This window comes from Asparagus officinalis, chromosome 3 (assembly GCF_001876935.1).
Source record: "Asparagus officinalis chromosome 3, Aspof.V1, whole genome shotgun sequence".
Taxonomy (NCBI): domain Eukaryota; kingdom Viridiplantae; phylum Streptophyta; class Magnoliopsida; order Asparagales; family Asparagaceae; genus Asparagus; species Asparagus officinalis.
In genome coordinates this window covers 96,484,593-96,556,681 of record NC_033796.1, presented here as the reverse complement: position 1 = coordinate 96,556,681, position 72,089 = coordinate 96,484,593, and the positions used below count along the sequence as shown (strand labels likewise).

The window sequence follows — 72,089 nt, the reverse complement described above, 5'->3', positions numbered from 1 at the left end:
AAACTTGGCGAAGCTCTTTGAGCCTATCGCACCATAGTTCGCACACCTACCGGGGTGACTCCATACTCTCTAGTGTATGGATGCGAAGTTGTTCTTACCTTAGAAATTCAAATTCCATCCCTTTGTGTTGCTCTCAAAACTAGGATGACCACGGAGAAAGAACATCAGAAACGTCTCAAAGAACTTAAGATGTTAGATGAAAAGCATCTAGAAGCTCAACAGTAAATTGAGTTTTACCAAGTTAGGACTTCTCGGGCCTTCGACAAAAAGGTCCGACAACGAAGCTTCAAGGAAGGGACTTGGTTCTCGTTGTGCGGTGACCAATGATACTTAACTCAAAGAAGAAAGGCAAGTTCTAATCCAAATGGGAAGGACCGTTTGTGATAAAAATAGTCTACTCGAACGGTGCATATTGCATGATCATCTAAGATGGTGACAAGCTCATGATAGCAATAAATAGGAAGTTCCTGAAAAAGTACTATCCTTAGTACACTCAGTATAACTTTTTTAACGGGAAGTTCTTGAAGAATACTGTACATGGTATTCTTAAGGATAACCCAAGATCAGCTAATTGTTCAAGATGAAGACCAGCCTTCTGAATAATTTATCATTAATCATAAATAAAAAGTGATTAATAACCTCCTGTGGTGGCTATTCAATCATTTCCAAGATGATTAAAACCCTCCCACTGTGATTTTTCGAGTACTCTTATGTTGAAATGAGATTTAATGACCTCATTCGGTTAATTTTCCCTCACGAAACTCCCACGATGTAATTGTAGAGTGCTTGATGATTCATGATCCTCCACCATAAAGTCCCTCACTGATCAAATTAATTGGTAATGGGTCCACCAAAATTCTTTCGGCTGAGTCCATTCAGACTTCCACTGTGTTGTGCACTTAACACTCCCAATGTTAAAGTCCCAACACGATACTCAAAAGTTCAAGCTGCTGATTCATGGAAAATTAGCAAACCCCTTTCATGTTAAGTCCATGTCACTTGATGATGAAAATTCCCACCGAGTGATTCGTACAAAACAATATTCCCACTGTTATTTGTACCACACTCCCACTGTTTCTTGATCAAACCTTCCTATAGTTAGGACCAAAGCTAAAATCCTCTCTCAAATCCTTCAATGAACTAGAGATCCACTTTTAAATCAGACCTTCCTTTCAATAAACGAAAGGCTTTCGCCCAAGCTGAACGATCAAACCTATAAAAGTTAGGGTTGTCTTAATAACCCCCACCTGGTCAAACCATCAAACGGTTAGGACTACAACCAAAATTCCTTTTCGATAAACAAAAGGCTTCTAATTATTCCCTTCGATCAAATCTATAAAAGTTAGGGCTGGAGTCAGAATTTCATCTCGATAAACAGGAAAGTTTATTTTTAGATCAGGTAACCAATCCTATAAAAGTTAGGGTTATCTGAGTCTTTTTGATTCTCAGAGTAGAGATCCCACTTTTATTTTCACTTTCTAGATTCTCAAAGTGAAGATCCCACTTTGAGTCTCTTTTATAGCAGGAGATAAAATATAAAATTCTGCCTCTCCAGTATTGGGTTGTCTTTACCCTAAAAGAGACCTAGAGATAGAATATAAAATTCTTCCTCTCCGATATTAGGTTCGTCTTTGTCCCAAGAGAAGACACAATCTTTTAATAACACCATAATCCATGACTTACACGCATGAGGGACTTTATCTTGATCTCTAAATAGAGATAAGCCTGCAACTAACACATCCTGTCGGGTGGTCCGTTCCCATAAAAATAACCAAGTCTACGTATTCAAAATCGTAGCAACAAAAATCCATGTCTTTTACGCATAAGAAATTTTATCCCGAGTCCTATATAGGGATAAGCCTACACCTAATACGTATTGTTGGATAGCGTATTTCTAAAAAATAGCACAAACCACGTATTTGATATCGTAGGATTAAGTCTTAGAGAGTTCATACTTTTAGCGTAACGTTATATGTGAAACGGACTTAGATAATTCACATGCTAGCCCGATTAAAATGGTGATCAGTAAAGGCACATCAAACTCGTTAATGGCTGAGGGTCTGCTAAAAATCCTATAAGTATTATGATTAATTATTCCAAGCAGAATGAAAAATCATAATAAAAATACAATGAGCAAAGAAATGTCTTTCATTAATAAAATCGAGTTTGTAGATACAAAGGTTACAATCAATCTATATTAAGCTTATGACTACGGACTTACTTTTCAAGTTTGGACAACTCCTCCGCATAGGCTTGTTCAAGCTCGCTCTAAAGCGTGGCCTTCATTGACTCTTCTGTTAGACCCTAGAGGGGGGGGGGGGGATTAGGGGCTTATGCTAATCTAATCCGATTTAATGCCAATTAAAACTAATTAATAACTATATTCTTGCAAGATAGGTATACAATCTATTATGGGCAAGAATATGCAATATACACAAAGTGATATATCCTATATGATGAAATATATATGCAAGGATATATAAACTAAGGGTGATATAAACATAAACAAGATAAACAAGATAGTGGACAAAGTGAACAATAGATAATGGCGACAAGAATGATATGAACAATAAGCACAAGTGAGACGCCAAGACAATCACAAACACACAAAGATGATCACGGAGTTCGGACCTTCCGTCCTACGTCTCCGCTCCCCACTCCCGGGGAGAAATCCACTATCAACCGGGTTTTCTACGTTCACCCGAACAACGTTTACACCTCACACTCGGTTTTCTAGCTAACCGAAAACTTTACAATCAACACACTATTGTAATCCCACTCTACACCCACTAAGTGTTGGACCTAGCCGTGTCTCCCTCAAGTGCTCGGTTACAACCTCTCCCTAGGCACGTCAACCGACGCCACTCCTCTTGGGACGATCCCCGACTCTCACCACACACTCCTCACTCGGTGTACAAGTGTATTACAAAGTGAATCTCACAATAAGCACAATATAACAAATGATTGTTCTCAACTATGGATGAGAACACAATTAAGCACAACTCAAAGTTACAAACTCTCACCACCCAACTATACTATGTATGTAAATACTAAAAGCTCAATGTGGGTGTGTGTAACAATGAGTAAAATAAAATCTAACTCAAATAACAAACTAGCAATAATTAATATATGATAAATCAATAATGAAATTGCTAGGGAAAAGAGTTAGAAAACTTCTCTATAAACACAAAGAGAGGATGAGAAGATTTTGAGGATGAAATCCTCAACTGGTGATGCAAACTCCTCTTTGTAACAGCAAACCCCAAAAACAAACTAAACAAACTCAAACCCTTGTTTAAAACTTTCTTAAACTTGTTTTTAAAACTCTCTTAATCAGTTTGAAAAGACATCAGCAATGGGGTATATATACCCACTAGAAATCTCAGCAAAAACCCCCAAAACAAATGACAAAACAGCCCCCAGAGAAACAGCTCAGAAATAGCCGTTAGTAGCCAACGGCTATATTGTCGGTCGACCGAAAATCCCGTCGGTCGACCGATGAGAGCAAAAACACGAAGAAAACTTTCTGGACCATCTATTTGAACACAAATTTACAGTTTCTGAAAAACTGTTAACATATACGATTTTGTAAAATCAATTGGGCACAGTAAATCAACTCTAAAAATAGTAAAATTTTGAGGGAAGTTTCTAAACATGTAGATAAACATGTCAAAGAAAGAATTTCTTGAATATCACTTCCCATTTATGAAAACTCATCTATTTTGTAAAACATGCACGAACATGCACGAACGAAAAACATGATTTTGTAAATTCCATTAAACATAACAAATCAATTCCAAACTTGATGAAACTTTACGAAATGTTTATAAACATGAAAAAAACATGTTAGAAAAAAGAATTTCTCAAATTGAATTTTCATTTGTGAAAACTCATGTATTTTGCAAGTATGTCCAAAACATGAAAACCTAAAACCATGCATGTATATATATAACTATATATATACATAGAAACCAAATACGTGTGTGTATATTATATTGAGCTTATAGTATCTAACACACATAATATAAATCCTAAACTAAATTACCCAAGCTTGATTGGTCTTCAATAAGCTCTACTTGGTAATCTCGCGGATGAAGCTTGAACTTGGATCTTGAACTTTGAATTGCAAGGCTTCACCGACATTCCGCCAACCTCCTTTGGATATGATCGTTGAAGCTCTATTCCATCCATCCTCCAACAACGTTGTTTGTCTATAATAAATAAGAAAACACAAATACTAGACAAACAACATTAGTGGTAAATTGTTTGTTAAACATCATCAAAACAAGAAGGCCAACAATCTCCCCCTTTTTGATGATGACAAACAATTTACAAAAAAGGATATATGCATGATACAAAGGAATATATAAATTATAATTCACATGCATATATGAAAAAAAATGTATACTCACAATATTTACTCACAATATTTCTCCCCCTTTGACAACATCAAAAAAGGGGACAAAAGAATAAAACTCCCCCTATCAAAATGCCATATAGAAAATATGCAATAAATAAAGATTATGGCAAACATGTGAGCAAGCATAAAAGAAAAGATATGCTAAACACCACTCACAAGCAAACAAGATACAATGAGGACACATAATGATATGACATTATAAAGATAGTGTCTCATTATAAAAACCATGTATAAGAATAGATTTATGAAATCAAAAGAAGAGGAACATGAGAATCATGCAAAAAGTTTTCAAATGAAAACAATTCAACCAAAAGAAATCATAAATCAAAGTTTATATTCAAAAACAATGTTTGATCAAAAACGATGTTTGATCAATGAAGAACTTGATCAAACCACTCATAGAATACATTATAAACCACGAATAGATGATCCATAAGCACAAACACATAAATATCATCATATAAGTGAAGTATAATGAATTCAAAGCAACCGATCAAAACAAAATTTTTAAGAGAGGTAACAATTATATCAAGCTCTTGAGCTTGTTCCAACCCATATAATCATTTTAGCATCCGGTAAACTTGATTTGGGAATAAACACCCAATGAACCCGGAGGGTTATATAAGTACAAACCTCTCATCAAAACAAAACACATAATCATGAAAACAAAAGATTTTATCAATTATAAATTTATTTTCATAATCAAAATATTTTAAGACATAATTTTAAAACCAAGAAAGGAAAAAGTAAGAACACTAAAATTCTTGGTTTAAAATTTAAATTTGTTTTGGTACCCAAGAACTCTTGGTACCAAAAGATTTAGGGACATGACCCCTATCATTTAAGCTCAAAGCCTTAGGGTTATGAACCCTCTTAGGCATATATGGTGCACTAACATGGTCAAAACAATATTCATTCAAATGACCCTTCCGATTGCAATTTGTACAATGAAAATGAAAGAGATCCATTTGTTTTTGTGGACCATTAGCTCGTGCACGGGAATCATTTGCAAATAAAGATTTTCTTTTAAAATTATTTTACAAATGAGAAACATTCTTAAACAATGGTTTATTTGGAACATATTGCGATTTAGAAGCTTTTTGTATATCAAAACAAAATTTAGCAAGATGTCCAAACTTACCACAAACATCACATTTAAAAACATGTGGTCTATTGGAAGCATTTGTCAAATGAGATTTTCTTTTCAAATCAAAGCAATATTTGGCCAAATGACCAAAACGACCACAATAATCACACTTGAACACACTAGCATGCTTATGATGAACTTTGTGAGAATGAGCATGTGAATGTGTAAGTGTACAAGATGAAGAAGCTATATGAGATGCACAAGGAACATTAGAATTCTTATGTTTGTGTGCATCATAACAAAACTTAGCTAAATGACCTTGACGGCCGCAAATAGAACACTTATAAGTTTTGCTATACATGTGTGCATAATGAGTAGATGATTTTGATTTAGTCTTGGCACACATGTCCATAAGCCTCTTATGATTATTAATGCATATTTTCAAAGTTGAATCTAAAGATGAAATACTATTTTTCATAAGATTCAAATCTTCATTTTTAGGCACATATGCATTTTTAGAAGTAGAACATAAATAGTTATTTATAAAAGAAGCTGTATCATTCTTTATGTTCTCTACTTCTAACATGGCATCAATCTTAGCATGAGATAAGCTAGAAATGGATGATGATAATTTCTCATTTTTCAATTTTAACATATCATTACTTTCTTTAATAGCAACATTTTCTTTGGAAATGATATCAAAATTGGAAGCTAGCTTCTCATGATCGGATATAAGTTCTACATGCTTGCTTTGTAAATTAATGAAATCATTTTGCAATTTGTTAAAGGCATGCAATAATTTTTCACTAGCACACGCAAGTTCATCACTAGATAAATCATTAGTTGTTTCGAACTCGCAAACCTCACTAGGGCTATCGCCTAGTGCACGTGTGCATGACGCTCCACATGAACTTGAAGCCGGATCCGCCAAAGCTTGTTGGATCGCCTCCAAGTCCCCTTGATGTGCTTCAATAAATTTCCATAAGGTGTAAGCACTATCAAAAGAATCAAGCTTGTTAGACATAAATGAATCAAATGCATTTAATAAAAATTTTAACATAAGCTTGTTCATAATAAATATCTTTTTATCATGTTTGTTCCACTTGGATTTCTCCAACGTGGGCACAATATAAGCACAATCAATTATTTCCCATAAATCGATATTTTTAGATTGAACAAATATTTTGAATCTAAAACACCATTGAGCATAGGGGAAAGCATTGAATTTTGGAGCAATACTAGAATCATAGCCTAAACAAGATGCATCATTCATATCCATAATTTGTAAAAATATGCAAGCAAGATACAAATGCAATCAAAACAAGATTAGCACAAAAAGATAACTTGGATCTTTAACTCAAGGCGATTAGACCTTAAATCAAAGAGCACCAAGCTCTGATACCAATTGTTAGACCTAGAGGGGGGGGTGATTACGGTCTTATGCTAATCTAATCCGATTAAATGTCAATTAAAAATAATTAACAACTATATTCTTGCAAGATAGGTATACAATCTATTATGGGCAAGAATATGCAATATACACAAAGTGATATATCCTATATGATGAAATATATATGCAAGGATATATAAACTAACACAAGGGGTAAACAATATGAACTAGATAGTGGATCATATAAATAAAGAGCTAATGACAATGGCGACAAGAATTATAAACACAAGTATAAATAAACGCCAAAGCACACTCAAACACAAGATATGATCACGGAGTTCGGACCTTCCGTCCTACGTCTCCGCTCCCCACTCTCGGGGAGAAATCCACTATCAACCGGGTTTTCTACGTTCACCCGAATAACGTTTACACCTCACAGTATCGGTTTTCAACGCTCACCGATCAACGTCACTCCTCACACTCGGTTTCTAGCTCACCGAAAACCTCACTACACACTCGGTTTCTAGCTCACCGAAAACCTTACAACACTCACAATGTAACAAATATAAATTTGTTCTCTACAATAGATGAGAACACAATGAAAGCACAACTCAAAGTTACAATCTCTCACCACCCAACTATACTATGTATGTAAATACTAAAAGCTCAAGTGGGTCGTATGTAAACTGAATTTGAAGTCTATAAACTAAGAATACCAATATTCACAAAATTGCATATTCTATGCCAATGTTTTCAAAAAATTAATAGAAAATATGAATATAAATTTCAATATATAACCATAAAAACTCAAAACATGTGATGTATATATATATAACTATATATATGCCATAGAAACCAAAACTTATATATATATATATAATATATAATATATTATATATATATATAATATAATATATATAAATAATATATATATATATATATATATATATATATATATATATATATATAATATATAATATATATATATATATATATAATATATAATATAATATATATATATATTATATATAATATAGAATATTATATATATATATATATATATACGAAGAAACCAATAAATGTGTGTGTATAGATAATTGAGCTTAGAGTATATAACACACATAATATAAATCCTAAACTAAATTACCCAAGCTAGATCTTGATCTTCAATAAGCTCTTCTAGGTAATCTCGCGGATGAAGCTTTAACTTGGATCTTGAACTTTGAATAGCAAGGCTTCACCGACATTCCGCCAACCTCCTTTGGATATGATCGTTGAAGCTCTATTCCATCCATCCTCCAACAACGTTGTTTGTCTACAAAACATAGGAATGCACAAACACTAGGCAAATAACATTAGTAATAAATTGTTTGTTAAACATCATCAAAACAAGAAGGCCAACATCTTCATCAGCAGCCAATACCTTCGCGACATCTGCTTTCATCGTGACCACCTTTTCTTTGGAGAGTACCAATTGCTCGAACATTACTTCTAGAGCATGCTCTGCGTGGACCTTTGTCATCTTCAAAGTAGCTTGAGCATCCCTCACCGCTTTAAGTTTCAACTTGAGTCGCGCTATTAAGGCGGCGCCTGACGCAAGAGAAGAGTAGATATTGCGAAGGGCTGCTGATTTATTAGTAAAAGCTGCTTCTATTTGGTGAATAAGACCCTCTTCTTCTATAATCTTAGAATCAACAGATGCTTGAGCTTTGTGTCATGCTTGTAACCTAGCTTCCATCTGATCGGCCACGTATGAAGAGACACCAGTAGTTTGGAATTCCTTCAGGTTTTCAAGCTCACGCTCGAGACGACCCAAGTCTATAGTAATATCATCCGCCAGATCTGAATATCCTTGACTCCTTAGGAAGGTCACTTGATGACCAAGATATGACTTGAAGAGATTAATGGAAAGCCCATTGTGGAGAAGATTATCAACCATCCCATTCATGAACGAGAAGAAAGAACGAACTTCCATGCGGAGTAGGATTTTATCCGGGTCATTATTAGATAGCAGCACCTTAAAAAGATCATAAAGCTGAGTTGAGAGCCCTATAAAGAAAAGAAAAGTGACTATTTAGGAATATTGGTTCGAATATTTCCAAGGTAAGTGCGGGAATGGAACTTACCAATGGCGACTAAGGTTTCTTCAATTTGACACTCCGCGCTCGGTCCCACTTGCCCGACTTCGTGAATCATTAGAGTTATTGTAGTCGTGATAGTCATTCACGTACCAACTTCCGTATTAGAAGGGGTGATGAGATGAGTTTGGGGAACCGATGATTGAGCTTCTATGATAGTTCCTGCGAACAGCGAGAAAATAAAACCCTTAAGTTCATCAGATATCCCAACAACAGTAGATGCTTCAGTCTTAATGATTGGTCCTATAATTAAGACTCCCCTAGGATTGAGTGAAATCAATAAATGAATAATTGCCACAAGGGGATGAAACTCATACCAGCACAGGAACCAACTCCGATAGTTGGTCAATAGCCTCGTGAGTTGGTTCGATGACTTTGCAACAGGTTTGTTTAGACAACATGTCATCAGGTAGCCTGTCGCCGGATCCCGAAGGGTCTTGTGTTGGATCAAATGAAGATGTGATCAACGTTTTGAGGGTCGCGTCTTGAAAGGTTTCTTCATCATCTGAACCCTCCATTGAAATATCTACAAGAAAATCTAAATATTAAGACACAAAGAGGAAAAGTTGAGAAATCACTAAATTTGAGTTTTAAACTCACCTCTGGTAGCGGCAGCGGGCTCCACGATCCCGTCACTTATGTTCGCTTCTTGTAAATTTTCTAAAAGCGCCAGAAGCATGGAAACAATTAGGGAAAGCATGAATTCTGAATCGTTCAATTCCCAAAATTGCCATCTGAAAGGTGTACTACCAGTGTTAGATGTACATGGGCTAGAGACAATTGTAGACAGACCAGGTCCTACACCGACACCTTTGTCGGTTCCAACGGATACACCTGCTTTAACACTGCGAGCTCTTTAGCCATAGCCTCATCCATCTGTTACGAGAAGCCAGGTCCTTCAAAATAATCAAAGTTGAGAGAAGGAGGGTTGTATGCCATTTCACTTTCTTCATGACCCCTAAAATACAAATTTGCTAAGTCTAAGAACTAATAAGTAAAAGAATCAAAAGACCATGAAGAGTTAAAGCGTTACCTTATCTATCGGTATACACATCGCTGGCTGGCCCCACCTCAAAAGTTAGAGGCTCGCCCCATCGTTTGTAAGCTAGTTTCATTCGATTGGCGGGATGAACCTCTTCGGGGTCTAGGAGTTTTCTCTTGTTTAGATTTGGAGCGTGACTCCACCTCCGCAGCGACTTGAGTTGTAGGTCGGGATCTCGTCCGGCATATGAGGTGGGGCTCTTCTTCTTCTTTCTCTTCTTCGGAAGCTACACCTGGATGTTCAACAATCATTCTATGAGGATAACTAGGTAAAACTTTCCACCTCTTTCGATCCTTAAGTTGGTGAGTTCCTCTTCATCGCTGCCCGTTGTTGTGCCTTCACCACCTACGATTTCTTCTTCCGAAGTCTTCTCGTCAAATGGGAACGGTTCCTCTTCTTCCTCTACTATATGTTTCCCTTTATCCGAAGGGCTAGCGGGGTTCTTTTTCACGTCTTCTCTATCGCTGCATGTTTTCCCGAACTATCCTGTCAGCGATTCGGGACGTGGCTTCGGCTACCAACTCAACGATTGGCCTCACTTGGACGAACTCAATGGCTGCTATAAGCCACTTGTAATATAAATAGGTCAACTCTAACAGGCGTTCAGCACCCGAGAGATGGAACTTAGCACCGATACAGCTCGTCACGTTCCATAACTAAGCTCGAGTACCGTATACTAGTCCAACATAAGTCCGGAACTATCGGTTTGGATTCCTAATATAGAATTGATCATATCCGAACTGGTGGCCAAATCGGAATGGCAAGTAAGGCTCTAAGTAGCAGCGATTCTTCACCCGAAAAATCAGATAGCCCGACCTTATGTTCATTAGCCATCTAAAATAGCTGTCAAGGGAAGTCTGATTCATCCCGGGCATCTCTTCATCAGCCAACAATCCACCATAGTAACCAAAAAATCAAGGAAAGAATGGGGAGAACACCCAACTCTTATGGATTTGCAAGCTCTTCCTCACTTCCTAAAGGCTACGTGCTTTCCACTTACACCCTTCGAGCAACCGTAACAAGGGAATGGATAAGTCCACATCTATCGCGGCTGACATCAAGTCATGATGGTGAAGAACCAGTCACACCATAAAATAAGTGTAAGGGAGCTCCGCTTTTGCCGTGGGGATCTTAACGGATGGTGCATCTTCTACTTAGGTGAAGGAAGTAACTAGCTGACAAAGTCCGCGATGAATGTCGGCGACCATTGTTGGAAGAAGAGATATACTTTTCCTGTGGGCTAGCTAGACGGTTGGGAATAATACCTCTATTGGTAGGGCATCAGAGCTCTGATACGGCACTACACATTTCTTCAACCAAATCACGCGGTAGCCGGCCAATAGGGTCATGGGTCGGATGGGCTTCTATGCGCACCAAAGGATGGTCTTGAACTTGGTCCCTGTAGAGAATTTACCCTCAGCACTTGTTTTGGTATAAGAGCAGGCACCAGACTTTTTGATCAACTCATTGATCTCTAAAGGATTTAAAGGCTTCAGCTCCTAAACGGCTTCATCAGATTTATCTAGGTTCTTGAATAAATAACTCGAGAACTACTTTAGGCTTATCTGAGAAGATTTCTTCTTTGCAATCGGGCTGACTCCTACCAGGGAAATCTGATAGTAACACGTAAGCTCCCATAAGGTGTTATATCGAGCAGGCTTACGGGCCTTTAGTTGGTCCAGCTCCTTGTTAGAAGCAAAGTATTCTTGGTACGGCATGTCTCCCATCAACAATCCAGAGACTTTATGCATCTCGTAGAGAGGTAGTCCCAACTCCCCATTCCTGGTCAAAAAAGTATTCGTGTCTAGATTATAAAGTTCTACAAGTGCAAAGAAATGGTGAACACTGATCGACAACCCATATTTAGTGGTGCGGATAGCTTCGTACAATCCATTCGCCCTCAGGTCATCGCCCCATCGGTTAAGAACAAAGTTAGTTATCCTTGTCCACCAGAGCTTGTCCGAAGAGTGAAACGAACCGAAACTTCTGTGACCATCAGCAGGTAACTCCCGTCCTAATAGAGCAAGCCGATTCTTTACAGTACATGCAGCTGTAGGCAACTCCCCTCGAGGTGGCTCGTCCAATCCTAGCACACCGGTATATAATCCTATAATATGGGCCCTGTTGCTCGAGCCTGGGAGCGGTTGACTGGTGACATATTCGTAGTGAACATTAGTATGTTCGTCTATCAGGTCCCATGATATCTTTGGTGTCATCACTTGTCTCCACAATTCAATCAGCGGGCGATGATGAGGGATTGTAGGGAGGTATAAACGTCCTATTGTATCCTTATATAACCACAACTCATCTTTGAGGGATACGACGGTTGGATCTTCAATGGAATCACCAAATAGATAATCCGTCTTTCTCAGAGGTTGAGTGGAATCCGTATCCTCTACAAGTGGTGTGTCGATAATTACCCGACGCAAAGTATAATGATGCTCCTCTCACACCAATCGAGATAATTCCTCGGAAATGCCCGAAGCAAATTGAGGAGTTGGCAGCATGAATGTTAGGTCATCAGCGGTGGCATAATGCTTACCCTGTGGCCATCTATCTCGAAAGTGGAAAATGCAGTCTCATGGTATTCAACTAAAACAAATAACATATGTTTATTAAACTCGGTTATAAAAATATGTTAAGGCAATACAAGGCAGTGAACACATCACGCGAATCCGTGAGAAAGAGTCACTACCTTGTAATTGGTGAGACGATTTTAACTATATTATGCACATGCAGGATAACGTATATTATCACAATGATAACATTACAATATACCCCATCTTACAGAACGCGATACGGCAGAAAAATAACCCCATATTGCCTTAAGATTCGTTTTGACCAAGAAAAATGTATTTGTTAAGTGTTAACCCTCACAAAGGAGGATGTCGACTCTTCCCAATTACCTCACCAAGGAGAACAAAACAGGGATATAGTACATAACATGTTCATATGAATTTGTAAGCAAAAAGGAAAGGTGCTTGTTAATTTGGTGAGATGATTTAAACTGCATTATACACATGAAGCACGATGTACATTGTCACATGAATAGAATGATAATATACCCATCCTCCGAAGTATAATACAGTAGGAAATCACCCCAAATTTATTAAGACGCATTTTGACCAAGCAAAACACATCTGTGAAGCATCAACCCTCATGAAGGAGGATGTCAGCTCTTCCTAATTGCCTCACCAAGGAAAACAAAGCGGGGACACAATATGCAACATGATATGCTAATATTGAATTTATAAACAGAAAATTATAAAAGTTTACTGCAAAAGACAGAGGCTCCCTCTCATGTGACTCAGTGGCCGAACGACCCCTTGGAATACGCGATCTCCTCGTCGACATAGCTAATCTGCAATAGAAGATGATAGTTCAATTAAATCAAGAATCAAGATATGTAAATGAAGATTAAAAGGGAAATTGTGAAACTTAATTGAAATTCTATAAAAATAGAAATTTTCGATTAAGGGCCTAATTAAACCTATAAGACATTGCCGATTCAAAATCCAAGTCTCAGATGTTTAGTTCAACTCTGCATACAACCAAAAAATTGAATATGCAGGAATGAATCGAGGACGTCGCCTCCTACCCATGAGTGAGTCCACAACTCATACACATATATATGAAACTAAGTTTAGTTCAGACTCCACACACAACCGAGCTTCATGTACAAAACCTGCACAAACCCATGGCATAATCAAGCCCTCAAACTCAGTTACAGGTTCTTGTCGACATCTAGTCTATGTTTTTTCTCAAAAAACAAGTCGAATCCGAAGTTCTGGTCGTGATCATTCAGCCATGGACTCAATCCTAACTTTAACCAGGTTCAAGCAACAACCAAAATTCAATCAAACAAGGTGCGGGGGGTGGGGGGGACATCTACACAACATTGATCTCATACAAAATTAAAGATTTCAATCTGTCCCAGGATCAAGTGACGGGTATTCAAAAATTCCCGAATCCGAAATTAGGGTTTTGATTACCCCTTCACAATCGAGTACACGAGATGGAACTCAATCAAAATTAGGAATGAGGCTTACCTGAATCAGAGAGGACGAGCTCGATGTAGGAGAATTACAAGAGAGCGGCTTTAACACGAGTAAATCTAAAACCCTAGATCCTGAGTTCGCCTAAGATTGGAAGGTTTGGGAACAGGGAGTTCAAGGGATTTAAAAGTAAGAGAAGTTGAGGAAGTTGAGAGTAGTTGAGGAGGTAGAGAGTTCTTAGAGAGGGAGAGTTTTGAATTTGAAGAGTTTTTCATAGAGAGGGAGAGTTCTCAAACAAAATGAAGAAGGAGAAGGAAATCAGACTTAGAGAAAAAAAATCCCAAAATGCCCATGACCGCCCTAGGAACCATCTTGTGTGGGTCACTAGTAACTGACTCGCATTCGTACGTGTCACTCCTAACTAACCCACACTCGTGCGGGTCACAAGGAGCTAACCCGCATACGCACGGGTCACCACAAATTGACCCGCACACAGAGTTAGCCCGTGGTCATTTTCGTGGTATTTTCACCCCATTTTCGTCTACTGTTGATGTATCTTGGATCCGTATTCATACTCCAATAGGTATACGTGTCTAAACTGTTTCTTACCCTTGACGAGAAGTTTCTAGAGAATGTTACTCAAAATATTTTTAAGGATAACCTGACAACCTCTGACGGGCACATGAGGTTAAACTAATTCCCAAAACTCCAAGGAGTATAAGAGTATAAACTGGTCTTCCTCGCTCCAACTTCTTAAGAGCTTAAACTGTGTAGACTCCAATAGATGTACGAGTATAAACTGTGTTAATGCCGGTCAACGTGTTACAGTGAAAGTTAGCGCCAATCAACGTATTATAGTGTAAGTCAACGCCTGTCAATGCATTACAAATGAAGTTCGACGTCAGTCAACACATCGATGACTTCTAACAAAACAAGGCTCAGGATGATTGCTTAGATAAAAAAATTTATTCCAGGGAGTTCACTCATATTTAGATACAAATTCTCAACAAAGATGATCAGTTCAAAGTCGATTTAATGACATGAGCTAGTTCAAATATCAACATGCCAGTCCTAGTTTAAGATTTCAATAACGGTCAGATGATAAACGCAGTATCTAATTTTTTTTAGCCATTTGATAAAATACTGAATAGATTGAAAGCTAAAGAAATCTAAGAGTTGAAGATTGGACGTATCATATCCAAAGTATTTCAGGCTCCTCTATAAAAGAATAAGACTGAAACACTTCGGAGGGGGTATCTGTAGATGTTAAAAAATACCTTTGGGTTCCCACACATAGTTCGAGACTAAGCGAAGAGGATGAACGTCATCATCCAAGTCAGAGGGAATTATCTGAATTAAGGAGGATCATCCAATTTAGTATAGAAGCTAACAAGCGTATGAAGCAAGTTAGCGAGGCATACAAGTCAACAAAACGATAAAATACGCAAAACGGTAAAAAATACAAGTCCGGGAAAGCAAAAAATGACTAAGTCTCGAGGCGACCCGCGCAAGTGTGAATCACTACGAAGTGACCCGCACCACAAGTACGGGTCACCACGAGGTGACACGCATGCATGCGGGTCACCATGAGGTGACCCGTATGCACGCGGGTCACCAATTAGTGACATGTACAGTGGCGGGTCACCAGGATCTGCCACGCACGTTGACTTCCCAAAACCTGTATCTTGATGATTTTCTCAGAATTTCTTCATTCTAGAGCATCCCAACTAACTTGATATCATCCTCATACATGGTTAGGTAGTTATTAATTGAAGATAGGGCTAAATCCTTCATTCTTATCCAAATACCCTACATCCGAAGCCCTATAAATACAAGCCTAGTGGCTTATTTCTCATGATCTAGAATTTTTATCAATAAGGCAAGGTGCTGCTGGTTTTGTGAGTGCATTCTATAAAATTTTAGAGAGGGCTAATAGATCCTGGCGAATCTAGGTATAAAGAAGGAGCAATTCAAAGGATATGAAGCCCCGTCCACCTTTTGGACTTGATCTCGAGAAGAGTCATAATCCCATTTGGTCGAGATTATCATTTCTGTTCTTGTTCCCTTTATGAAGCAATGAACTTCTAGCTTTTCGATCAATCATATCTGATCTATGGCGGTCCATGGATAAACCCTGGTACAGGTAAAGATCCCACGCAAACAGAGAATAGTAAATATGATCTGTGTGTTGCTTGAAAGAGATTGTAATTTTTATTTTCATTGTGTAAAGGTCTTATAAAAAGACTAATCTTTTTGAACTTGTTATAATGATCAAAGTTGTAACGAGTTATACAATAAAGAAAACAATTTCTGACCCAAAAAGAGTTCTCCTTCGACTTCATTTCAAAATTGCTTGAATTTGGAGAGTGCTTCAGACTTTTCCTTCATAAAATCAACCCAGACATACCGTGAGTAATCATCGATGAAAGTGATCATGTACCACATCCTACCAATTGATTCTTGTTTTACTCGACCAAATACATCTGAGTGTACAAGCTCCAAAAGTTCCTTGACTCTGAATTGTTACTCCTGATATGAAAATTAATGCGCCTTACCGTACTAACAACCTCCGCATATGGTCCCTCCTCGAATCTCCAAGTGTGGAAGCCCCTTCAACATTAACTTTTCAATAATAATATTGAGCTTGTGATAGCTTACATGGCCAAGCTGAGCATGCCATAGATCAGCCGTCTCATTCTTTTTAGCTTTATCTATGTATGCTAATTCTGCCAATATCACATAGACAGATTCTACCTTCTGTTGCTCCATGACAGGTTCTCCTGGTGGCTTCAAGTTTTGATAGACTTTTACATCTTATGGCCCAAATTATACATAGTTTCCAGAAGTTGTGAATTAAGAAACAGATAGAAGATTCTTTTTCCATACCCAATACATGGTATACATCTTGTAGTTGTATCTGATTTGGGTTGTCGCGCAGCGTAAATGCAGTCTGTCCAATGTGTGTGATATGTAATCTTGAATTATTTGCTATCACAACTTCTTAGTCACCGTTATACTCCTTCATATTGACAAGTTTCCCCTTATCTCCCGTCATGTGGTTGGAACAACTAGAATCAACGATCCAATCTTAATTATAGCTGATTTCTTCTTAATCTAAAATCACTGCAAATGCAGACTTAGATTCTTCTACAATCAAGGTTAGTATCATACCAAAAAGTAGGACCTTGGATTCTCTTGAGCTTCCAGCAACAAACGCTGGGAATAATTAAGATATATCCTGCAGCCTGGTTAATATTAAAATACGGGTGACCCCTGCAATTATGAGTATCGTAATACCCCATTCTAACAAGCTCACCTATAGTTTATCCTTCTTGATTATTCTCTCTTAATTTAATTAAGCAATCTAACCTTATCCATATTCTTTAGAGATGTTATTTTTTTGACTACAGAAAAGACAATCATCGGTGGCAGAGGCATGATGATCTTCTAAACATCCATTATATTTTATGAAATATAGACATTCATACTACCGAACTACTATAAATGCATGCTTACGCATATATAATACATGACTATATGAATATTGAACAACGACATTGTTTGTGTTGGGAATGATTTTCATTGTAACTTCCATTTACAACATTTATCATTTATAATAGAAACAAAAGAGTGAGCATTTTTTTATAAAAGTTCTCTATACAAAGAAAACAAAAAGGGGGTATTCCCTAGAAACACATGCAAAAACTATTTATTAGTCACTGCTTGCGTGCGGTCTTTGCCTGTGCCGGAAATACTTTGATCCGTGGACCTCCGATTCAACGATCTGGGTTGATCATGAAGAAGGCTTTAAGTTGTTGTTTCATTTTAGAAACAAGAATAGAAGTAGATATCTTAGTCAAGTAAGATAAATACTCTTCCCGATATCAAATCAATGTTTAAAATCAAGGAAACGCTGAAGGCCTTTGAGATCTCTCGAAAATAGATCGTGACTCTCTCCCCCTCTCAGAATTCGCTAAAAGCTCAAGTATTTGCCATTAATTGGGTCACCCCTCATGCATATGGGTGTAGGGGAGGTATTTATAGCCTTTGAAAGCCATGTTTGAAGATAAGAACGTGAAACAAACCTCACCCGACAACTCCCATTTCTGAGACAGTGTTTACTGTCTCGGATGAAGGGATTGTTCTAGGCAGTTTTGTAACCAATGTTGACTCTATTAAATCCCATGATTGTTGGGGATTTTGAGCGTATTTTTAGTTTGTAACGACCTCTCTGTGTTTATGGATGTTCCCAAGTAGTTATGGAGCCACGTGGGTCCCACAAAACTCGAGAAAACCACCAAAAAGACATCATGCTACCTCAACATTTTTAAGATAGCTTCTGCTGTCTCGGATTCCGAGACACATTACACTGTCTCAGAAGTAAAGACACTGTACGTTGTCACACTAATTATGAGACGGCTTTGAGTTCTGTCGTTTCATGCGTTCTTTTGCTTCTTTTTACACCGGATGACCTCTTATGACTTAGATGATGGCATTCTTCATCTTCTCTTCATCTTGAGCTTTGCTTAGGACCTATAGTCAATTTTTGACACCTACAGATACCCCCTCGAAAGTTTTTTACCTCAGTATTTTATCGAGGAGTCTGGAATACATTGGATAAGATAGATACTGCTTTTAATCTCTTCAGTATTTTATCGAGGGGACTATATAGAAGGACCCATGAGTGACTTCAGTTCTTTGACTTTTCAGCTTTCAGTTTACTCAGTATTTTGTTGAGTAGTCTGAAATACTTCTGGTATCATGTTTATCGCTTGATCATTATTGAAATCTGTAACTAAAATTGGTGTGTCAATATCTGAATTAGCTCATGTCATTGAGTTGACGTTGAATTAATCATCTTTGTTAGGAATTCGTGTCTGAATTGCAATTGAACTCCCAGAGATAATTTGGCATAGAATTATCCTGAGCCTAATTTTGGTGAAATTATTAAAGTGTTGTTGGGTGTTGACTTTTGTTCCGGTGTAAACACAGTTTATACTCGTACGTAGCTGGAGTCTACACAGTTTAAGCTTTTAAGGTGTTAGGAGCATAGAGAATCAGTTTATACTCGTATATTCATTAGAGTTTCAGGGAGTAGTTTAATCTCATATACCTGTTTGAGGTTCAAGGAGAAGCAGTTTATACTCGTATACTCATCAGAGTGAAATGAGCAAGCTAAGAATGCATCAGACGCTTGCCAGGTTGAGCCCTTTGTACAAGATTTGATTGTAGGACCATCCATTGGTGCTGATACGACTACAATCTCAAAGGTTAGCGAACATCTCAATGACTTCAAAAATGTGTTCAAGGCTCCTTCTAAAATGGAATTAATCAAATCCTCGAATCCAATGATTGTGGAGACTTTGGCTACCCTAGGTGCTCAAGTCACGAGACCAACTAATAAAGCTAGTACCTCAGTGACTAATAAATTTGAATAGCCTTCCGCAACCCATGAGGTTGATTTAGCAGTGTTATAGAGGAGGAGGTTACCAAGGCTTTGACTACCACTGTAGACTTCATAAAAGCTGATTTGAAGGTGGAGCTTGCGCGAGTTTTGTGAAGAAAGGTTCTCTGAGCTAGAAGAGCGAATCCGTCACGACAAGCTGCTTATCTAAGCATAATAGGATTTTTGGTAAACCCTCAGCAATCAAAGGATTTAATGAGCCTTTACCGACTATAATTTGAGTCGGGCTATGTAGATTATCTAACTGTGTTCTACATGTAATGTTATGCTAAAAGAATAAACTCTCTTAGTCTTAATACTACAATATTAAATATATAGGCTACATGTGTTAGATATAGGTTTATCTCTAATAAGGGATCCCCATGCCTAAAAGGTATGGATTCAGAGGTCATTAATTTAATAATAATCATCAGCTACGACAGCGAATACGTAGGCTTTGTTGTTTTTACAAGAACGGACCACCCGATAATATATGTTAGATGTAGACTTATCTCTAATATAAGTGTTCGAGATAAAGTCCCCCATGCTTGATAGGCATTGATTTTGGGATCAAGGTAAAGAAAAACCATGTTTTGTCTTCTCTTGGGGAAAAGATGAACCCTGATGTTGAAGAGAAAGAAGGTATTTTATTATCTTCTACTTCAAAAGTTTTGTCTTCTCTTGGGGCAAATACGAATCCAGTGTTGATGAGAAAGAATGTATTTTCTTATCTTCCACTTCAAAAGTTTTGGTGTTAAAGGGACGAATCCAGTGTTGATGAGAAAGAATGTATTTTCTTATCTTCCACTTCAAAAGTTTTGGTGTTAAAGGGAAAGAAGGTATTTTTTTAAGAAAGAATGTATTTTCTTATCTTCCACTTCAAAAGTTTTGGTGTTAAAGGGAAAGAAGGTATTTTTTTTATCTTTCACTTTAATGGAGTGGAAGAAGGTATTTTTTAAATTTTCCGCTCCAAAAAAAACTTAGAGTGGGATTTCTACTCCCAGAATCTTGAAGGAAAACTCAGAGTGGGATCTCCACTCCGAGAATCAAATCTTGAGTCATGCCATGTGGCATGAGCAAAAAGGTTGAATTTGGATAACCCTAAACTGTATGAATGTTTGATTATCCAATTGGTGTGGACCTCTCGTTCATAGAAGGGACCGAGAGGGGATTTTGGTACTAGCCTTAACTGTTAGAAGGTTTGACCAGGTGAAAGTTTGAGATGACCCTAATTGTCCGAAGGTTTGATCGTTTAATTTGAGTGGACCTCTCGTTCATGGAAGGAACTGAAAAGGGATTTTGGCTTTGGCCCTAACTGTCTGAAGGTTTGTCCAAGTGGGAGTTTGAGACGACCCTAACTATCTCAAGGTTTAATCGTTCAATTTGAGTGGACCTCTCATTCATGGAAGGAATCAAGAGGGGATTTTGGCTTTGGTCTTAATTGTCTAAAGGTTTAACCAAATGGGAGTGAAGGTAGTACATATAACAATGGAAGAGTGTTGGTTGTACAAATCACTTTGCCGACATAGTGGGGGTTTTGTGAAGGAAGATTGACCAAATAGAGTCATCAAATTTCCGTCCCAACGGAAAAGTGCACAAAGAGTCATAGTGGGAGGGTTTTAATCATCTTGATAATGATTAAATAACCACAGTGGGGAAAAGTGCACAAAGAGTCATAGTGGGAGGGTTTTAATCATCTTGATAATGATTAAATAACCACAGTGGGAGAGTTTTAATCATTTGAATTATTGGGAGGGTTTTAATCATCTTGATAATGATTAAATAACCACAGTGGGAGAGTTTTAATCATTTGAATTATTCAGATGGTTAGTTTTCATCTTGAATAGTCAGTTAATTTTGGGTTATCCTTAAGAATAGCATATGTAGTATTCTGCAGGAACTTCCCGTTGGATGGGCATTACTGCCATTATATGCATGAATGTTCTGGAGATACGGGATGTACTCGATGAAGAAGTCTTCAAATAAATTTTCCATCTCTCACTTCTTACTCTCATCGAATTTCGTATCCACCCTAGCTCTTTGATGAAACTGAGTCCAATGAGGAGTACCTTATATTCAGCCACGTGGTTGGAGCATGCGGCTTAAGGGAACGGTTTAACCTCGTATACCCTGTTGGAGGTTAGGGTGCAGTTTAACCTCGTATATCCATCGGAGGAACCGTTATCATGTCGGCATCAACCAAGGCTTGAATGTTGTCTTTAAGAGGAAAAAAAATCTTAGTGGGATGTTGAACCCTCTTGTGATTTGTATAATATTTTATGTTCGAAGTCTTGTTGGCTTCCTCCTGATATGTAATAGGTGGCAGCTTGATTTTAGTTTTACCAACGAGGTACTTGAAGATGGCCGGAACCTCATCATCTTTGAAGGAGTATTCTTTCAAGAATATCGGGTCCAAAGTCCTTCAGTGCCTATAAGGTTGATGTTGTGATGTTTGATGAGCATCAACAATAGTCGCATGTGCCTTTCCTTTACTTTGAAGAGTGAAATTCGCTATCGGTTGGCTTCTCTCAATCTTCTTTCTTTTGAGAAAATGCTCGACTTGTTCTCTATGCATTTTTAACTCTTTCCAGGTTTTGGATGGTACACCCCTATGGCTTCTAAGACATCAAGGAAGAGAATGTTATGGCATGTCTACAAGATGTATTCCTCTGTAACTGGATCTTGGTAGTTCATGGTATTGTTCCATAAGCGTTTGACGAAGTTATCAACTGACTCTCCGTCTTTCTGCTTCTCGTCCAGCAGAGTTCAGATCGACACCTCAGTGTCATCATCAAAAAAGTTACTAAGAAAAAAATCTTTCCATGTCATCCTAAATATTGATGCTCTCTGACTTGAGATGTCGGTATCAATCAAAGGCGGCCCTGTGAAAGGTGCCTACGAATGACCGGACCATTAAGGGTTCGTGTCTAGAGATCATCCTTAAATAGGACTTGAAATAGATTAAGTGCTGAGTAGGCGAGCCTCTACCATCAAATGGCGTGAAGTTAATTAAATTAAACTTCCCCGGGTATGAAATTGACTCCCACTCTCTCGGGTATGGGTATGGAATGCCAATCTTTTTTACCTCTTGTGCAGACATTAAAGCATCGACTTTGCTTTCAAGCTCCTTCATCTTCTTGTCCTCGCCTTTATCTTTCTTTAGGCGATGTTAAGAAGAATCAGATGGGCCACTCCCAACATTATTGTCGTTAGGAGGAGGATCAACAACAATATGTTCATCTGCATCCGCGTCATTGTCTTCAGTATTGGCTTGAATCAATGTGGTGTTTCAATGACTGGACTCAGCTCGTTGATTGGATTCAGGTGGTTGATGTGACTGAGCCTACAACTCTCTCATTTGTTGCATGACCAACTTCATCTCCATCTTCATTTCAGCTCGAATTTCTTCTCATTGTCGAGTTAGTGCATTCTGAAGCCTTTGAGCTAGCTGGTCAGGAGTGATGGTGAATTCCTCCCTAGCTCGCCCTATGCTGGACATTGTATCGTCGGAGGCGATTGTAGAGTAAGCATCTGAGAGTTCATCCTCCGAGGAAATTCCTTCGTGCATCCTTCTGTAACTCTACGTTTAGTGGATCTTAGCTAAATCCGAGACATTCTTTAAGAGAGCCTTTGACCGACCCTTCTTCCCAGGGAAAAATCAGGGTCAGAATTAGTTGAATGTCATTTTCCTTTATCATCCATGTTGATAGTGGCTTGTGGGAGTTTATCATCTTGGACGACCGATCTTCTTTTATGGAAATGTCTTGGCATAGGCTTTGATTCTTTAGTTAATAGTCTCTCGAATACTAAGACTCTTTGTGGAGTGGTCTTGGAGCAGCTACATTCTGATAATACTGTCCTGATGAGCCTCTCACATGGACAATGATAGCTCAACTCTCAAATAGTTCTCTTTTAAGATTTGTTTACACCCCTAACCTGATAGTACAACTCATCGGCATGATGACTGGAGAACCCTATCAATTGTTGATGTGACCTCCTAGGTATAACGTTATCTTTTGACGGACACGTCTTCTTCTAGGGACGTAAAGTTTTGTTGGCATTTTTAGGAGTCGTACATTTAGAACCACCCCCTTGTGAGTGTGGAATCTTAATGGGCTCCTGGGTTCTGACACGAACCCCTAGGCGAGTGGTGATAGGAATTTTGATGGGAGGATGTGTATGACCCCTAGCCTACAAAGTTACTCAAGTTTTATTCACCAGAGGTTTGCCCAAATCTTCGTGCAGAGGTCTAAGGCGATCAGCCATCATAATCTTAAACTGTGAAAGGTTAAGGCTGCCCTGAGGCTGCACCAGAGTTATGTTAGAAGATGGCTTAGGAACGAACATCGACAGAGGCGAAGAAACCGGCACGGAGATGGTTCCTCGGGCGAGATAGCTTGGCATGTCTTGGACTTGTGTGAGACGGGAGGAATTGTCTTAGCCCGCGAGATAGCTTAAGCTATCTTGGCCATGGGGGACACCACCCTCTTATCCTCACACTTGGTTTCAACGTAGTTTTGGACTTTGGCATCAAAACCTTGTAGGATTTTGGTGTTTTTTCGTCCACCTCCTTCATTTATTGCGCCTTTTACACAAGTGCACGAGTGTGAGTGGCACGTGCACAACGGTTTTGGATACACTCCCTCCTTGTCGAACGGGTTCTTTTGATACGGACTCATTTATCGGTCGAAGGTTTGGAGGAAACAACAGTAACTTGATATTGGAGTTGACACCCCCTTGACTCCATATCCTCATAGTAATGAATCCTATCGACTAATTCTAGGGCTTTGGCATTGTCTCTGTTAAGCCCTCTTACTCAGAGTTAGCAAACTTTGATCGAACAACTCCTTAACTGGAGAGGAGTTATCATGAGAAGAACCTCTGCTCTTATTGATTGCCTGAGTAGAATTATGAGGGGAAGCCTCTGCAACGATTGGGCGAGAGTCATCGCCCATAGCCTTCATCAAAGTTGAAGACCAAAAAATCTTCTTTGATGATGTAATCATCCTACACTTGTAGGGCGAGAAGGATCTTGAGGAGGACAATGATGAAAGGTACTCCTCAAACTTCACTTGGTCGAACTCATACTTGACCTTTGAGTCAACCGGAATCTTGATAGGTTTTGACACGCCAATCATGGTAGTGAGATCATTGGCTCCCACTGTGGTCGCCAGCGTTTTTGCGTCAGGAATGATTTTCATTGCACCTTCCATTTATAATGTTTATCGTTTACAAGGGAAAAAAAGAGTAAGTTTTTTTTATAAAACTTCTCCTTACAAAGAAAACAAAAAGGGGTATTCCCTAGAAACACATGCAAAAACTATTTTTTAGTCTCTACTTGCGTGGGATCTTCGTCTGTGCTAGAGACGCTTTGATGCGTAGACCACCAATTTAATGATCCGGGTTGATCGTGAAGAAGGCTTTAAGTCGTTGTTTTGTTTTAGAAATAAGAACAAAAGTTGATATCCTAGCCAAGTAAGATAAATACTCTTCCCGATATCAAATCAACAATTGAAATCGAGGAAACGCTAAAGGTCTTTGAGATCTCTCGAAAATAGATTGTGACTCTCTCTCTCTCTTGCTCTCAGAATTCGCCAAAAGCTCAAGTCTCTGCCGTCAATTGGGTCCCCCCTTGTGCATATGGGTGTAGAGGAGGTATTTATAACCTTTGGAAGCCTTTTCTAAAGATAAGAATGTGAAACAAACCTCACCTGACAACTCCCATTTTCAAAATAGTGTTCACTATCTCGGATGAAGGGATTGTTCCAAACAATTTTGTAACCGATGTCGATTCCGTTAAATGCTGTGATTCTCGGGGATTTTTTGTGTATTTTTAGTTTGTAATGACCTCTCTATGTATATGGATGTTCCCAAGAAGATATGGAGCCACGTGGGTCACACAAAACTTGAGAAAACCACCAAAAAGACGTCGCGATGCCTCACCATTTCCAAGACAACTCATGCTGTCTCGGATTTTGAGATACATTACAATGTCTTAGAAGTATAGATAGTGTATGCTATCTCACTAATTGTGAGACAATTGTGAGACAGCTTCGAGTTCTGTCGTTTCATTGTTTCGTGCGTTCCTTTGCTTTTTTTTTTGCATCCGATGACCTCTTCTGACTTAGATGAAGATGTTCTTCGTCTTCTTTTCATCTTGAGCTTTGTTTAAGACCAATAGGCAATTTTTGATGCCTACAGACATATGTAATAAAATGGTTAAAAGAATGAATTTGGAGTAGGGATACTAAGACGATTCAAGGGAAAATTTGAAGGGCCAAAAAAAATCTAAGGCAATCAAGAATCATAAGACATTTTTTTCTTTTCTTTTCCCTTGTAATATTCAGTGGCCAGATATTAGAAGGAAACACCTTAAGTTGTAACCCTAAACATTATGACAGGAAGTTGAGTAACAAATTGCTATGCCTTTGCATTAATAGAAAATAGACGCTATAATATATCAGAACTTCTCCACCGATATGTGCTCAGAGTGAAGCTTTGAGAATCTTGGTGAAGGATTCTAGCTTCTTCAAGCCTTCTTCAGGTGATTTTGCCTCTCCTAAAATCCTCACCAGTGCACTTCCAACAATCATGCCGTCTGCTCCCCAGCTCGCCATCTGTATCAACTATGAAGAGTAAGTATATAATATACAGTGTTTAAATTTTTAATATAATAAGTCATTGAATGCTAGTATTTTCATACAACAAACCTGCTTCACATGGTCGGGTTTCGATATGCCAAATCCTACAGCAACAGGTTTGGTTGATGCCTGTAATCGTCAATGGTAACGATATATATACAACAAATGGTGTATTTGATTAGGTATAAAAACCTATTCAAATTTAGTTTCATTATACAAATAACCTGATTATGCTTTCCTGTGACTAAGGTACTATTCAAATATAGTAAAATGTCTTGCTCATTAATAAACTTGAGACTGCCTATCATAGAGTCTACTTGCTTTATTTATCTGCCTTTGCTATCTACCACTAGGCACTTCATTTTTTATTGTTGTTTTCTACTTTGATGATATGATTGATGATTGTAGCCTGATTTCTCATTTTCTCTCTCTTTTTTATCTTATGTTTGTTTGCCTAAAAAAAGAGGGAAATCAAAGAAAAGGAAACCTATTTCTAAGAAAAATAAGTTTTGAGATTGTTTGGTTGGCTAAAAAAAGAAGGAAATCAAAGAAATAGAGATGAGATGAGATGAGTTGTCACCTTATTATAGGATGATGTGAGTGATTTTTTAAGAAAACTTGTTTTGATGTTGTTTGGTTGGCGGAAAAAAATAAGGAAATGAGTTATAAGAAACCTATTTCTTATAATAGGTTGTTTTCTTTTGTTTGGTTATTTCTTAAAAATAAGAAAATAGATGAGATGAGATGAGTTATCATTATATTATTGGATGATGTGACTCACACTTAAGGAAATTGTTTTAATTCCTAGCTTTTTGGAAGGAAAATAAAGAAATGAAATGTTAATGAGATGAGATGAGTTGTCACAATCTTATTGGATGATGTGAGTGATTTTTAAATATGAGATGAGATGAGTTGAGTGATGTTGTGGATGAAAATAATATTTTATTAGATGTGGTGGATGTGATGGATGAGTTGTTGGATAAAAATAATATTTTATTAGATGTGGTAGATGAGTTGTTGGATAAAAATAATATTTTATTAAATGTTGTGGGTGAGTTTTAGGGATGAGAATGTGTGAAATTGTACTTTTTGAGATTTCTTGGTTTTCATTTTATTTTTTGGTTTTTTAGGAAATAACCAAACAGGCTCTTAAAACATAATATTGATTTGTGTACTTCTTTCTCAATAACAAAAGGAATAAATAAAACAATAAGGTAATTCCACTGCACTCGTTTCGTCCAGATTACTCTTTATAGTTCACAAATAGTGAAATAACCACATTTGTCATTTAATCTTGTGACATTGGTGTTTCACACACTGTGGTCCATCATGTCTCATGTATTTATTCCATTTAGGTTTTAGCTCAGAGTACCACACTAAAAAAATGCTAAAAATGTTTAAAGATACACATACACAAAAAATGCCTTTTTCTACTTCTATCGAATTCACCGTTTTTCTGAAAGATCTCCAATTAAGCATATTATTACTTGACAACATTAAATTTTATTACTGCCTTTGCGCACCTTGCTATAGTGTATCTTATGCTACTACTATTAGTTTGTGTTAAGTGATATTTCAGCTATAAGAAAAATAAAATAAAAATGAAACTAAATAAATGAAAATGTTTCACTGTAGAAACCAAATATAACTATTTAAGGTTGATAGCAAGAAAGGGTAGGAATGAAGTGGAAGTACCTCTTTGATTTCTTGTAAGAGAGATGGAACATGTGAACTTACTGATGATTGGGCACCGCTAACACCAACAGAGCTCACCTATTTCAGAAAATTACAGCCAATTCGAAGAGGTAGGATATAAGTACATAAAGAATGAAGAACATTAATTTCTTGCATGCTTCTGAATTCAGCTTGCAAATTAAGATGACTGAAAAAATAATAAAATGAACTTACAAGGTATACAAATCCTTCCGCAGCTTCGACAATTGCTTTCATTCGTTCCGAGGGAGTAGTTGGAGTTGTAAGCAACACCTACATAAAAACGATGCGAAAGTTAACCAGGCGATACGTTGAAGACCCGCATGACCACACAAGTTCGTTTGTGTTCACACAATGTGCTTGTCATGTAGAAAATAAGAAGATAATCATGTGATTTTCAGGCTCACAGTTATTATGTACATTTTCTATTTCAACTTGTGAGCGTAAGCAATTAACAAAAGCCTAAGACTCCCGTATGGCAGACAAACCTTTTGGTCAAGATCTCCTCGATCTATAAGACCTTTCGGTCAAGGCAAAAGATCTCCTCGATATCAGAACCTTATGGTTCAAAACCTTTCGGTTTCAGGGTTCCTGCGAGCACAGTTTCTGCTGCAACAGCACAGCAACAACATTAATCTGACGTTCGTATTCTAAGCTCGCGTGGGTATTCCAAGCTCGCGTGGGTATTCTAACGTTCATATTCTACACTTACGTTCATATTCCACGCTTGCGAGAGATTTTCCAATAACGACCAAGAGCTATCCAAGGATGCTATTTATAGGCCTTTAAGGCCAGTTCAAGAGTCATTAGCAATTAATGTGACCATTATAATTCTTAATGATAATTAAGATTGTAACATCATTGTATTAAATTGCTCTTAATGCTGTTGTAACTGATGCATGTAGTAACTGCTGAATACGAGACAATCAATGGACATGTTGCTACGAAACGCGAGGGTCACGTCTCAGCAAATCAGACGAACCTCATTTGATAAACGAACGTCATCAAACAGGTGAACCTAGTATGACAGACAAACCTTGTCGAACGAGCGAACATAGTCAAATAGGCGAACCTCGTATGACAGACGAACCTCGTCAAACAGGCGAACCTCGTATGATAGACAAACCTCGTCGAATGAAGCCTACGAGACAACCTTCATGGCAACCAACGTGGCGCCACCTCGCCCTGATGCCTCCGTGCGAAGTGCAAAGTACACCTAACAAAGCGTCACTTAGTGCCTCAGCCCGATTAGCCCCGATCCCCGGCCCATTGGCCCACGGCCTACGATATATATATATATATAGTTTGAAAACTAATTTTGGAAAACAGTTTTGACCAAAAAAATCCAACAGTTCCAAATACTAAGAGCGAAAGAGCATCGAATGAAAATATGAAACGTGCAGGCATATGTGGCCAACCCCTTCCTAGCATGAGAATTTTGACCTTTAGAAGAGCACGTGCCAACCATAGTTGAAGGAGAGATGAGATGCTTTGGAGACGGTTTGTTGAGGGAACGATAAAGAGATTTCATCGTGAAGACACCCTTTGTCCAAGCTCTAACATCCGGTCCTTTGGTCCAACTGTGACTATTTATAATGTTAAGGAGATGTTACGATTGAAGAGCCCAATAATGAGATAATTTTGTTAAGTGTTCTTACAATTAGAATTGATTGTATGAAGACAGAATAAGGAAGAATAAGGAAGCCAAATAACACAACGCGGAAGTGATAACCTTGGAATCCACCAATGAGTATTCTCTGAATCTATAAAGAACGATCTCCGAATCTATGAAAAACTTCGAATCCACAAAGAAAATATTGAAAGAAAAATCTTATAAATGAAAAGTTATTCTTCTTTGGGGTTACATGACTCTTCTTAAATAGAAAAACAAATAAGACTCATAGTAAGACTAGAAATAAAAAGAAATAAAAAATATCAAATTCTATCCTAAAAAGACTCCTTATAATAGAGGAAACAAATCATAAATCAAAATTGAATTTGTTTTCTAAGCTAATTTAACTCTAATATTGAATTTATTTCCTAATCTAAATAGACTCCAACTTTATTACTAAAAATAAATTATTTTTAGATTTTAACCAAAACTAGGTATTACTAATGAGATTTTAAAAATCTAACAATCTAGTGGGCTCCGTCTCGTCGAGATAGGTGATTTACATATATAATGTCAGAATCCCTCTTTTGGGTTGGAAGATATGATTATTTCTTTACAAAAGTTAATAATACGTAAAAATCTGTATTTAGCACGTGATTTTCCGAATCCTCCATAAAATTATCTGTTAAGCTGTCCTACATTAGTCTCCTCTTGTTGAAAAAATCTCGACCCGAGCTTATATTTTTTAGAATAGTAGCTTCATTATTAAATAATTTTCTTCTCTTACAACCATCAACATCTGTCTTGTATTTAACGTTGATTTTCTCCGTTTATTCTTTTACCTCCTCTCCTATGACTTCTTCTATATCAAACTTGTGTATGAATCTTTCCCATTATATGTGTATGTAATTGACAGTATGTGGCTTTGTAGTTGACATGAAAAACTCTTCCAAACATTTTCCGTGTTGCTTCCTATATTCTAGTGTTGGTGGTATCATCTCATAGTTGTTGAAATTATTGATGATCATTGCTTCCAAAAAAGAATTTTCTCCCTCATACTTCATACATAATTCTTTCACCTTCTTTACCTCGAGACCTCCACTAAGCAATTCACACATACCATCAATTTCTTCACTCTCTATTTTATCCTTCTCTTCCATTAGGACATCGTTAATGTGTACAATATCGCTCATAACCTCTTTGAAAATATCTTGCATAATATATATCTTCACTAACATATCTCCATTAGCATTACGAATCTCATGCATAATGAGTGTTTGCACGTTAGGAGGAATTTTGGTAGGGGCAGGTTCTTCTTTTTCAGTTACAACCAAGTCATAGACCTCATCAGATTGCTTCAAGTTTTCTCCTAAAGTCTCGTTGCTTGTCACCAAGAGTCTCTTCTTCTCAGTAGTCTTTATCTTAGATGGCTCCTTTTCTGTAAGAGGCATAAGTACAATTCGACATCCATCTTTCTTGAAGATACAAGCATTGTCTCTGCTCCTATGGGCAGCTCCAATATCGAATTGTCATGGCCTATCTAAAAGCATATGACAAGTATTCATCTTGACCACATCATATAAAACCTCATCAACATAATTATGGCCGATAGAAAAAGATACCCGACACATCTCATCGTTCTGCACATCATTGCCCTTGTGAATCCAGTCGATCTTATAGAGAGGTGGGTATTTCTCTATCTTCAAACCTAACTTATTCACTATATGCCGAGAGACAAGATTCTTGCTACTGTGACTATCAATGATATCATCACAAACCTTTTGCATTATAGTGCATCTCGTGTGAAAGATATTATGCCTCGAAGGTGGTTCTTCTTTCTTTATTGCTTCTTTAGTGCTCTTCCCAACTCCAAGGTCTTTCTTAGGGTCATTGTCGCTATTATATTCATGTGGAGCCGGATCACGTTGCTGGCGACTATCAACGCTATTTCGAACTCCCACCGTATTCAGACACTTCACTGCCGACACAAGTCGCTCTAAAGAAGTCTTTATCTGATTAACATCGATCTTCAACTTATCGAACTTAGTTCTAGAAATAGGGGTTTTGTTGCCTACCATCAGATCGGAGGAACCTGCTCTGATACTAATGCAGCGTGAAAGTTATAACCTTATAATCCACCAAGGGGTGTTCTCTGAATCCATAAAGACTGATCTCCGAATCCATGAAGAACTATAACCTTATAATCCACCAAGGGGTGTTCTCTGAATCCATAAAGACTGATCTCCGAATCCATGAAGAACTTCGAATCCATGAAGAAAATATTGACAGAATCTGAATCCATAAAGACTGATCTCCGAATCCATGAAGAACTTCGAATCCATGAAGAAAATATTGACAGAGAAATTTTATTGATGAAAAATTATTATTTTTTAGGGTTACACGACTCTTCTTAAATAGAAAAATAAATAAGACTCATAGTAAGACTAGAATTACAAAGAAATAGAAAGTATCAAATTATATCCTAAAAAAGACTTCTTATAATAGATGAAATAAATCACGAATCATAATTAAATTTGTTTCCTAATCTAATTTGACTCTAATATTAAATTTATTTTCTAATCTAAATAGACTCCAACTTTATTACTAAAAATAAACTAAAATCTGATTATTTACAGATTTTGGTCAAAACTGGGTATTACTGATAAGATTTAAAAATCTGACAATCTAGTTGGCTCCGTCTTATCAAAAAAGGTGATTTACATATATAATATGCCAGAATCCGCCTTCTGGGTTGGAAGATATGATTGTTTCTTTGCGAAAGTTAATAATACGTAGAAATCTATATTTAGTTCGTGATTGTCCGAATCCTCCATGAAATTATCTGTTAAGAGTCCTACATCACCAAAGTAGAAAATCTAGCTACTGGATGTAGAAGGAAAGAGACATTTTTACTTGAGGAACGCAAGGAGCGACTAAAGAAAAGATAGTAAAGAAATAGTAAGAAAAGAAATAATTGAGCGCTCGTCAAAGTTTCAAAACAAAATTCACTGGAGATACTGATTTCTTCATGAATGATCCCCTGACGAAGGTAAAAAATTAGTACGGAGGGACTTACTAACAGATGATCCTGACTCACCATAAAGACAATATAGAATGAGAATGACCATCACAGGAGAACATATAGCTAAAGTAGACTAGGCGTCTTCTTATTTCCGAAAGCTTTAAATATAGTTAAATTAGAGTCAGTAATTTATTGATATTGCAAAAAAAATATAGCTTTAGAAAATATAGCTAAAGAAGTGTATAAGGAGGGACTTACTAACTCAATGTTATGGTCGGCTGCTTCTTTCCGTAAAATTGTGGTCTCCTCCAGAGGAATATCAGGCACATCCATCATGTAACCGTTATCACATTTAACTAGAAAATGTGATATGAGCGTAGATAAATTTGATATGAGCCTGGCACATCCATCATGTAACCGTTATCACATTTAACTAGAAAATAACAACGATTGACAGAGGATAAGATGTAAGCATTGTAACTGGAGCAGCGAAAAAGTCAGAATATATGAATAAGCTTATTTTGCTATCAGTGACAAGCTAAAGGAAAATGCAATACAATTTCAGAAAACTGGTGAAGGCAGCAGTTGCCATAATAAGATGATGAGCAAGACTCAAAATATAGAAAACTAAACTTATATTTACCAAAGATTGGAAATACAGCCAACAAAATATAGGTACATTATCAGACATTTTGCTCATAATCAAATGCCAGTTGAGCTATAAAGGCATAGGCTCAGAGAGAGAGAGAGAATGATGCTTTCGTATGTTTTCCTGCTCTTTTTAGGCTACTCCACCTTTCTCCGTGATGGAGCAAAAAGTCTTAAGCTCAACATGGCAATGAAGAAATAAATCGTAAAAAGTCTCATCGTTCTACAAGATCACTTTTTTCCTTATATTGTTTATATTGTTTACTAGAGTCATGACTCACGATTAATTATTAAATAGTGTGCTTGAATCATATTTGCATCAAACTCATTTGTTAGTAATTATCTATATTTTTGGACTAATTTATGGTTTTTAATTTGAGAGAGATCTCTGATGTTGTGCTCTTGAGATCTGTTACATCATTGCATTGCCTGAATATGATAAGATGCCTTTTGACATCAATGTCATTGTTCAGCATACAAAAGATTAAAACATTAATATTTTGATTCCAGCCATACACATTGATGAAAAACTTTGTATGAACCAAAGTAGATAAGTAGTGTCAAAATTTGCCTCCTATTAGGTTCTGGAGCTCATGGATAGAAAACAACCTACATTAGAAAATTATCTAGTTAAGCGTATCTAACCATGTAAACAGTTGGAATATCAATAAGAATGAAACTATGCAAGGTGATAAAACTTTCAAACAATTAAGAGGCATTTTATTCGTGGAATATCAATAAGAATGAAACTATGCAAGGTGATAAAACTTTCAAACAATTAAGAGGCATTTTATTCGAATGAGATGAAAAATCACCCTGTACTCCAAGGTGATAAAACTTTCAAACAATTAAGAGGCATTTTATTCGAATGAGATGAAAAATCACCCTGTACTCCAATTTCTTTGATGGTAGACATGAACTCCTGAGTACCACGCCTCAAAATAGGGTTGTAATATGTACACAATGCAATCGGGCAAGATAGCTTGGGTACAACCTATAAGAAAACAATCACATGGATGCAGAAATTATGTCAAAACAGTTAGATATTAGCATATCTTGTTAAAAAAACTCAAGTACACAAGTTATGAGGATCTTAAGCCTTAATGAGTTATCATATGGGAGTAATTGGGAATAGGCCTCCTGCACTATCTCCTAATTATGAATAGACCCCTTTAGTATTGGCCCAAGTGCGAATACACCTCCTTAGTGAAATTTTTTCGACTCTATTTAAAAGTAAACAAATTTAGCAACCGGGGTTCAATCCTCACCGATAGAACTATATGTGGTCTATTCAACTCCTCAAACCTTTTTAATGATTTTATTCGTCAAAAGAAAGGGGGGGGGGGGGGGGTCTATTCACAAAAATAAAACTATAGGGAAGTCTATTGGCAATTGGGTTATACTGCAGGGGGTCTATTCGTACAAATAGAACTACAAGGGAGTCTATTCGCAATTAGGTGATGCTATAGGGGGTGTATTCACAATCAGCCCTATTATATAGAGTGAAATGTTGAGAACACTAGACCCATATATTGTTCCACAATAATTGATTGAAGCTTCTTTATAAAGTATTTGTATGGCGTGTAAAATTGTAGCAGTGTTAGGGTACACACCAACAAGAACACCTCAAACGAAGATGCAAAACATATCCAAATGATCATAGAATCATAGAACTAGCAAACATGAATTCAATCACAGTACTCACAGATTTAACGTCGTTCACTCTTACAGAGCTACTCCACGGTGCAATGACGACACCAAATTCCTTTCTAGATTACAAAGGAAAAAAGATAAAAGAGAACACCCTCTCTTGATCAAGATACTCATCAAAAATTCTCACAAACTCTCTCTCAAGATCTCTCAATGATATTACTTATATCTGTATCTTTCTCTTTCTCTCTCTGCTACTAAGATACTTTAAAAATCAAACTTAGGGGGGTATTTATAAGTTTTCTCATAGGGGGTAGGTGAACACTATTTGGGGTAGGTGAACACTATAGCAAGGGATAGGTGAACACTATTTAGGAGTAGGTGAATACTGTAGCAGGGGTAGGTGAGAAGGCTATCCACACAGCCTCAACGTTCTCAACAATCTCCCACTTGGAGAGTCTTCTCAACAAACTCTATTTCTTGGTTGCATCTTTCGGATGTCTTGTATCTTTGGCATCTTGAACAACCCTCAATGTTCTCAACGGGGACCATATGAGGCTACACACAGCCTCATCTTCTCGAGCGGAACTGGCTTGGTTTGCATATTGCCTGGATTGTACCTCGTATAAATGTTTACAAGCTTAATCTTGATCCTACTTTGCCATCTCCATATGGCATGATGCTTCATGTTAACATGTTTGTTCCGAGTATGAAATGTGTCGTTCTCTAACAAGTGAATGTCACTTTGATTGTCGCAATGGATGAAGTATTTCTCAAAGCTTACCCTAAGCTCAAGAAGAGAAGCTTTCAACCATAGCAACTCCTTTGCTGCCTCTGCTGCAGACACGTTCTCGGTTTCAGTCGTCGACATAGCCACAGTATCCTATAACTAGGATCTCTAACTTATCGCTCCACCATCCAAGATGAAGATGTAGCCGCTCGTGCTCCTTCTTGAGTCTATGTCCTCGGTGTAGTCTGCATCAGAAAAGCCCTCTAACTATAAATCCACCACTCCATACTCAATACAATGGTCGGACAAGCATCTCAAGTAGTATAGAAGCCACTTGACTACACCCCAGTGGTGCTTCCTTGGATTGCTCATGAAGAGGCTCACAACTCCTACTCATTGTGCAATATTTGGCCTCATGCACACCATCACATACTTCAAACTCTCGACGACAAATGCGTATAGTATGTTGGCCACGAACTCATGCTCTTCAGCAATCTTTGGTGCTTGGGTCTTCGATAGCTTCAAATGGCTCGCAAACGGCGAGTCCACCGGTTTTGCTTCTCCATGCCAAACTTTTCAAGAACCTTCTCAATATAGGCCTTCTGAGACAACCTCAGCCTATGTGTTGACCTATCTCTGATGATCATCATCTCAATAACTTGGTTTGCTAGATCCAAATCCTTCATCTCGAAGCACTCAGAGAGTCGCCCCTTGAGTTCCTCAATGCGGGTCAAGTCGGGCCCTGCAATCAACATGTCATCAACATAAATCAAGAGTATCACATAGGATTCGCTATACCTCTTGATGAAGTAGAGGTCTGTATCGCATTTGAGAAAATCGTTCTCCTCCATAAAGTTCTCGAACTTCATGTTCTACTATCAGGGAGCTTGCTTTAGGCCATACAAGATTTTACGCAGGCGACACATGAGGCCCTCCCTACCTTGTTCCTCGAAGCCCACTGGTTGATGCATATAGACTTATTCCTCTAAATCTCCATGAAAGAATATTATCTTCACATCCATCTGCTCTAGATGGAGATCTCAAACTTCCACAATGCTCAACATAGTCGGGATCATGGTCAACTTGACGACAAGAGCGAAAAGGTTAGAATAGTCTATCCCTGCTTTCTGCTCATAGCCCTTCACTACAAGCCTCACCTTGTAGCATCTCCGTCCATCGGCTTCATCCTTGACCCGATAAATCTACTTATTTTGAAGAGACTTTCACCCACTTTGAAGCTTTACGAGCTCCCAAGTCCCATTCTTCGTCAAGGATTTTATTTCTTCCTCTATGGCAGACTCCTACTAGTCCTGAACTTTTTCAGTCTGTTGTACCTCCTCATAGTTCTCTGGCTCACCACTGTCAGTTAGGAGAAGATAATTTATAGTGGAAAGGTACCTCTCTGGCACCCTCGGATTTGTTGGAGCTTTACGAACTACGATCGGCAGTTCTGCTGGATCATGTTGCTATGTATCCGGCACATTCTCTTGGTCTTTGTCTTTTATACTGACTGGTATCTCACTACCGTCCTCATTGTCAGTAATATCTGGGGAAAAAGGGGAGATAGCTGACTCCCACTCACCTTTTTGGTCTTGTATGTCACATCCTCATGGAACATAACGTCACGACTGTGCACTACCTTACGCGCATCTTGATCCTAGAAACGGTACCCATACTCATCTCCTCCATAGCTGATGAAAGAGAGCTTCTTTAATTTTGGATCAAGCTTTGATCAGTCTGTAGGATTGGTCATGGCATAGGCTTCACAACCAAATACTCGTAAGTATTTTATCTTCAGCTTCTTTCCGGTCCAAGCCTCTTTAGGTATCCTATAAGTGAGAGCCACGGATGGCCTGCGATTGATCAAGTATGCAACAGTATTCAAAGCATCAGCCCAAAAACTCTTGGGCAATCTGGAGTGGATCCTCATACTTCTGACGTGCTCCAAGATAGTGCGACTCATTCGCTCCGCCATTCCATTGTACTGAGGTATGCCTAGAACGGTCGTCAGTCTCCTAATCCTATAGGACCAGTAGAAGTTCTTGAACTCCTAACTGCAATACTCGCCTTCATTATCAGACTTTAGACACTTCAGCTTATTGCCTATTTCATTCTCCATACAGGCAAGCCATTTCTTAAAGATGATGAAAACATCTAACTTGTGCTTCAAGAAGAACACCCATAGTTTTCTAGTAGCATCATCAATGAAAGAGATTAAGTAAAGAGAGTTACCAACATATGGGACTTGTGCAGGTGCCCACATGTCGGTGTGCACCAACTCTAAGTTCTGTAGTTTTGGAGTCGGCCTGGTCTTATTGAAGCTCACCTTCTTTCGTTTGCCTAGGATGCAGTCCTCACAGAAAGTCAGATCGATCTTGCTCAGACCTGAAAGCCTCTCCCCCGTGGACATAATCTGCATCCCCTTCTCGCTCATGTAACTAAGTCATTGATGCCAATCCATGTAGTTAGCGGATGATGATGATGCTTGTACTACGGCAAGCTAGCGGTCGATCTTCCCATTAGCGATGTAGAGAGACCCCTCGTGTTTGCTATGTGCTACCACCAGGGCACCTTTGGACACCTTCCAGCTTTCTTGCTTGAAGGATACTCTATAACTAAAGTTAGTCAGTTGTCCGATTGTTATAAGACTCTATCTGAGATCCAGTACATGCTGAACATCATTCAGCATCAACATAGTCCTACCCTCCATCTTGAGGGTACAATTTTTCTTCCCCGAGACCTTGCAAGGTTAATCATCACCAAGATAAACTGTCCCTAAGTCCTTCTTCATGAACGATGAAAGCAGCTTTTGTTATGAGGTTGCATGAAAAGATGCGCTAGAGTCGGTGACCTACGCATCGCTCTTGTCTTCAAGAGACAGGAGAAGTGCATCCGTATACATATCATGCATAAGATTGGCTGCACTGTCAGCCTGATCATTCCCTATTGATGCTGGAACAGAAGCTCTACAGAGTCGTGCAAAGTGACCCTTCTTTACACATCTAAAGCACTTCCCTTTACTGTAACCATTCGGGGTCCGGCCCTTTAGACTTCCCTCTAGACTTTGATTGGCTTCGTCATCCCCTACCCTTCATTTGTATACGCCCTCGCGTCTCGACATGCAGAGCACTCTCACTGCTAGATGCTTCAGCTTCTAATATTTTGTAGCGAGATTCTTCATCCAGAATTGCCCCAATCACCGTGTCGAGCTTCATATTGTCATTGCCATTAGTGTTGCTCCCTGTCATCACCATATTCTCCCATGAATCTGGTAGACAAGAAAGTAACAGAAGAGTTTGGATCTCATTATGGAACAAAAGATCTATTGCAGCAAGCTAATGCACCACAGTCTAAAATTTGTTCAAGAAGTCCACTACACGAGCACCTTATTGTATCTTTAGATTGAATAGCTTCTTCATTAGGTACACCTTATTTGAGGTAGATAGTTTCTCATACAGTGCATCTAGGGCCTCCATGAACTCCTTGGTGGTGGTCACATGTGAGACGTTGTAAGTCACATATTGGTGATGGTTGAGCCTAATAGTGATAAGTGCTTTATGATCAAGAACCTTTCACTTATCGTCATTCATCTTCTTAGGTTTTCTTGCCTCTCCTTGGAGGGGTAGAAAGAGATCCTTCTAGTATAAATAGTCTTCTAACTGCATCCTCTAATACCTAAAATTTTGGTTACCAAACTTCTAGATCCAAAGCTTGTTGTCTTCAACTATAGTTCCCATGGCGAAAGATTTCGTCTTTCCCGAACTGTATGCTCTGATACCACTTGTTAGGGCACACACAAACAAGAACGCCTCAAATAGAGACGCAACACATCTAAATGATCTTAGAATCATAGAATAAAACTAGCAAACACGAATACAATCACAGTACTTACAGATATAATGTTGTTCACTCTTATAGAGCTACTCCATGGTGCAATGATGATGCCCACTTCTTTTATATTCCCTTCGAGGTTACAAAGGAAAAAGATAAAATTGAACACCATTTCTTGATCAAGATACCCTCCAAGAATTCTCACAAACTCTCTCTCAAGATCTCTCAATGATATTACTTATATCTGTATCTTTCTCTTTCTCTCTGCTACTGAGATACTTTACAAATCAAACTTAGGGGGGTATTTATAAGTTTTCTCATGGGGTAGGTGAACACTATTTGAGGTAGGTGAACACTGTAGAAGGGGATAGGTGGTCACTATTTTGGGGTAGGTGAACACTATAGCAGGGGGTAGGTGAGAAGGCTATCTACACAGCCTTAACGTTCTCAATAAGAAGATCATCATTTTTAAGAAGGTCTAGCGAATTCTCAATCAATACAGTCAAAAGACAAGAATGGCTATTATCTCCATGAACTTCTCAGAAGCCTATGACGATGAGAATTGGTTTAAATGTTTATCTATCACCGTGTTCTAAGTGGCATAACTACAATAGACGATTACCAAAATGACCAAAAAAGAACCATGCGATATTCAATCAATAGAGTTGATAGAAAAGTGTACCTGGTGAATGTTCTATAGAGGTCTAACGCCATGTGATGTGAAAACAGTTAGCACACTAGCTTATGATAAGTTGAGCATGCGTGAGAGTTTTCAAACTATCTCAGACGTGAAAACAGATATCACACTAGCTTCTAAAATCTATGTCTGTCTATATGAATAATTCCTTCATTTCATACGCTTACATAAATGGAAATTCTAAATTACCAGATTGGTATTTTTAGTACTACTAGTTTGGCGACAAGGTATTTTTATTTGTTTCGGCTACAGTAAGTGTTGATGTACTAGTGATCACATAGTCAGTATGTACCTAGGGTGGGATAATTTCTATAAGGTAGAGGAGATTGATGAGGGGATCACCTTCTTCTCTGACTTTATGTTTAGTTCTTAAATTGGGAAGATGAGAAATCTGCACATGTAGAAACTCGTGAGAGGACGGGGATTGGTTATCCCGTTGTACCTCGAACGATCAAGTTATATGATATACTTGAGTGGAAGAAGAAGCCGAACTTAGTGTTCTCCCTCTGTTTTTCATTTTAGAATAGCCTCCCCCCCCATTTAAAAGGTGAATAGTACATGTATATATATTATGGGAGAAGGGTAGATTGGACACTTTGGCTGAGTACGGAGAAGTGATGGCAAGGTATGGGTTGGTGGTTGTGTCAGCATCCACTTTATGGGTGTTGGTTGGCGACTAGAGGAAGGATCTCTTCAGCATTAAATGAGAAGAGAGAGGGAGTATGGGCTGATGGCTACGTCAGCATCCACTTTACGGGTATCAGTAGGCAGTTTGTGGAAAGATCACTTCAGCATTAGAGAGATCGTCTCAGCATCGAATGGAGAGTGATCGGCGACATGGTAGAGCCCATGTAATATGACGAGTCATGAAGGTTATCAAGGCTAGGGTCATGATAGGACCTATCCAATATTGATCGCGATGCTGACACGTGGCTAGAGAGAGAAGCCCGAGGTAAAAATTATCCTTCAGCTTGGTCGAGAAGTAATATCCATCGAGTTGTCCTCATAAGGCATTGAATAAAAAGTCGAGTAGACTCTAGGTGAGTCGACTTTGACAAGAGGGTTGACTGATCCTGCTTCTCGAGTCATCACGAAGAGTACTGACTTGACAAGTCGACCAAGTTAGGACCTCCGCTGGGCTTAGGCCACTAAGCTGGTTGGGGCCTTGCTTGTGAAAATACATCCACCTGTTGTTTTGTAAGGAGTTGCATTTTGGCGAATGGGAATATCATAATAGTTGGCCCCTTTCGCTTGGAGTCGGTTTTAGCCACGTTTGAGTGAAATATGATAAAGAATCACTTTGGACAGTCATGGGTGTTCTGAATATAAATGTAGTCAGTTTAGAAGAAACTAGAAGATGGAACTAGGTGAGGCTCCAAGAGAGGGACCGCGCTAAGGCACAATTCGAAGTGAAGTTGGCGGCAAAGATGCGCAATGCCGACTGGCGGAGAAGGGGGCAGAGTTCGCTAAACTTCTAGAGGAGAATGTATACCTTAAGTCTGAGACTTAACACCAGGAAGTGACCAGAGAATATTGCAGAACTTGATTAGGAAGACTGAAGTGGCGATAACTAGCAAGGTCGAATATGAATACATGTCGGCATAGTTTTTGGTCGAGGTAAGGAATCCGCCTGACCTCTTTCGCTACCCTTCTTTTGTTTCTAATGCTTGGATCAGTTGGTAGAGGTGGAAGCGCTTATGGGAGGACTTGACTTAGGCAAGGAAGAGGATAAGTCGGACGAAGAGGGAAACTGCTTGACCCTTCTGCCGATTGCACCCCGGGTTTCCCCGCCTCCAACTCCAGGAGCTGGATTAGGCTTCTCCATTTTGCATAATTTCAAAATGTTTGCCGAATGACTCAGTTTTAATGTGTAGTGGTAGATTTAAGCATTAACCTGAGAGGACTCATCCTTTATAGAGAGGAGACGTCTCGATCTCGAGTAAGTCAACTTTCGAAGGATTACTTTTTTCCAAGTTGTAGACCAATATGATCAATTGCTTTTGCTACTTAGTATTTTAGCAACATGGAAAAGTTGCCCGAGAGATATCCGTAAAGCCAACTTATTGGTTGTGGAGGGTTGATTAGGTCCTGATAGACTTTGCCTTATAGACTTTGCCTTTATTGGGCCAGCAAAATGTCACAACTGATGATGATGTAATGATGTTGCCAGTTGTCAGAGTAATTGCGTCATTTTGATTTTCAAGCAAAGAGGTGTGGAGTAAATAGGAACGTCGCTTTGAGTTTCGAGCTAACCGTTTGAGATTTCGAGGTGAATCTCACCCATTTATTTTGAAATGAGACAACCATTATGATTAATTCTCGTGCTCCTTCGGGATACTATAAATAGCTTGTTGTGGGCAACAAAGAATTCTTTATGAGTTCTTGTTCAAAAAATCTCTGACACTTCTCTGAATTTCTACAAGTTTACTTTGCAAACTAAATTCTTCAATGGTGTTCCCCAGCTTCTACCGCAGTCGCAATAAGGAGAGGATTGCTCTTCTCTGGCACATTCACTCGAGGGTCTTGTCGAGGATGTTTGATCCATATTACAATCTTTATGACATTCTGAGGGTTTTACACTGGGGGCCTCGAGTACGATCGAACCTGTGTATCACCATGGTAGGGACCTCGTGCCACTTTACCTTTCTTATCTTGAGTATGGTCTATGGTTACCGGTTCATCCCTTTATTAGGGATGTGTGCATTGCTCTGGAGATATCCCCCTCTCAATTTACCCCTCATGCCATTGGGTTCTAGTGGGCTTTGTCGTCATTTTCCACCGGGTTAGAGTCTCGCTGACTACACGGTTGCTAGGACATTTGGTGGGCATCGAATCAAAGAAAGAGGACCCGCAATATTCTTTCCACTATACTGGGAATGTTAAGCTTGTGTCAGGTGCTCTAGAGGACATGGCCTTAGCACTTTGTGTGGGTCTTCAGGGCTGATGGCGTTCTTCCTTGCCCTAATTGGCCCGAAGTGACTAAGGATGTGCTGAGGCCATGTCCTCTTAATGATGAGGAGAGGTAGCAACTGGCAAAGATTTTCTCCTATGTTGGGTCTCAGCAGAGGAGCAATCTTTTCAAGACGGAATCTCTCTGGTCGGCAAGCGTGTCCATGATTTTGTCCTCCTCGATTGACCAAGCAAGGGCAAGTCTGCTAGCTCTCCCCTCCGAAAAAACATTAAGAGGAATTCGAGGGAGGAGGAATCAAGCTCGGCTTCTTAGCCTTAGAAAAGGTTATGAGGGGATCTCGACCTCGAAGAGGCAGCCCACTTGAGGTCGAAGGTGGCTAAAGTTTCCACCCTACTAGCGGAGCGAAGGAGTCCGAAGAAGGTGAAGGGCAAGAAAGATCAAGGGTCCAGTAGGCTAGGGGTTGACCTGGATGAGGTACAACAGTTACCTGAAGTGTCGTAACCAATCTAAAGGTGAAAGAGGTCTATCCAAGCTTATCAACCGAATAAGGTCATTACCGTGGGCGACTCTTCCCCTCCTGCAGCAAAGGAGGTGACCCCTACTATCAAAGAGGTAGTTGTGTGGGCCCCTGTCGAGGGGACAGTCGGGCCGATTTCTACGGTCGTATAGTTCCATAGGCTTGGCAAGGAGTTTATCGAGACGTCCGGGGGTGTTGACGAGCAAATAGTGCCTCTAGAAGGGCTCGAGTCGAATGAGATGGCAGATGTTTTGAGTAAGTTCTGGCCATTCAGCCATGGTCTTGATGAGCTTACTCATCGGTCCTAGGAGAGGGCGAGGGCCATATTGGTGGGAGATCCGCTGACCCTTTACTCTCCTAGGGAAGAGGTTCCTGAAGGCGATAGGTTTGTCCCAAAGGAACCCATGGATGTGGAGTCCTCAGTCATGCAGTCCTTAACTACCTCGATTGATGCTGTGTCCCAGCTTACCCTTCCGAAGGAAGAGGCTCTTGAGGGAGATACCAAGTATTGGCTTGCATTTGGCCTTCAAGGCCTATTTGGTCAGAGGGGCTATAAAGGAGTAGGAGCTATTTGACCGGATGAGGCACATGCATGAGGCGGCACAGAGTTGGCACGCTGAGATGGCCCAATATAAGTCGACCAAGGAAGAGGCAGAGAAGAGAATTGCTGCCTTAGAGGCCAAACTAAGAGGCTGGAAGGACGCCTGGTGACGGGAGCTGGACAAAAAGGAGAGGTTTTTGATGGGCTATAGAATCCAAGTTTCCAAGCACTTGGGTTCTAATGATGATCTTCAGCGGGAGGTGACCCAGTTGAAGGGAGAGGCCAACCATCTGTAGCAAGGGATTCTTAGTAGGATGACCGACTGACCGCTTTGGCTGGGATGGTCGAGTCCAAGAGGCGTCTAAACGCGGCGGCCAAAGAGGATGCTCAATCGACCCATCTTTTGGTTAAGTAGCTGAGGCGGGACCTTAAGGAGTGGTCAAATCTTCTGATGTCTGCGACGATTGTCAATGACTTGTTGTTCGCGTGGAAAACTGTTTTCTTTTTCATTGATATGATTGTCATCTTGGGTTACAAAGATCCGGTCTTTTATAGATCCGGTTACACCTAAATCAAAGAAAAAAAAATTAAAAATTACAACTTTCCTCTTGTGAACAAATCGCAAGCTCCTGTTTTGCGGTCGCTTGCTTGTGTGGGTTCTTTGCCAACGCCGGGGTTAATCCGTGGACCACCGCGCGATCTAGATCCGGTCGGATCTACACGATTATGCGGGTATTATTCCACGAAGGGAATAATAGCCGGGAGGGATTAATCCACCAAGGGAATAATCGCTCAGATCTCGAGATCTAAGACCAAGCTTAGATCTGGAGTGTAGCCTCGTGTAGATCTCAGATCTGTTCTTTCTTCCTCTCGAAATCCTGCCTTTTCTGACGTGGATGCTCGCCGAGGATCAGATCCGAATGTGCAAGTCTTCAGGTCTTCAAAGCTCCGAGTTCACTCTTCAATCCGGCAGAGTTTCGGCTCTTGAAAGTTCGACCTCCGAAAATGAACATCTCTAGGCCTATTTATAGGCTCTCAGGACAGTGGCTGCAAAAAGGGAAATGTCGGCCACCTCTGGCTACTGTCGGCCACCTCGGGCCACTGTCGGCCACCTCGGGGTGGCCGACACTGTGCCTAGCCACCTTGGGGTGGCTCGGCTCATGGCCGAGCCCGCGGGCGGTGTTTTCCGACTTTTTCGAGTCGTTTTCCGTTGTTTCCGGTTCTGTCCGTGATTCGGTTGATTGAGACTCTGATTGGTTGATCTGATTTGGCAGTAAGTTGGATTCCTGATTTGGCAGTAAATCCGCTTCTGAGTTCGAGTCCGAAATTGATCTTGATTCGATCGTGATTCCTCCGAGTCCGCTCTCGGTTGGATGACTCGTTGATTCCTCAACTCATTAGCTTGATTCTGCACGCGGGTGGATGCATTCCGTCGCTTCTGTACGATTCGTCGATCTCGTCGCCTCGTTGGTTCGTCGGTTTGTGCCGAGCTATGCTAGGGGACTCGTTGGTTCGTCGGTTTGTGCCGAGCTATGCTAGGGGACCTATAAGCAATTTTATATGCCTACACTTGTAGGATCGGTTTGCTCATCTAGACTTGGCGCAACATAGGAAGGAGGTTGTCAACGAGTGACACCATGGCCCTCAAGGAAAAATTGAGGTAGTCTTGGCTTCCAAGGTCGGCATCGACTATCTCGCTTTGCTACTCCCCTCTAGATCTCTTCCCTTCCTCGATCGATGTTATCCCCCTTGTGTTTTTTGATGTCTAGGGGCTTGTATTTGTACTTCAAACTTTGTTTTTTTTGTCGATATTCGTGTTTGTAACTAGACATGGATATTGTAAAAAAGTTTTGTAATTCATTTTGTTGGAATAAAGATTGATTCTGCTCGTCTTGGAGTCTGCCCTCTTTTATTCCTTGTTTTTATTTGCTAGATTTTAGTTTTGTTCTGACTTAGAACTAACTGTGGCGGATTGGGAGTTGGTCGTGTTGTGTTGACCCAGTTGTTAGGGGGTCAAGACGACTAGCTTGTAATGCGCCTTGTGCAGGCTAAGTGCTCGAGTCTTGGCCAATGAAGACTGACAAGTCAAAGTGACCAAGTCTTTTTTAGTCGAAGATCATCGAACAATTAGACTTTGCGCCTTTGGTTTATTTTAGATGATACCAAGGATTTTTGGTGGCATGACAACCTTGAGGTTGGGCACCCAGGACTTACGCAAATGTCTAGGTCTTCAATATGGTCACGATGGTCGAAAGGTAATTGTAGGAGTCGACCATATGGTTAGTGCCTTGAGTTTATTTCTGAAAAGGCACCAAGGAGTTAATATCCAACCAAAGTTGAATGCCTAGAACTTACTGAAGTTGACTAGGTCTTTTACAACCATGAGGTTGTGCCTAGGATTTGCTAAAGTCGACTAGGCCTTTCGCCCTTCAGAGGGTCGTCCTAATGGTAATTAGGTAAAATAAAAACTTTAAGGTTGGGTGCCCAGGTCTTATGGTAATTGTGGGAATCGACCATATGGTTAGTTCCTTGGGTTTATTCCTAAAATGGTACCAAGGGCTTAATATCTAACCAAAGTTGAATGCCTAGAACTTACTGAAGTTGACTAGGTCTTTTACAATCCTAAGGTAGTACCTAGGACTGGTTGAAGTTGACTAGGTCTTTTGCCTTACAGTGGGCCACCCTGATGGCAATTAGGTAGAATGATAACCCTGAGGTTAGGTGTGCAAATCTTACTTGGACGTCTGGGTCTTTGAGATAACCATAGTGGTTGAAAGATGACTATATGAGTCGACCACCTGGTGAATGCCTTGGGTTTATTCCTAAAAAGGCACCAAGGACTTTTACTTCTTGCATTAGATTGAGCACTACAGGAGTGCGAGACAACAATTTAGTTAGTTTCAATAAGAACTTTTACCTCTTGCATTAGATTGAGCACTACAGGAGTACGAGACAACAATTGAGTTAGTTTCAATAAGAATTTTATTAATAAAACTAAAATTTAAAAAGATACTAAAAATAGCATGACTGTGTTATTGAAAATAACACCACAGGCGCTCGGTACTCTAAGGATGTGGAGGGACTCTCCTGTCTGGGGCCCTTAGTCAACAAGTGCTAGATTGCGGCTCTTCTAGGACTATATAGGGGCCTTCCTAGTTAGGAGCTAGCTTACCTCATTAAGTGTCTGTCAAAAATGGCTTTGTAGAGGACAAGGTCATCGGCATTGAATCTCCTTGGTCGGATTTTGCTATTGTAGTAGCAGGCGATTCGCTAGTGATTGGTGACTTGGGTCCGGAGTGCTTTCTCTTAGATCTCATCAAGGAGGCCGAGACCGATACGAAGCCCTTCTGAGTTCATATCCTCGTGAAAGTGTTATAGTCGAATGGTCGACATGCGTACTTCAATGGGAGTAACTACCTTGGTTCCATATGCTAGGTTGAATGGTGTCTCCCCGGTTGAGTTCTTGTGGGTAGTGGTGTATGGCCAGAAGATACTAGGTAACTTTGGTGATAGAATTCTTTCTGAGAAAGATATTCAAGAAGCCGAAGTTGTTCTCTCTAAAAAGATAACCAAAGAAGATCTCTCTAAAAACATGACATGATGCTCATCATTTGAGAGGCTTTTGAAGGTAATGGTAGCTCGTCCATCTTATAGATGGCTAGCTGATAGATATTCCTAAAATGGTTGCTAAAGCTATAGAGGGATGCGATTATGTCGATTCCTCTCAGCCAAAACCATTTTCTGCTTAGCTTGAGTGACACAACTTCGGGCTCCAATTAGCTTGGATGACATAACTTCGGGGTCAAGTTACAGGATGAGACTGACTAGGTCCTTGTTTAGAACCTAACATATCTTCTCAAAAAAGAGAGGATGCCCTATGGTGGGTGCCAAACTACTGATGTACTAGTGATCACACAGCCAATATGTATTAAGGGTGGGATAATTTCGATGAGGTAGAGAAGATTGATGAGGGGACCGCATTCTTCTTTGACTTTATGTTTGGTTCTTGAATAGGAGAGCTGAGAAATCTACACATGTAGAAACTCATGCAAGGACGGGGATTGGTTCCCTCGTTGTACCTCCAACGATCAAGTTAGATGATAAACTTGAGTGGAAGAAGAAGCAAAACTTAGAGTTCTCCCTCTGTTTTTTATTTTGGAATAGCCTCCCCTTATTTAAAAGATGAATAGTACCTGTATATATATATATTGTGGGAGAAGGGTAGATTGGACACTTTGGCTGAGTACGGAAAGGTGATGGCGAGATTTAGGTTGGTAGCTACGTCAGCATACACTTTACGAGTATCGGCTGGTGACTAGAGGGAGGATCTCTTCAGCATTAAATGAAATGAGAGAGGGAGTATGGGCTAGTGGCTATGTCACATCCACTTTATGGGTGTTGGTAGGTGGTTGGGGGAAAGATCACTTCAGCATTGGAGAGATCATCTCAGCATCGAATGGATAGTGATCAGCGACATGGCAAAGACCATGTGATATGAAAAGTCATGAAGGCTATCGGGGCTAGGTACATAATGGGACCTATCCAATATTGACCGGGGTGCTGACACATGGCCAGAGGGAGAAGCCCGAGGCAGATATTATTCACCATCTTGACCGAGAAGTAACACCCATCGAGTCGTCATTGTAAGGTATTGAATAAAAGCTTAAGTTGACTCTAGGAGAGTCAACTTCGACAAGAGGGTCAAGTGATCCTGCCTCTTGAGTAGTCATGAAGAGTATTGACTTAACGAGTCGGGCAAGTTAGAACCTCCACTGGGCTTGGTCCACCAAGATGGTTGGGACTTTACTTGTAGAAATACACCCGCCCGTTTTTTGGCGAGGAGTTGTATTTTGGCGAATGGGAATACCATAATAGTAAGGTATCAAAATTAATAAGTTTTCATCAAGTAGATCTAGTTTCTTGCCTTAGGTGATGATTTTGGCACCAAATCATCATGAGGATACACTACCTTTGCCATGTCATTATCATATGCAACATCAGGACTTAAAGTGTAAAGAGAAGATCATGCGTTCACGTGATGGTTTGGTGCCAAAATCATAACAGCGAGCAAGCAATTGCACCTAATTGATGAAAACTGATCGCCGCTAATACCTCATCATAGCCATAGCAAGTAAATCACCTCGCTATCCAATATGTTGTACTAAATATACCAATCTAGTTATTTAGTCCAAATGGAAATGGCTGAGACCCTGGTTTCATCCTTTGCCCCAAACAAAATCCGTCAGCAATCAAATAACAATATTCCATCATCAAACAACTAATAGAACATAAACTAAAGACGCTGAATAGAATTCAGACTATAATCTATAGATTGGATTAAGAATCTATACGAGCAACTAAAATTATAGAGGCAACATCTACAAGAAGTGATCAATGCACATACTCGAAATGGGAGTACTACAGAATGTCGTACCTCTACTAACATGGAAATAACTGCATCAAAGCTTGTTCCTTTTGTGAGGGCACGAGTAGTGGCCGCCTGCAAAATAGACAAGTATATAGCCAATCTACATTACTGAAAGAAAAAAAATCAATACTGAGCAAGCAATAGGGTAGAACCTGGATAACAGGTCCATCTATCCAAGGATCGGAATATGGTATGCCTAATTCAATTATATCGGAACCGCAGGAGTCAAGAACATATAATGCTTCTGAGGTTGTTGAGAGATCAGGATCACCCGCAGTGATGTAAGGTATGAGGGCAACCTACAAAATAAGTAATAGGGATATCAGAGGTTAGCTTAACCGGTGACTGGCATACATCCTTTTGAGATTCGAACAATACCTTCTCTAACATGTTTTGAGAAAAGTCATAATTAGTGTTAACATGAATAATCTTCATTCAAAATTTTCATCACAAATTAGATTTTCTAACAATTCAGGGGGATTCAGTAGGAATTGGAAGTCTAGGGATTTTCTCTGATTTATGCAATTTGGGGGGTTTGCGCGAAACACCTTAACTAAAGTTCAGGTCTTCAAGGGGGGTTCATGCAAAACACCTTAAAATTCAGAGAGTTCTGTGAAATTTACCCGATAAACAAAGCAAGCCAACTCTTCATATACCTTACAAAATTTGAATAATCTTTATTACTCATATACAACATAAACAATAGATCAAATATATCTAGAAAGAGTATCAATTGACCAACAAATTAAACCCAAACAAAACATGAAAAGCAAAAGGAACACAATTTCATTTTAAGAAGTAAAAAAGCAATGCTTACCTTTCCCTGCTCCTTCAACTTAGAGAAAGTCTGAGATATCCCAAGAGAAGCCACTGGGAAGAGAGATTTCGATCGAGAGATGGGTCTAAAAGAGGGCTGAGGGAGAGAGAAACCATGATATTTTCTTGAAGAGAGAAGAACAGAGGAGGGCTTGGTCATAGAGAGGGCTATTGCAAAATTCATAATTTTCCAAAATCCCTCAACTTTTTGGGTGATGTATTTGCTTTGGCTTTTTAAATGGGTTTTAGGAGGGGAAATGTACTTTTGAGGAAACAAGAAGGGTGTATGGAATTAATCAAGTATACATGACATGTGGTCATGTACCAGGAGCTATCAAAAACAACAAATATGTTTTTGGCATGATAATTCGAAGGAATGAGATTGAAATATAATATTGTAACCTATATAGGCTTCCTTCTATCCCCTTCACATGTTGGTGCACGCATCTCAAATGGTAATTGAGGAAAGGTGCATTTCTAATGTCTCTTTTGTTGAATAGTCTTGAGGGTCTCAAACAGACGATTGAAACATTTTTTGTTAGAACCACGATAATCCTTAAAATAAGATGTTTCCGTGGGATAATTAAGAATAAATATTTTTTTTGACTAAAATGACATGGGGATAATTTCGATGATCAAAGTGATCCACATTTTTTTCCCTTTCTTCCACTAATTTTTTTTTCTCGCCCTTTAATTTTAGTTATTTTTAATAATTTTTTTATTTTTACCTTAAATTAAGTACCTAACTATAGTATCTGTAAAAAGAAAGTGACATATTTCGATAGGACGAGGAGGAGAAGTGACACATCTATGTTAGGGAATTGACGCACGTGAAACTGCCAATGTTGTTAGGGCCAATAAGTCCTGGCGTAGTAGCTAAGCCTTCACCATCAATTAACCCCACAAGCCCACGAGGGTCCTGGGGCCGAATGCTGGCTCCGCTCGGTTGAGAAAGACTTAAGGATTGTCCTATGCATGCATAATTTGTTGATCAAAAAGCACAGCGTGCTCATTTCCACTGATTTCAGCACTGGTAGCCAAATGGGACTTCCCTTTGTCATTTCATAGATTCAAAGTGTTTGGACGTAAATCACATGGGAGGTATATGTGCCTGTGTGAAAAAGTATGGCTGCCTGCTTGAACATATCCTAGGTACACGTGCCTGGGGGTGTGCTCACATTTTTTTCCCCATTTGTTGGCATCCAACATTTTCACCCTCTGTTCATTTTGTTGTATCCAAGACGAGTGTTTTATAGTGAAGGGTGATTCATTGTTAAATATTGTGACAAATTTAATTATGACGAACATGTTTGTCGAGCGAGAAATAGCAACAGATAAGAGCTTCAAATTCTACACGGTAACTCCAGTGTTTTCTATGCTATTACTTCAAACAAATACCAGATTTCAAGGGCTTGTGAATCCTGCAGAATTTGTGATACGTGGGTGTCACTGTTCGTAACTCTTCGGCTACATCTATAAGTCGTTGTAGATGTTGCTTGTCCATGTTGGAATTCTGAGTTTTCACTAAAATAGAGAAGGGAAAGTACAAATAGAGATTACAAAATCGCTCAAATCTCTCAAACAAATCTCTCTCTCTAATCTCTCAAACAAAACCCTAAACTAATAGCCCCGAAAGAAACTATCTTTTCTGTGCTCAAAACAACCCTTTCAACTGCTTCACAGAAACCCTAAAATGTGTTTGTATTTATACCAAACACTAATCCCAAACAGAGCAGGAAAACCAAATCTGAGCTTGACCCGACTGGAGTTCGACTGTAAAAATCGTCGCGGTCGACTGACCAGAAAGACAGAAACCCAATATCGATTATAGGGTTTGGCGGTCGACCGCGACAGGCGACCGTCCCCTGGTCCAGAAAACTACCTGAGGCTGTGCACATTTTCGGTCGACCGCCCTAAAGCTCGTGGTCGACCGACAAGCACCCAAAGCTCTGCCTGCTCTAAAAATCCTGTTCTTCTCCAACGTTTTTGCCGATTCTACAATTCTCCACCTCGGTGAAGTTTTCTCAAAACTGAGCTGACACAAATACCAACCAAACGTTTCACTTGTTGCGTCCAGTACAAAGTAAAAACAATCCACGACAACTGACTCAATCTACAACGAGAATGCGAACAAACTCCAAATATTGGTATCAACTCACAAAGCTGGCTGCATCAAAATGATTGCCTACGTATCCTCTTGCCCAAGGAATCAAGGCTCACGTAGTTCACCAAATGGCCTCCAAAGGCCCTCAATCAACTAGAATGATTTTTAAATCTTCACGATCATCACCAACAAATCTGCAGCTGATATCTCTCCCAATGGCCTCAAAGTAAAAAGATAAATTCTCTTCCAAACATGCATCTCCCTACACCAAATCTATCTTGGAGCTCAACACCTCAACCCTATATGTAGAAGGAACATAATTGCCAAACACCTCAAACTGAGGTTAACCAACGGACATAGCCAAATTTGAACTGTGTCCATCAGTTGCACTCGAATTAACAAACTCGTTATCTGCATCAACACCAACATGATCCACAATCTGTGTCACCTCAGCTAGAATCCTAAATAATACAGAATGATCCATATTATATGGAGTAATCTCCTCCCAACGTAGAGTAGCATCACTCCATCCGCTGCGATATCCTAATGATCTGCCCAACACTCTCCACCTGCTGAGAGTTAAATGTGACAATACTGCTCAGACCAATATCAGAATCCCATAACCGATAACCAAACATGCCTCTGAATCCTAAATGTGCACTCGGATCAAATCACGTCCTCGATGTGACAATATATTGAGCATCCAAATATCCGAAGCAACCCAAAATCTGAAGCAGCTCTACCAGATCTAAAAACTCTAATCACGACAGACGACAAACTATAAATAAGATGGCTCTAATATGTCAAAACCTCAACACCAAAACTCCTCTGCAAACTACTGCGTGGCATCAAATACTGATCCTTCTCCAGCAAGGAACAACCTGTCAAATTTGACATCTCATCTCGTTGTCCCAATTCAATGAAGTGTCTCAAACTGCCTTGAGCTAGGCACAAATGCAGAAAAGGATCCCTCTTATACTTCCTATCAAAATTAGAACTAAGTAAATTTTACCTTTCTGCATGTACACTTCTTTCACCTATTGTTGACTACTAGGACTACACTCTAATAGGACTTGGTTTTAACCCACAAATGCCTAGAATAGTCTCCAACACAGGAAACCAAATACCTATTATTTCCCAATGATGCCTCATTGAAAAGCCCCCAAATGCTTACATGAACATCATCTAGAAGGCCCTTCGCAAGGTGAATAGATATGCCAAACTTCACATTGGTCTTCTTTCTCACACCAATATGTTCACAGGACTTCAAATTGCAGGTCAAAGCACCACTCTCCAATCCATGCACGGAATCAACACTCGAATGTCCCAGCCTCCTCAAATGCCACAGTCTAGCGGAATCAATAGAAGCGCTCCATCTATCACCGTGCTCCTAATTAAATAGTACAAATTATTCTTTCTGACGTCCTTTATTACAATTATGGACCTCATTGTGACCTTCAAAGATTCATCCTCTAAGATCACCTTATAGCCTGATGCCTCCAAAACTTTAAGTAAAATGATGTTCTTCGACAACTGTGGAATGAACATCACTTCCTTCAACTCCCTAGTCACCCTGTAATACATTCTGATTCGAACCGTTCCAATACCACTAATAGGAAATTCATGATCATTACCCATGAGTATGACATCCAATCTTTCCAACTCCTCAAAGCTGGAGAACCAATCCCTCTTAGGGTAAATATGTCATGAAGCACCTGAATCCAACATCCACTCTGTAGAGTCGGCAATACAAACTGACGATAGTGTAGGGCACGAGTAGCATGAAGAATTCGAATCTGAATTGTCGCTACTAACTTTAGCAACATTCACCTTTGAAGCTTGTATAGCTTTTTCCTTATTCTTCCCAGCTCAATCTTTTAACTTTGGGAATTCAAACTTCTAATGTCCATCTTCTGTAGGATCTGAAATAGATACACTTGAACACTAGAGGGTGGGTGAATAGTATTCTTTTAAAATTTATGTAAAGTATATTATAAATTGCAAAGAAAAATGGCAATCTCAAAAATTCACAATCACAAACACAAGGATTTATACTGGTTCCACCACTACGGTGTACATTCAGTCCCTAAGCAAATCCCGCTTGAGAGTTTCCACTATGATTTTGAATAAACTTAAAAAATCAAACGTAAACCTGACCAATTTGCAAGTCCTTGTAAATTGCAATACCAATTGACAAACACCTTGCCAATTTGAACACCAATCTCTAAACCAAGAGATTTACTCCTCTCACAACTTGAGATCACTTTTGAAACAACAATTTCAATTCCTATAAACCTTGATTTGTAGTGTAGTGTAGTAGTGGCTTAGGAATGATTTTAACCTCTGTAAATTGCCTAAATAATAAATATTTGAATAATGTTCAGAGGCAATTTCAAAAACTTTTCTTTTTCTCAAAATCTGAATATTTTTCACTTGAAAAAATACACAAAGATCAAAGCTTATGGGTATGTAAGTCACTACATTTTTTCTGAACAAATAACCTATTTATAGCCCTTGAAAAGATAATTTTTTGAACTTTAAAAACGTTTAAAAACGGCTATAAACAGTCACAAATTCAAACTTTGGAATCTGGAAAAACTGTATCTGTAGTCGACTACAATACATATTAGTCGACTACACTGAGTTCAAACAGACTCTGTGTATTCAGAAAATTTCTCAGTAGTCGACTACAATGCTCATTAGTCGACTACACTGTATTTTGACAGAAATTGATAAAATAAAATTTGCCTTCAGTAGTCGACTATAATGTAGATTAGTCGACTACACTGTAAAATAACAGAAACTTATGTTTCTGTCAAACACCTGAGTAGTCGGCTACAATCTACATTAGTCAACTATACTGTAAAATAACAGAAACATATATTTAAGTTTTATACACGAGTAGTCGACTACTATTCTAATTAGCTTACTACTAAGAGTAAAAATTATAAAATAAAATATTTTTATACTTAAGTTTTAACTATAATTCTAATGGTTAACATAGGGGATTTCTATAGTTAACCAACACACTAAGTCTGTGTTAGTGTGTTCTAAAATTGTGTGTGTTCGTGTGTGTGATCAAGGCTTGTAAAATAATTCTAAGTAAAGAAAATATAAAATACATTATCTCATATGTTCTTCATCTTCTTCACTTCATAATGCCTTGAAATCAACTTGCACTTGTTCATATTTTGATATTGACGTCTGCATATAAAAGTTAGTGCATTTGTATAACACACATTGTATAAATTATTATCATCAAAATACTATCATGGAGATATGATATTCAACATATTCTTTACAAAAGGCATGTTGATTCCTACCAACTGAAGGAAGTGCTCCTCTAGACTGTGACCTGCTACTTCGGTTTGGACTCTTCCCTCTTGTGACGCCAGTCAATGCGTTGCGATCAAAAAATCAACGTACGACGTTCAAAACCCTAGGTCAACGCCGGACAACGCGTAACCCTAGGTCAACGCCTATCAATGCGTTGCAATAAAAGAATCAATACTCCGAAAAGTATACGAGTATAAACTGCTTCTTATACTCCGAAAAGTATATGAGTATAAACTGCTTCTTACTACTCCGAAAAGTATATGAGTATAAACTGCTTCTTATTACTCCAATAAGGTATACGAGTATAAACTATTCCCTATTTTTGTTGAGAAATTTGTATAACACACATTGTATAAATTATTATCATCAAAATACTATCATGGAGATATGATATTCAACATATTCTTTACAAAAGGCATGTTGATTCCTACCAACTGAAGGAAGTGCTCCTCTAGACTGTGACCTGCTACTTCGGTTTGGACTCTTCCCTCTTGTGACCAATGCCTCCACTACTGTATCAATTGAAGACTCCTTGTCTTTCTTCCTAAGCTGATAGTTCACAAGTGCAGCGTTGACCTCACTATATGAAAGAGATGTCTTTCCATTAATTAGAGTAAGAACAAAGATCTCATATTCCTCGTCTAGCAAGGAGCTCAACAACAACAACGCATTGTCCTCATCCTCGATCATAACATCCACATTCACCAAATCCGCAAAAAGATTCGTGTAGTTGTTCATGTGATCACTAATCGAGATTCCCTTCTTTAACCGGAAGCGGTAACGCCTTCTCTTCAAATGCAAGCGATTATCCTTACTCTTTGTGAAATACTTGCTCTTAAGAATCTTCCAAATCTTCTTTGCTGAAGTCTCATTGATCATATCATACTTTAGATCTTGACCTAAACAAGACCTAATCACACCACACACCATTCTATTTATCTTCTTTCAAATCTATTCTTCAATGTCATCCGGCTTGCTATATAACTCCAAAGTATCTTCTAAATTTTGCGCATTCAGCGTATCCAAAACTTCACATTTTCATAATCTAAAGTTGTTCGTACCATTAAATTTTTTTACATCTATCTTCATAGAGTGGATATTCAAACTTTGAACGGTCTTCACGCCAGAAGAACCACTTTCAACACCTTCTTTTTCAGCCATTTTCCTCAAAATACCAACAAACCAATACGGATCAAACTGAAAGATAGATCCAAACTACAAGAAAGATAGATTTTTACCTCCAATTAAAACCCTAATAAGAGCCTCCAAAAGATCCACACGACGGAAGATAATATCCACAATAGTAAAAATCCCACCTTTTTCACCAACTAAAATCCTAGACGAGCTTCCAAAGTGATCTACTCCACCTAATCTTCAAGCATAGCCTGGGCTCTGATATCACATGTTGGGTTGCGAGGGCAAACACAAACGTTGAGAGAGAAGGTCAAACACAATAAAAAATAACGGCACGAACATAAACAACGAATTTTACGCGGTTCGGCAAGTTGCTTACGTCCACGGGGCAAGAAGATGATGAGTTTTCACTAATAGAGAAGGGAGAGTATAAATAGAGATTGCAAAATTACTCAAATCTTTCAAACAAATCTCTCTAATCTCTCAATAAAAATCCTAAACCAATAGCCTAGAAAAAAAACTCTCGTTTCTGTGCTCAATACAACCCTTTCAATTGCTTCACAGAAATCCTAAAACGTGTTTGTATTTATACCAAACAAATCCCAAACAGAACAGGAAAATCAAATCTGGCCTGACCCGACTGGTAGTCGACCACAGAAATCGTCGCAGTCGACCGACTAGAAAGACAGAAACCCAGTATCGATTATAGGGTTTGACGGTCGACTATCACCAAGTCCAAAAAACTCCCTGAGGCTGTGCACATTTCCGGTCGACCGCCCCAAAGTTCGCGATCGACCAGCAGGCACCCAAAGTTTTTCATGCTCCAAAAATCTTGTTCTTCTCCAATGTTTTTGCTGTTTCTATAGTCCACTGTTTACTTGCCTTCAACTTTTTCCTCCTCCCTTGATATCTATTTATTTATGAGATAGAGGAAGCATCGCCTACGGATGCGACTTTTTCTCATTAAGATGGATCTTATAGACTTTAATTGAGAGACATTGTCAGTGACCTTCCATGTTAAAAACTTATTACTCTCATGCAGAAGAGTAAATCCGAAGGAAGAGTGTGGACTCTGGAAACCAGAAAAGTCAATTGGGCAGTTGTCTCTTGACTTGCAATTTGCAAAGGTCCATGTGATTCATAACTCCACAACTCTTTCAGTTAATTTCAGCCAAGTCGAAGTTGAAGTGAGAACTAATTTAAGTGTGCCTCACTAAATTCCGACGCATTGTCGTCCATTGGCCTCCATTTCTATAACGTGTCTGATCTATTGTCATCCATTGGCCTCGCCTCGTCGAAACCCTTCAAAACCTCAGGTGATTTTTTGTACTGTGTTGTCGGTAATGATAGTTTTCGTATCCTTAAGACAAACTCAGAAAGGCCCTTGTGGTTTGCGCTGTAAATCTATTAAGCCCCCAAACTATTATTTGGATCTATTAAGCCCCTATGCTTTTTATTTTGAATCTATTTAGCCCCTATGATGTTTCTCCATAACTAAAAAAGGGTATTTTTGTCTTATTGAATCTACTTTTTAGTTATGAAGAAACACCATAGGGGCTAAATAGATTCAAAATAAAAAATATAGGGGCTTAATAGATCCAAATAATAGTCTGAGGGCTTAATAGATTTATGACGCAAACCATAGGGGCATTTCTGAGTTTGAACTCTTGGAATGATGGACAATATTTTGAGTAATGCTGCAATTGACTGTCTTCCTAATTAAGAATGCATATGCCTTATTGAGCGACGTGTATGGTTGGCAATTGTTGAATACGACATTACTCTCTGTGGCGTAATAAATAGCACGTTTATTTTGTGTCTTCGCTCTGTCTTTGTGACAGTTGGGAGTCTTCTCAGCGCCTCTATGCGGCATACTATCGGGACAGTTGAGCTTGGTCTTAAGACAAAGTTGTCTTAAACAATAGAGAAGTCATGCATATAGAGTATGATTTGTATTGCAGATTAGCTCTTGTTATATGATGACTGTGGACCGAATTACTTCCTTTGTTTGTATGTGTCATTGATGCATCTAATGCTCGTAAAACCATGAGAAATTGTTGTTGATTTAAAAATTGTTTCATGAGACAAATTTATTCATTGTTTTCTTTATAAAATTAGTATGCTGTTGCCAGATTTAGTCTAAGTTTTTTCTTGCAGATGACTTGCATTCAATTGATTCCCCTGCCTCAGATTTTTCTCTCAAGCTGAATATTTGCTTCACTCTATCAATCAACTCTTTAAAACATGCAATTTGATCAAGGATATTACAATGTAAAATTGTGACTATTTGTATATTTATTAAATTACATATTTGTGTGAGATTCATCGTAACGTGCCCTCTAAAAATCAATAGTTATACTTTACAGGTTGATCATCATACCGCTCATCCACCTTCTGTTGTTCCGGCTACTCAATCGGCTTCTGCTCAGCCTTCTCCGGATGCTCAGGGTTCTACTTCTGCTGCTCAGCATTCTCCTCAGGATATTTCAGCACAAAATTCTCTTGCAAGTTGACAGCGGGGATTGTTAAGGGGCTTAACGCAGGAGGGCTACGGCAAGGAGGACACTGCAAGGCTTTTGTCGATTTTCTTCGATTCGGTCAGCAGTGACTTGCACTTTTTAGATATTTGAGACATTGTATTTTGGATACTCTTTATGTTTGTGATTTAGTTGTTTAAAATTTACTACTCGCATTTCATTTTAGTAAATTTTTCGTTTTGGCTTATAATTGCGCATGGTGTTAGGATATTGAATTTATTTTATGACATATTTATGTTTTTGGTTGTATAATTGCGTGGGAATATTGTTGTGAACAGACTGATAAGGTGCATGAGGTGTGCACGTTTTTGCACCAATGGTTTCAAGCGTTTGCGCAAATAACAGCACCAATGGTTTCAAGAAGCACCAACGGTTAAAACCGTTGGTGCTGATATTTGCACCAATGGTTTCAACCATTGGTGTTGGGTTTTTTATATTTTAAAAATTAAATTAAAAAATATCGGGACCAACGGTTGAAATAGTTGGTGCTGCTAAAACAACTGTTTGGGCTAACTTTGCCCCCAACACAATTTTTACCAATGGGTTTTTTACCCCAACGGTTTCAATCATTGGGGTCACTATCTGCCCCCAACGGTTCAAACTGTTGAGGCTGGCCTGTTTTGTAGTAGTGACTTTGATGATATGATTGATGATTGCAGTCTGATTTCTCGTTTTTTCCCTCTTTTTAAACTTAAAACTTAACATTGATATGTATACTTCTCTCTCAATAATAGAAAGGAATAAATAAAACAATAAGGTAATTCCTCTGCACTCGTTTCGTCCAAATTACTCTTTATAATTCACAAATAGTGAAATAACCATATTTGTCATTTAATCTTGTGACATCGATGCTTCTCACAATGTGGTCCGTCGTGTCTCATGTATTTATTCCATTTAGGGTTTAGTTTAGAGTACCACACCAAAAAATTGCTAAAAATGTTTAAACGTACACATACACAAAAAATGCATTTTTCTACTTTTATTGAATTCACTGCTTTTTCTGAAAGATCTTCAATTAAGCATATTATTACTTAACAAAATTAAATTTTATTACTACCATGTCGCACCATGTTATAGTGTATCTTATGATACTACTGTCAGTTTGTGTTAAATGATATTTCAACTATAAAAAAATAAAAAAAATTAAACCTAAACAAATAAAGACGTTTCACTATAGAAACCAGATATAACTATATTAAGGTACAACAAGAAAGTGTAGGAATGAAGTGGAAATACCTCTTTGATTTCTTGTAAGAGAGATGGAACACATGAACTTACTGATGATCGAGCACCGATAACTCCAACAGAACTCACCTATTTCAGAAAATTACAGCCAATTCTAAGAGGTAGGATTTAATGACGCAGACGTAGAAACGGGGAGGCCAATCGGATATCGTTCTGATGCCGACAAGTGCTGACAATAGCAGGTATTTCACGAGCTTGAATCCACAAGCTCTAAGTTTCTCAAGTTTGAAAACGAAAACAAGGAGAAAAATTCTCTTAATTGAATAATTAAAAAGTTAATTCTAGATTTATAAAATGAACTAATATTTATAGCCAACTGACCCTATCCTAACCCTAATAAAAAAAAACTCTAATCCTAAAAGGAAATAACCAAAACAAAACTCTTTTCCTATTCTGTTTGTCGAGTCTACACGAGGCGTGCTGAGTAGTACCGCCTTTCGTGCCGACTGGACATGAGTCGACTAAGAAGTCGAGTAGTACCACCATTCGTGTCGACTGGCATGTGTTGACTAGCACCGCCCTTAGTGTCACACTAGGGTGTGTCGCTCCATCCTGTCGACTAGGGTCTTGGCTGAGGTCTCGACTGGGGTCTCAGTTGGGGTCTCGTCCTATCGACTGGGGTCTCGGCTGGGTTGCTTTGACTCGTGTCATCATCTCGACTCGTCTCCTCGAGTCATTTGTTCATCTAGGCTGGTTTGGGTCGAGTCTCATCTCATTCATCTGTTTAGTCATCTCGACTATTGACTTAACTCGAGTTGAGATGTCGAGTCGCCGTCAGCTGATGTCAAGTCGTTGTCCGTTGTTGTCGTCTTGGTCATGTAGATCTCCAGTATCAGTTCCTCCTTCAAAAGAACTCGTCTCTGAGTTCGCATCACTTGAATACAACTTGATTGAAAGATGATAGTCAGAAATATCTGCCACGTTGAATGTCTTAGACATAGCCATTCCTTCTAGAAGATCCACAACAGTCAGAAATATCTGCCACGTTGAATGTCTTAGACATAGCCATTCCTTCTAGAAGATCCACAACATATGTATTGTCATTGATCTCACGTTGAATGTCTTAGACATAGCCATTCCTTCTAGAAGATCCACAACATATGTATTGTCATTGATCTTTTTGAGAATCTTGAACGGTCCATATCTTTTTGGTTTAATCTTGCTGTATATTCCAGTCGGCATCCGCTCTTTCCGTAAGTAAACCATCACCATGTCTCCTTCATTGAACACCTTGAGTCGCCTCTTCTTGTCTGCTCTCGCCTTGAACTTTGCATTAGCCTTTTTGAGCTTTGTACGCACTTTCTCCTGAACGTTGAAAGTATTCTCGGCCATTGAACTTGTTGCCTCGCTGAACTTGCTACTTGTCGGTAACTTTAACAAATCTTGGAGATGTCGATGGGTCTTCCTGTAAACAATAGAAAAAGGAAACATACATGTGGAACTATGAACAGTCAAGTTGTAGGCGAATTTAGCTTGAGGTATAGCTTGATCCCACATCATTGGCTTCTCTCCATATATGCATCGAATCAAGTTCCCTAAAGTCTGATTGACTACTTCTGTTTGTCCATCCATTTGAAGGTGGGTTGTACTAGAATACTTCAATAAAGTGCCAAAATGTCGTGCCATAAAGTAGTCCAAAAAGTCGCTAAGAACCTAGTATCCCTGTCCGAAACAATAGAACTAGGAACACCATATAGCCAAACCACTCTTGAAAGAATAGCCAAGTAACATGTTGTGCATCTAAAGTCTTACAACACGGGATGAAGGGAGCCATCTAAGAAAATCGATCCACTACCACAAAGACTGAATCTACGCCTCTTTGTGCTTGGGGAAGTCCCAACACAGTCCATATTCAAATCTTCCCATATATCCATGGGTATAGGTAGAGGAGTATGCAAACTAGTATTTTGCACTTGCCCGTTTGCAACTTGGCACACTTGACAACTCCTCACAAGTATCGCTATATCCTTCCTCAAATTTGGCCAATAGTATCTCTCCTCAAGACTCAAAACAGTCTTGTCTTGGCCAAAGTGTCCACCAAGTCCACCACCATGTAAGTCTTGAACTATCTTTTTCCTCAATGACGTCTTTGGAATACAAAGCCGATTTCCTTTAAATAGAAAGCCATACATAATAATGAAGTCTCCTATGGGTCGTCTTGTCAAACACTTTGCCCAAACCTTCTGAAAGTCTTCATTATCAATATAAAGCTCTTTCAAACTATCAAAAGCAACAACTTTATCTTGCAATATGCTTAATAAAGATACCCGCCGACTCAAAGCATCGGGCACCTTATTATCGACTCTTGACTTATGTCGCAAAGTGAAATTGAACTGTTCAAAGTATGAAGCCCAACATCCATGCATTTTGTTGATATACTTCTGATTCTTGAAGTGTTGAAGAGACTGATGATCGGAGTAAATCACGAAGTCGTTAGCAATGAGGTAACTCTCCCAAGTCATCAAAGAATGAAAAACAACATACAACTCTTGCTCGTAAGTACTCCACTTCTGCCGAGTTTTATTCAACTTCTCACTCAAGAATGCTATGGGGTGCTTCTCTTGAGAGAGAACTGCTCCAATACTGACACCACATGCATCACATTCAAGCTTAAAGAGCTTGTAGAAGTCCAAAAATGCTAAGATAGGTGTAGTGATAATCTTCTCCTTGATAAAGGCAAAAGCTGCATTTGCTTCATCGGTCCACTCGAAAACACCCTTCTTCTTCAAGCAATTCATCATGGGAGCAACTATAGGATTAAAATTACGAATCAAATACTGATAAAAAGATGCTAACCTATGAAAACTTCTTACTTCCATAACACTTGTTGGAGTAGGCCAATCCTTGATTGCCTTAACTTTTTCCTTGTTGACTTGGATCCCCAACGAGCTTACCACAAACCCTAAAAACACTAGCTTGATCGTCAAGAACACACACTTCTTAAGGTTAATGTAAAGTTTATTTTCCTTTAGCACTTGGAAGACTTCTCAGAGATGCAACATATGTTCCTGTTCATCTTGGCTATAGATGAGAATGTCATCAAAGTAGACGACTACAAATTTTCCAAAGAAAGGCTTCAGAATTTGGTTCATCAAAAGCATAAAGGTGCTTGGAGCGTTTGACAACCCAAAAGGCATCACTAACCATTTATAGAAGCCCTCACTACTCTTGAATGCAGTCTTCCACTCATCACCGGATCAGATTCAGATCTGATGATAGCCACTCCTCAAGTCAACCTTTGAAAAGACGCTCACGTCTCCCAACTGATCCAACATGTTGTCTAGTTACGAGATTAGGAACCTGTAGCGGATTGTGATCTTGTTAATAGCTCTACTATCTACACACATCCACCAACTCCCATCCTTCTTTGGTGTTAATAGGGTCGGAACTACGTATGGACTCATACTCTCTCGGATGTGGTCTTTCTTAATAAGGTCCTCAATGGTGTCCTAAAATATCTTCTTCTCCTACAGGTTCATGCGAAAATGAGGGAGATTAGGAAGGATTGAACCCGAAATGAAATCAATGAGGTGCTGAATATTCCTCATGGGAGGAAGACCCGCTGGCAGCTCTTCAGGAATCAACACTTCAAACTCCTTAAGCAGCGATTTCATCTTCTATGGGACCTCAATGGGTGTCTTTACTTCCTCCTTCATAACTAAAGTAAACCTTTGCTTCAACTCTTTTGACTCGGAAGAAACTCTCCCTTGTTACATAGAGATTTACATTTGGACTGTTCATCTTTGGGGTGCTTTGGAGAAGGTGGAATAGGTGTTAGGATGATCTTCTTATTCATCCACATAAAAAAGTACTCGTTTTTCATACCATCATGCTTAGCATCAACATCATACTACCATGATTGTCCCAACAATACATGACACGTGTCCATATCCACAACATCACAAACAATAGAATCGCTATAAGTCTTACCTAGTGATAGTGGCACGCGGCATACTTCAGTCACCTTCGCGGAGGGACCCTTCTTGATCCATCCGATGGTGTAAGGGACATGCTTAGTCTCGATCGGCATTTCAAGTGATCTACCAAGGCATTTGACAATATATTCTCATAGCTTTTATTGTCAATGATGAGGGTGCACACCTTGTTATTGACTGAACACTTAGAAAAGAAGATTTGATGTTATTGTGATGAATCTGGAGTCTTCTGGGCGCATAGAAGTCATTGTACAAAACATGACACATTATCGCCCTTAATCTCTGTAACATCTTCCTCATACTCTACATCAGATGTTGTGTGTCTGTCTTCTGCCTCTTCATAATTCACTATATTGACCTTCCGCCACTACGGGCACTCGTTGTATATATGCCCTGGTTGGAGACATTAGAAACACTTCCGTACAGTCGGCTTAGCATACTGATTTGATTAAGTCATCTGGGATGGTGGTTGATTTGTCAACCACTCAATTGATCATGAAGGATTAGACTGATCAGTCATCCTGGGCCTTGCTGACTCACCTCTTGCCTTCTTGGCCGAACTTCCCTGATCGGTTCTCCTGAAAGGTGGTGTCTTAGAGGCCAATATTTCCATCTTGAGAGCCTTGTTATGGGCTTCGTCCACAGAGTACATGTTGTGGATGGCCACCTTGTCTTGAATTAACTACTTCAAACCTATGATATACTTTGCCACGAGTTGCTCCTCACTCATAGACAAATCACAACGAGAAGTAAGACGGAAGAACTCTTCGGTATAGGCACTTACTAATCTGAGTCCTTGATGACAATGCTCGAACTGGTTATAGAGAATTTGTTAGTAGTCAGGTGGTAGGAACCTAGCTTATAGTAACTACTTTATGCGTTGCCAAACACGAACTGGTTGCTTGTCTTGTCATCACCTTGTGTTTTGAGTCTGATCCCACCATATCACAGCTTCTCCTTTGAGACGATATGCCACAAACTTCACCTGGTTTACTTCGAGAATATTAGCCATCTCAAAAAACTTCTTCACTTCGTAGAGCCAACCAGAAAAGCCTCTAAGTCCAGATTTCCTTCAAAGGAAGGGAGCTCTACCTTCATCCAGTACTCTTGGTCATGGTGATGGCTGCCCTATCGGTGATAGTTGCGATGAGGGTTGAAGCCTCTTCCCTGACCTCTGCCATAAGGTTGCCCACCTTCTTCTTCGCTCGAGACATTGTCATACCATGGTCCCTCAAATTAGGCACCATAGTCCTCTCCTTAGTCACTGGATTCATCATGGGAGGGGGGTTGGTTAGGATGTCATCAATGATGAGGAGGGGGTTAATATAGAGGGGGTTGGTTTGGACGTGGTTGATATAGGCGGGATGAATTGGAGGAGGTTGGGGATTGTATAAGGGTGGATGTCATGGACGCCTAACTCTAGGTTCGCTTAGGTGAAGACCATCGATAAAGTTACCCCCATTGTTGAGGTGAAGGGTAAGTCCTTCAATGTCTGGTTGAAGGTTTTGAAGAGACACCTCCAACGTACCAAATCTTCCATCCATAGAATCCATCCCTACGGAAGATCCTATAGAGAATGCTCCTTCTCACCGTCACCTACCATTGTCGAGGATGTTGAAGTCGAAGCTCTGATACCACTTAATACAGACGTAGAAACGAGAAGGCCGATTAGATATCATTCCGATGCCGACGAGCCCTAACAATAGCAGGTATTTCACGAGCTTGAATCCACAGGATCTAAGTTTCTCAAGTTTGAGAATGAAAACAAGGAGAAAAATTCTCTTACTTGAATAATTGAAAAGTTAATTCTAGATTTACAAAAGGAACTAATATTTATAGCCAACTAACCCTATCCTAACCCTAATAAAAAAACTCTAATTCTGAAAGGAAATAACCAAAACAAAACTCCTTTCCTATTTTTTTGCCGATTCGACACAAGGCGTGCCTAGTAGTACCACATTTCTTGTCGACTAGACATGAGTTGACTAAGTATGTCGAGTAGTTCTGCCCTTTGTATCAACTCGCATGTGCCGACTAACAATGCCCTTCATGTCAACTAGGGTGTGTCATTCCGTCCTATCGACTGGGGTCTCGGTGAGGTTTCTTTGACTCAAGTCATCATCTTTACTCATCTCCTCGAGTTGTCTGTTCATCTAGGCTGGTTTGAGTCGAGTCTCATCTCATACATCTGTTTAGTCATCTCAATTGTTGACTCGACTCAAGTTAAGATGTCGAGTCATCGTTTGCTGATGTCGTCTCGGTCGTGTTGATCTCCTGTATCATATAAGTACATAGAGAACAAAGAACATTAATTTCTTTTGTGCTTCTGAATTCAACTTGCGAACATATCTTTCATTATCCTTGCTCTCAAATCTGATGGGTTGCTCCATGTAAATCTCTTGATCCACCTCACTATGTAGAAATGCGTTCTTCATGCCCATCTATAAAGCTTCCAACTTTTGCTGGATTCTAAAGCTAGAAGAACACGAACTGTTGTTATCTAGGTAACTAGACTGAATGTCTCATCATAATCAAGTCCATACTGTTGAGAGAATCCTCAAGTGACCATGCGTGCTTTGTATCTCTTAATCAACCCATCCGGTTGAGTCGGGCTTTGTAAACCAATTTATAGGAGATAGGTTTGACATATTTGGGCTTTGGCACAAACTCCTAAGTTTAATTCTGCTATAGAGCTTGAATTTATTCCTCTATTGCTCGTCTCCATCAACAATTTCATATGCTTCCTCGAAGCTAGATGACTCCTTCACATATTTCATAATGGAAACAATAGCATACTTAGGATTTGACTTTCTGGGTCCTGTTGATCTTCGAAGTTATTCAATTCGTTCTTCTTTGATGTCTTCTTTCTAGCTCGGGCACACTTCTTCTGCCATTGTCTGATAAACACCAGTTGTCCATGGATTATTCTTTTTGGAGATGTAGGAGAAGTTGGTTCTATCTTTTCTAATTGATGTAGTCCTTCTTCTTGACCTCGCTCCACTAGCTTCTTCTGCAACCGATCCTCTAGATCACTGGAGTCTAGAAGTGCAACTTCATGTGAAGCCCACCAAGATGAGGCTTCGTAAAACACAACATTCTTTAATGTATAGTACCATCCGGTTGTGGGATCACAACATCTCCATCCATTTCTTTTATTGTCATACCCCACAAATATACACCTTACAGCCTTTTTATCAAACTTGCTGCATAAGAGATCAGGCACAAAGACATAACATACACAACCGAAGACTCTAAAATGGCTTACGGTTGGGTTAGTATTCCACAACTTTTGAAATGATGACATGAACTCTAGCTTTCGTTGTGGTAGTCGATTGATCACATGCGCCACCGTCTTCATACACTTCACTAAAAAATGTCCCGGTACATCCTTGCATGAAGCATGCTTTTGCAAATTTTAGCGAGATGACGATTCTGTCTTTCGATTGCGCAATTCTGCTGCGGAGTATTTGGGCATGTTAGTTGTCGCTGAATCTTGTGTTGCTTAAGGTAGTCTAAAACTTCTTTGATGTGTACCCTCCTCCGTTGTCTATGTGTAGGCAATGAATCTTCTTGCCGAGTTCTCCTTCGACTTAGTCTCAAAATTACTTGAAATTGGAGAGTGCTTCAGACTTTTCCTTCATAAAAACAACCCAGACATACCTCAAGTAATTGTCAATGAAAGTGATCATGTACCACATCCCACAGATTGATTCTTGTTTTACTCAACCAAATACATCTGAGTGTACAAGCTCTAAAGGTTTCTTGGCTTTGAACTGTGACTCTTGATATGGTAATTGATGCGCCTTACCATATTAACAACCTCCGCATATGATCCCTCCTCAAATCTCCAAGTGTGGAAGCCCTTTCAATATTGACTTTTCCATCATAATCTTGAGCTTATTATAGCTCACATGGCCAAGCCGAGCATGCCACAGATTAGCCGTCTTATTCTTTTTAGCTTTATCTATGTATGTCGATTCTACCGACATCACATAGACAGATTCTACCTTCCGTCCCTTCATGACATGTTCTCCTGGTGGCTTCAACTTTCAATAACTTTTATATATTGTGGCCCAAATACTACATAGTTTTCAGAAGCTGTTAATTAGAAAATAGATAAAAGATTATTTTTCATTCCCGGTACATGTTATATATCTTGTAGTTGTATCTGATTTAGATTGTAACGCAGCATAAATGCAGTTTTTCGATGTGTGTGATAGGTAATATTAAATTCTTGGCCGCCTTTGTACTCCTTCATATTGACAAGTTTTTCCTTATCTCCCATCATGTGGCTAGAACAGCCAGAATAACCGATCCAATTTTTATTATACCTAATTTTTTCTCGATCTGAAACCGCTGCAAATACGGATTCAGATTCTTCTACAATCGAGGTTAGTGCCATACCAACAAGTAGGACCTTGGATTCTCTTGAGTCTCCTAGTAACAAACGCGCACTGGGAATAGTTGAGATCTATTTTGCAGCCTGGTTAATAATAAAAGACGGGTGACCCCTTGCAATTATCAGTATTGTAATACCCTATTCTAACAAGCTCAGCTATAGTTTATCCTACTTGATTATTCTCTCCTAATTTAATTTAGCAATCTAACCGTAGCCATCTTCTTTAGAGATGTTATTTTTTTTTGACTGTAGAAAAGACAATCATTGATGACAGAGGCATGACAATCTTCAAAACATTCAATATATTTAGGGAAAATCATCTTTTAACCCAAAGTTTTACCCTCACTTATTTAAAAACCCATCCACTTTTCTAAACATTAATAAACCCATTGTACCCATATGACTTATTTTTATTCTAAACATTAATAAACCCATTGTACCCATATGACTTATTTTTAAACCCAATGTCTATTATACCTCTCCATCTTTATACTGTATTTTACCCCATATGACTTATTTTTAAACCCAATGTCTATTATACCTCTCCATCTTTATACTGTATTTTACCCAAACTTGAAAAACTCAATACTACCCTTTCTCTCTTCTTCTCCCTTTCTCTCTTCTTCTGATCACCACTAACAGCAGAGCATCAATGCGATAATGGCAGGAGAAAACGGCGGGCTTCTCTCCCACTTCACCAACTCCCAATTTGGTACTCATCTTCAATTACTCTCTCCTTCTCTCTCTCCTCCATTAATTTCCCCTCTCTTCTTGAGCAATCTCTCTCCTCCATTAATATTTCTCCTCATAGATGACACTAATCCTACATCAATAGCTTGTTAACATTTTGAAATTTTTAGGTTTTTCGATACTGTATGTTTTCCAATACTATATGTTAACTTTTGAAATTTTGGGTTTTTTTGGCAATAGCTTGTTAAAGATGTCCTGTTCTTATAAATTGATGGATTCTTATCAAGCTTATGCTTCATGAAATGGTATGTGCATAATAATTTTGCTCATATATATCTATATTTTAGTGACTAGGTTGATGCACAGAAGGTGTTTGATGGAATGAAAAAATGGATGTAGTTATTTGGACCACAACGATTAGCGGTTATGCCATATTGCTATTGGTTGAGGAGGCAATAGAGGTGTTTGATGAAAAGTCTAAGAGAAGTTTGGTTTTGTGGGCCGCCATGATCTTAGCCCATCGGTATGCCTTCCTACGCCCTCCGGATGCACCTCACCATTTTCTATTGTCGTCAACACCTAACGTAATGCACAGCTACCCCTCAATCAGAAACCATTCGTCAATGCACACTAACTTTCGAATCAAATACATGAGAGAATCCCCCACTATTGGCATTCGATCAGATCTTCGCATTGCTGTCACATTGCAACCCAAACGGCAAATCAACTACAGCCTGCAATATGATGTACCAAGTAATATCCAATGTATCGTGTTGTATAAAATTTTCTATATTATGTATATATAGATGATTTGTGTGGATATTGTATCAAATGCACTATCTAATGTATCATGTTATATCAAATTTATCAGTGTATCTAGTAGAAATGTATCAAGTAGAAATGTATACAACGTTTTGATAGTGCTGATTTTGGATTATTTCCATTCAATCTTCATGGATTACTTTCATTCAATGTTATGTGCTTGAGTTTAGTGGCTGATAGATATGAATATTTGTAATGAACTGATGCACTGATTGAACTGAAGAAATTTTGATGGTAGGTTGTGGTAACTACAGCCTATTGGGCAATATTATGTGTCGCGTGACCAATTATCCACCTCGACGAGGGGTACTCGCCCAATTTTTTAGCTTTTGATAAAGTATAGTACTTTATGGAAAAGTATAGCAGCTTATTGATGAAGTATAGCACCTTATGACAAAGTATAGCACCTTATGGCAATAGTATAGCACCTTATCGATTAAAACATAACATCTTATGGTCGCTGGAAATTCAGCAACTTATTGTGATAAGCCAAATCAGTTTTTTTAGGGCAATGCAAACACTCGACGACCTACGTGACGTGTTTATTGACCAATCATCCACCGTGACGGGGGTCCTCGTGCAATTTTAAAACTTTTGGGCACAGTATAGCACCTTATGGGAAAGTATAGCACCTTTTGGCCAAAGTATATCACTATATTGCAAAGTATAGCACATTATTGGCAAAGTATAGCAACTTATTGGCAAAGTATAGCACCTTATGCTTTCTGAAAATTTTGCACCTTAAGTGTCTAAAATCAAATCAGTTTTTTTCGCCACGACGAAACCTCTCGACGACCTACTTGACGTGTTTATTGACCAATCATCCACCACGACGGGGGCTCCTCAAGCAATTTTGAAGCTTCTGGGCAAAGTATAGCACCTTATGGGAAAGTATAGCACCTTTTGGCAAATGTATAGCACTATATGGAAAAGTATAGCACTTTATTGGCAAAGTATAACACCTTATTGGCAAAGTATAGCACCTTATATTTTCTGGAAATTCTGTACCTTAAGTGTCTAAAATCAAATCAGTTTTTTTCGCCGCGACGAAACCACTCGACGACCTAGGTGATATGTTTATTGACCAATCATCCACCGCGACGGGGGTCCTCGCGTAATTTTGAAGCTTCTGGGCAAAATATAGCACCTTATGGGAAAGTATAGCACCTTTTGGCCAAAGTATAGCACTATATTGCAAAGTATAGCACTTTATTAGCAAAGTATAGCACCTTATTGGCAAAGTATATCATCTTATGCTTTCTGGAAATTCTGCACCTTAAGTGTCTAAAATCAAATCAGTTTTTTTCGCCGCGACGAAACCTCTCGACGACCTACGTGACGTGTTTATTGACCAATCATCCACCACGACTGGGGGTCCTGGAGGTATTTTGAAGCTTCTGGGCAAAGTATAGCACCTTATAGAAAGTATAGCACCTTTTGGCCAAAGTATAGCACTATATGGCAAAGTATAGCACTTTATTGGCAAAGTATAGCACCTTATTGGCAAAGTATAACAACTTATGCTTTCTGGAAATTCTGCACCTTAAGTGTCTAAAATCAAATCAGTTATTTCCGCCGTGATGAAACCACTCGACGACCTAGATGACGTGTTTAT

General features: G+C 39.1%; 1 protein-coding gene across 1 annotated transcript; it reads right to left on the bottom strand.

The window, feature by feature from the left end:
• LOC109834497 (tryptophan synthase alpha chain-like) lies at positions 25,838-50,624 on the bottom strand. The gene is made up of 9 exons (XM_020402533.1): positions 50,274-50,624; positions 49,609-49,755; positions 49,463-49,528; positions 34,037-34,145; positions 32,762-32,859; positions 28,065-28,142; positions 27,852-27,929; positions 26,226-26,285; positions 25,838-26,132 (listed from the first exon to the last, which is right to left on the bottom strand). The coding sequence occupies exons 1-9, from the start codon at positions 50,454-50,456 to the stop codon at positions 26,001-26,003; spliced, it is 951 nt and encodes a 316-aa protein (XP_020258122.1). The 5' UTR covers positions 50,457-50,624; the 3' UTR covers positions 25,838-26,000.

Bases quoted from the DNA above. Each gene is read 5' to 3' on its own strand.
- LOC109834497 (XM_020402533.1), bottom strand. From the start codon at position 50,456: ATGAATTTTGCAATAGCCCTCTCTATGACCAAGCCCTCCTCTGTTCTT. The intron at 49,756-50,273 runs GTAAGCATTGCT...CTTATTTTGTAG, and splicing joins AGTTGAAGGAGCAGGGAAAG to GTTGCCCTCATACCTTACAT. The intron at 49,529-49,608 runs GTTCTACCCTAT...TCTATTTTGCAG, and splicing joins TAGATGGACCTGTTATCCAG to GCGGCCACTACTCGTGCCCT.